General features: G+C 33.7%; 5 protein-coding genes, 1 long non-coding RNA gene and 3 pseudogenes across 8 annotated transcripts in view; 4 read left to right on the forward strand and 5 right to left on the reverse strand.

Annotated features, from left to right (window-relative positions):
* The window catches only part of LOC108198922 (umbelliferone 6-dimethylallyltransferase, chloroplastic), a 5,143-nt gene extending 907 nt beyond the window's left edge, over nucleotides 1-4,236 (reverse strand). Inside the window, exons 1-11 of the mRNA XM_017366691.2 lie at nucleotides 4,013-4,236; nucleotides 3,663-3,847; nucleotides 3,505-3,588; nucleotides 3,346-3,420; nucleotides 3,172-3,255; nucleotides 1,897-1,986; nucleotides 1,569-1,667; nucleotides 1,386-1,481; nucleotides 804-875; nucleotides 328-426; nucleotides 1-99 (exon numbers count right to left, since the gene is read on the reverse strand). The exon at nucleotides 1-99 is cut by the window's left edge and continues 6 nt beyond it. Of these exons, the coding sequence (XP_017222180.1) occupies nucleotides 1-99; nucleotides 328-426; nucleotides 804-875; nucleotides 1,386-1,481; nucleotides 1,569-1,667; nucleotides 1,897-1,986; nucleotides 3,172-3,255; nucleotides 3,346-3,420; nucleotides 3,505-3,588; nucleotides 3,663-3,847; nucleotides 4,013-4,154 (1,125 nt within the window). The 5' untranslated portion in view covers nucleotides 4,155-4,236. The remainder of the gene's footprint in view (nucleotides 100-327; nucleotides 427-803; nucleotides 876-1,385; nucleotides 1,482-1,568; nucleotides 1,668-1,896; nucleotides 1,987-3,171; nucleotides 3,256-3,345; nucleotides 3,421-3,504; nucleotides 3,589-3,662; nucleotides 3,848-4,012) is intronic.
* A 9,771-nt stretch (nucleotides 4,237-14,007) lies between these two features.
* Nucleotides 14,008-15,026, reverse strand: LOC135148507 (feruloyl CoA ortho-hydroxylase F6H1-1-like; annotated as a pseudogene).
* A 3,482-nt stretch (nucleotides 15,027-18,508) lies between these two features.
* On the reverse strand, nucleotides 18,509-19,697 carry LOC108198302 (5-OH-xanthotoxin synthase-like; annotated as a pseudogene).
* Nucleotides 19,698-20,502: 805 nt separating this feature from the next.
* Nucleotides 20,503-27,588, forward strand: LOC108199745 (cycloartenol Synthase-like; annotated as a pseudogene).
* Nucleotides 27,589-28,588: 1,000 nt separating this feature from the next.
* On the forward strand, nucleotides 28,589-35,843 carry LOC108199746 (cycloartenol Synthase). The gene is made up of 18 exons (XM_017367698.2): nucleotides 28,589-29,131; nucleotides 29,409-29,594; nucleotides 29,754-29,843; nucleotides 29,993-30,187; nucleotides 30,280-30,364; nucleotides 30,853-31,019; nucleotides 31,102-31,290; nucleotides 31,601-31,714; nucleotides 32,075-32,197; nucleotides 32,311-32,433; nucleotides 32,752-32,850; nucleotides 33,167-33,223; nucleotides 34,106-34,152; nucleotides 34,252-34,395; nucleotides 34,489-34,666; nucleotides 35,005-35,085; nucleotides 35,168-35,251; nucleotides 35,361-35,843. The coding sequence occupies exons 1-18, from the start codon at nucleotides 28,934-28,936 to the stop codon at nucleotides 35,475-35,477; spliced, it is 2,277 nt and encodes a 758-aa protein (XP_017223187.1). The 5' UTR covers nucleotides 28,589-28,933; the 3' UTR covers nucleotides 35,478-35,843.
* A 2,703-nt stretch (nucleotides 35,844-38,546) lies between these two features.
* On the forward strand, nucleotides 38,547-41,206 carry LOC108199748 (uncharacterized). Of its 3 annotated transcripts, XR_001802489.2 has the most exons (7): nucleotides 38,548-38,860; nucleotides 39,247-39,326; nucleotides 39,442-39,620; nucleotides 39,711-39,813; nucleotides 40,044-40,116; nucleotides 40,499-40,610; nucleotides 40,788-41,206. It is a non-coding gene; the product is annotated as an uncharacterized LOC108199748 (long non-coding RNA). The 3 variants fall into 3 exon arrangements; XR_010286213.1 differs by having other exon boundaries at nucleotides 38,547-38,860; nucleotides 39,247-39,620; XR_001802490.2 differs by lacking the exon at nucleotides 39,442-39,620 and having other exon boundaries at nucleotides 39,247-39,391.
* Nucleotides 41,207-43,798: 2,592 nt separating this feature from the next.
* Nucleotides 43,799-45,491, forward strand: LOC108199747 (feruloyl CoA ortho-hydroxylase F6H1-2). The gene is made up of 2 exons (XM_017367700.2): nucleotides 43,799-44,392; nucleotides 44,734-45,491. Exons 1-2 carry the CDS (start codon nucleotides 43,905-43,907, stop codon nucleotides 45,299-45,301), a joined length of 1,056 nt encoding a protein of 351 aa, XP_017223189.1. The 5' UTR covers nucleotides 43,799-43,904; the 3' UTR covers nucleotides 45,302-45,491.
* A 7,424-nt stretch (nucleotides 45,492-52,915) lies between these two features.
* Nucleotides 52,916-56,563, reverse strand: LOC108199087 (umbelliferone 6-dimethylallyltransferase, chloroplastic). Its single transcript, XM_017366838.2, has 12 exons — nucleotides 56,416-56,563; nucleotides 56,153-56,331; nucleotides 55,965-56,048; nucleotides 55,798-55,872; nucleotides 55,622-55,705; nucleotides 55,416-55,505; nucleotides 54,433-54,531; nucleotides 54,253-54,348; nucleotides 54,026-54,097; nucleotides 53,719-53,817; nucleotides 53,363-53,467; nucleotides 52,916-53,147 (listed from the first exon to the last, which is right to left on the reverse strand). The coding sequence occupies exons 1-12, from the start codon at nucleotides 56,441-56,443 to the stop codon at nucleotides 53,106-53,108; spliced, it is 1,053 nt and encodes a 350-aa protein (XP_017222327.1). The 5' UTR covers nucleotides 56,444-56,563; the 3' UTR covers nucleotides 52,916-53,105.
* A 2,488-nt stretch (nucleotides 56,564-59,051) lies between these two features.
* On the reverse strand, nucleotides 59,052-60,589 carry LOC108198303 (feruloyl CoA ortho-hydroxylase F6H1-2). The gene is made up of 2 exons (XM_017366063.2): nucleotides 60,024-60,589; nucleotides 59,052-59,687 (listed from the first exon to the last, which is right to left on the reverse strand). Exons 1-2 carry the CDS (start codon nucleotides 60,509-60,511, stop codon nucleotides 59,120-59,122), a joined length of 1,056 nt encoding a protein of 351 aa, XP_017221552.1. The 5' UTR covers nucleotides 60,512-60,589; the 3' UTR covers nucleotides 59,052-59,119.
* Between the last annotated feature and the right edge of the window lie 359 nt (nucleotides 60,590-60,948).

Here is a 60,948-nt window from a genome sequence, read left to right on the forward strand (position 1 = left end):
CAAAAACATGTAAAGTGACTCAACTGCAGAATCATCATCAAGATCAAGAGATTTAGCCCGACGCCAGAGTAAGGAAGCAAGTGTACAATGACCTACTACCTGAAATAAAGAAAAACGAAAAAATAATATCAATAAAAATAAACAGAAATAATGTTATTATGATATACATAAAAGATGTTTTATATAGGCATTTAATTATCCATTTACCATAAAAAAAAGTAAATCAAGAACATAGCTTGAATTGATACATAATTATATGTAAACATTTTGGCACTTAAGACAAGAGAGAATGAAGATTTTCAGGTGATCATGACGAGTAAAACTTACTGTCACAAGTTTGCTTAGTAGAAGTGATGATAACACGGCTCCGCTCACCACAGCAAACCCATAGTTAATTAGCAGAACCGAAATACAAATTACGAAGACCTGTAAAAATGAAAGGCATTAATGAAGAATGACATATTTTTGTATCACTTGATATTTTGCGATATTAAGGTTTATGCAGATTCTTGCAGAACAAAAGCAGATTCTCAACCAGAACAAAATCAGAGCAACAACAACACAGAAATTACCCCAGTCCCAGCCTAATGTATAATATCTGTATTACTTGATTTATAGCCTTGTACGATATAAATAAATATTGTACTTTACAGAACATTGCAATTATAAATTGTGAATAATCATTGTCTTTATAATTTGATATATATGTTGATTGAACAAACACAGTCTGCCACTGATCCTATATTTTTATGTACATAGAGAAGATCAAGTTTCAACAACTATGCAGCACATTACATATATACCTTCTTTTTCCCATGCCTGACACTGTATGTTTGGTTGCCAAATGCTTCATCACCTGCTACATCTGGTATGTCCTGTGACAGTGCATTGAATGATGATCACCCGAGTTAGTGCATGAAACCGAAATTTGTATCTGTTATCGCAAAGCAAGTTACAAGAAATAATAACATGTTGTTTATGTTTTCGTTTATTCTACGCCAGAAAATTGTTAATTATTTTACGTAATAGTATGACACTTAATTAATGAAAATATTAGAAACCTTCAAGTGAAATTGGTTCACTAAATTATTCTGCGCGATTAAGTGATAATAAACGTAAAGTTTACGGCTATCTCAGGATTGACTTGTTTTGTGTATTCACAAAGCAAGTTACGAGAAATAATAACATGCTGTTTATGTTTTTGTTTATTCTATGCGAGAAAATTATTAATTATTTAACATAATAATATGACACTTAATTAATGAAAATATTAGAACCCTTCAAGTAAAATTGGTTCTCTAAATTATTCTGCGCGATTGAGTGATGATAAACGTAAAGGTTACAGCTATCTCACGATTATAAGCTTTGAAAACAAAGATATATACCTTGAACACTCCAAGAACCGTGGCAAACAACGAGAAGAAAATGAGAACAAAGTAGAAGGACTTGGGGTGAACTAATGGTCTACCGAGCACATATTTCTGCGAATTAATGTATATGTCCATTCAGTACCAAATAATATATCACAAGAATAAGCATATATGACCTTGGATGTTCAGTGGTGTTACCTGGATGTGAGAGAAGACAGGAAGCTGGAAATAGAATGTATGTAGACCGATACTTAATGCGGCAAGGAATGGATTGGTTTTCCATCTCAGATATGGTAGCTGCAAAAAATATTTGTTGGTAACAAGATATGTATATAAACCTCAAACCTGTAAAGAATATGTTATCTGCCGAGTTAAACTGGTAAGAGATGTTATATATACAAAGAATGAATGAGACCAAGCATGAATCTTTTTCGTGCTTTGTTTAGGAAAAAATTATGTATCTTTAAAAAAAATGAAAATAACATATGCCTCAGGCAAATTATGAAAAGATATCAATGAGACGTACCTCGACAGAGTATGCGGTCCCAACTAAAAAATGTATAATAGCTCCATAAAGTAATGGAGGGGATCCGAACATGATTGCCGTACCAAGGCCCTGCAAAATTTTTCATTCGAAATATTTTCTTAGTTGTAAACTTGTAATCAAAACCATAGATTCACAACCCTCGTGCAAGGAAATATTTATTCTCTCTGCTCTTCGCCTCTTCCACCATACAGTTTGATAGTGTTGAGAACATAAGTTAGATACACATAAGAACAGAATGTAAAATATATGTACTTCAGAGCGTGATAACGTTCTGTGCTACTTTCACATAAACGCATACAAGGATATTTTTAATACAAACTAGCAAGGTCGTGGCTCCAAAGTAGGAGCAGCAATTCCTATTTCATTTACACTTCTCTATCGACTTCCTCGTAAAGCTCAAACTACAAATGACCAAGGAAAAAAGCATTCAAAAACTAAATAAAAACAAATACGTAAATTTAAGTTAAATTCCAACGGTCAACCCATAATCTTAAACTTACCAAGCACTTCTCTTCATCTCTTCATCTGTGATGCATTTCTCACCATGATCAAGTTTGATGCACATCAATTTTGATGTGCATCAAAGTAGAGGGACTCATCAATGCAAGTCAACGCCTCACATTCGACCATATATTACATTTTATCCGCCATACTTTTATAGTTTAACTTTAAATGTCACATTTAGCAAATTGCTGAGACTTATAGTATTAAAAGAATTTTAAAATTATTATAAAAAGGGTATATTTACCCTATTTTGATCGGTGTTCTAAAAATCGGTTCGGGCGACGCAGGCTCTACGGTACCGAAACGTCTCGATTCGGTCCTACATAGTTAATTAAGCATTTTTTTTACAAATATCGGTCCTAGACGGTCAACATCTCGCCTGGCTAGTCAGGCGGCCAATAACGAAAATATGTTTTTAATAAATAAAATCCAAAATTATGATTATATTATAAGAAATTAAGTATTCACTTGTACTTGACTAATATTTTATATAAAAAAATAAATGACTAATTGTATTTAATATTTCTTACATTATGTAAAAGAGACTGATTGGCTGGGGGCCGTGGGGGATGCCCCTTGAAATTTCTACTACACTAAGTTTGATATGTAAGTTTCACTTTGTTTTATAAAATAATAAAAAGAAGTTATAATCTTTGATGATCAATTTAATCTGAAAGCTCATCAGACATGATAAATTCCTTTTCCTTTCTGATAGAGTATGAAGAAGAAAACAGCATTAATAAATCTAACCATGATTCCAATTGCAGCGGTAATAGCCTTTCCTTGTCCCATGCTATATTCTCCGGAAACCAGTACATAATGGGGCTTGTTTATCTGAGCAATTTGCACATGAACAAAGATTTAATTATGAACTATGCACAACACATAATTAAAATGAATAATGAGTTGAAATAGTCTTTTTACTTTGTCTATCCCGAGATCAGTTAACTGATTTAGTGTACCCACATAGATGTTTATGAAAGCGAATGGGAGCACTGACTGCATTCAGACAACAATTCAAAGATCTTGAAAGATAATCATTAGTATTATGTTAATTGTAAAAATTTATTCAGCATACGAAACCTGTAGGATTCCTAGAACAAATGCAGGTGACAGATCTCCGAATGAAGTCAAAGGCAGTAGTGATATCGAAACTATGCCAGTAACCTGTTAGCAGAAACTAATTTCTATGATCTGCAGACTGGATAAGATAAGTGGAGAAGATATAGGCCAGAACTAACCGTGCCAGTAACACTGTGCAGACGACAAAACCTGCGAAATACATCCCATTTCCTCCATATATCACTCTGTGCTGTTACTTTGTTATTATCTTCTTTTGGCTCCGGTACAGATTCATCTTTTAGAGTTGCACAAAAAGTCTGTCCAATTTTGTTTTTGTTTCGTGTTCGCTTGTGAACACTGCTGACTACAAAGATTGAATGTAGAGTCAGAACTCATATATTCGAGTTTTGCATTATAATATTTGTACGAGTTCATCATCAGAAGCTAGGCATTTAAACTGAAATTAGTTAAAGAACATCTGCAGAGATGGCAGCTAGGTAAATGTAATGATTGCAAAGATAATAGGTACCTTCTCGTAGAGTATGTGCTTGATTCTCGTAGACTATCTTGGAGCATATAGACCAACTTGAGGGAGAAAGAAAATGAGGCGGCCTCAGTTTGGGGCATGGTGGTCTGATCTTAGTAATACTTCTGGATAGATTTAGATTCATATTACATCTCAGTTTTGCTTTGCCCTCCGGTGGACTAAGAGCTAGCAAGACACCTTTCTTCTTCTATGCAGACAACTTTGGTTAAAATAGAAAGATATATATATACAGGCCAACATTCCAGAGAGACTCTTTATATGGAGACTCTTTATATGGAGTTCCATAGTGCGGCACTACAAATCATCAATTTTATTATAAATTCTGTTATAGAATACACATAAAACATTCTAATATAGAATACTATAAAATAGATCTATTTTAAGTAATTTAACACTTAAAATTTGATTAAAAAAATATATTTTCGAAACTGATTCTACAACAGAATAGTTCTGGATGATTATTATTCTGTTATAGAATCATGTTGAGATATTGCATAATTTTAGATGATCTTTGGAATAAAAAAATTGTATAACTTCAATTTCGGTTTAATAATCAAAATTTGGAATTATATTTCATAAAATATATAATAGAATATATATTATGTATGTATTTATAATGGTGTGCTCGTAACTCCATGTAAGAGGGTATTCTCTCGAGTGCTACCCATATATACATACCCTTTGGAAAGTCGATCAATTACATGATGGTGTTTAAAATATAAGCAATTTATAAAATTTTAAAAAGAATAACATTTTTAGTTATAAAGTTTCAGATTTCCGTGCTTATCAAATTATGTTCCATATAATAAGGATGACTTTGACCTTTTACACTATTTTGTGATGTAAAAAGACATGTTTTTACATAATATTTTTCGAATTTTTTTTTTCTAAATAAAAATATAGATGTTCAATTTTTATTTTAAAAAGAAAAATTAAAATATATCATGTATAAGCTACTTTCATAAACTGGTTGTTAATTTAAAGTGAGATAAAATATTAATTACGTAAAATTTCAAAAAAATTATTAATTTAAATTATTATAAAGAAAATATTTATTTCAATAAAATATATTAGATAATTTGTATATTCTTATTTGTGTCTAAATGTACGATAAATGTAAATAAAGTCATGACTAATAATTCCACACAAAAAGAAAAGAAATTTTAACTTAAATATTCTCTATAAATTTTAGCTATAATATTATTTATTTATTTATTAGGAGGATCTCGATGGAAATACTCCAATATTTAGATGCGTGTGATTCATTTTACTACAAGAAAGGTAGCTATTTTCTACCGTCAAAAACTGGTCGAAAATATTCGACCATTTCTGATCGAAATTAATTATTTTCAACCGCATAAAACTAATAGAAAATAAGCTGGTCGAAATTACCATTTCAGTCGAATATAATTATTTTTGATCGTTTTCGACCGCCCAAAATTTCATCCTTTCCATTATAAATTTTTGAAGTCTTTCATTTTCAGATCGAAAATAACTTTTGGTCGAAAAAAGGGTCAGAAATAGCCGTCATGCAATTTCAATTACATGAATCGATGTATTTTCTTAAATTTTTCTTTATAGATGAAAGGTTAAATAAAAATTTCATTTGTAAAAAACAATTAAAAGATAAATTATGATAATAGATAATTAATATATTTTAAGTTGTACGTCTAAAATAACTACTCAGTAGTCAGTACTCCCTCCATTCCAAAATAATAGTCGCTTTGACTTTTTGCACGTATTTTGAGGTGCATAAAAAACATAGTTCTAAATATTATTTTTCAAAATTTCTTTTTTTGAATAAAAATAGAGATGTTAAACTTTTATTTAGAAAAAGAAAAATTCAAAAATAATGTATAAAAGTATGTTTTTTTTACATCTCAAACTACGTGCAAAAAATCAAAGCGACTATTATTTTGGAATGGAGCAAGTACTTCTCATGAAATATATGGTATGGAAAAGATTCGTTCCTTCTATTTTAAGAAGGAATCAGTTTCCGAAGTACATTCACCGACGAATATTGTACTCGAGCCTTCCATTCAACATTAATAGTCCACACAATTTCTGGAAATAAATTTTGAAAAACTAAATAGCTAGTTGAGTAGCATGATTTGGACCATTTCAAATAGTACTGAACTAATTGAGAAGCCGCGCGTTGGGACGACCTAGCTATAAAAATTATATTAATGATTCAATATTAATATTTGTAGAATGAAATAATTTTTTGGCTGTCTATAAAATGTATATTAATGTTTCAAAATTAATATTTGTAGGATAAAATAAGTTTTATATTACAAAATCTTGATGTAATACCAATACTTATATATAAATTTGCAAAATTGGAATATAATTCATGGTGAAAAAATGAAAATAAATTTATACACGTATTAACAATTTAAAGTACGACGAATATTAATTTTATTTGTGTTCTTTTTAAAAATAATCATGTTCATACATTGTCACCTTCCTCCATTTTTTTTTGGATTGATTGTGCACAAAAACATCTAACTTAAATCTGTGAGATAGCGGTCTATAACTACCCTTACTTATAACAACCTTTATTTTTTAATATTGTATAACCCGCCTTCACTAAGGAGTAACACTTTTTTCGTTCATTCGTTCATTCGGAGCAAACAGATTATGCATGAACAATTTTTTCCAGTTTACAAAGTAAATCATATAAAAATTAACAACAACAAACATGTCTGATGAACAAACAAATATTATAAAAGAATAACCAACAAACATACATCACTAATAGTTAATTTATTGATATCACCTATCAATATCATATCAAGACTATATTCTTTTCCCGTATTTGGATTTGTCGACTCCCACATAGCGGTCTATAACTACCTTTACTTGCAACAACCTTTATTTTTTTTAATACTGTATAAACAGCCTTCATTTATCGTTGCAAAAGAACGGCACCACCGAGTTAGAAATCGAGCAAGAGAACTATCACCAGATAGAGGTAGGGTTGTGGTATTGAAAGAGAGGATGTTGTGTTTAGATGATCCAAAACCCTACAATCTGTATGAGTATTTATAGGTGTAGAGAGACTTGTGTGCTACTCTTTTCCATAATTAAATAATCTGAAACAAAATCAAATTAAAACTGAAAGATAAGAGGTTGTGTTTAGATGATCCAAAACCCTACAATCTATAGGGGTATTTATCGGTGGAGAGACTTGTGTGTGCTACTCTTTCCCATAATTAAATAATATAATCTGAAACAAAGTCAGATTAAAACTTTCAAGCTACTATATTCCATAAATAATCTGAAACAAAATCAGATTATAAAACTTGCTTCTAATATACCCGAAACTAAAAAAGGTAGTTCTAATTTTTGATATTTTTCATCCAAGAGTTCCAGAAATTAGATTAAATAGAACGAAACGATGTGAGAGGCGTCACCTACACGCCCCTCGCTTCTCCTTCATATAAGTAAAAAAAAAGGTAGTTCTAATTTTTGATATTTTTCATCCAAAAATTCCAGAAAATTAGAAAAATATAACGAAGCGATGTGAGAGGCGCCACCTACACGCCCCTCGCCTCTCCTTTATATAAGTATATTGATTTAGTGATAAAAGCAGTGCAAAACCATTATCTAAAAACTTAGTTGGCAAATCAAATATGAAAATATGACTAATCTGTTCAATTCACACTCCAATCATACCCACCAATTGTCTATAATTATAACTAATCTATTATGGAGGACTATATTTGTCCATCCACTACGCCTGTAAGAAATCTGTAGAAAGATAACACATCATTTATAATCATATTAAACTGATATTATATATATATATATATATATATATATATATATATATATATATATATATATGTGTGTGTGTATAAAAATCTAACTTATTAATAATGCATTATTTTTAAATTATAGCCAACCAATACAGTCAATACTATCGAATCAAAATGTTTTACAGATTTAATCCCTCCATCCCAAATTAGATGAGTTAGTTGACTTTGGGCACGTAACTTAAGGTGTATTGACTGTCTAGATCCGAAATTTATTTTTTTAATTTTTTTTTGTCAACGAAAATTATATATTTAAATTTTTATTTACAAAAATAAAATTTTAAAAATAAGAAATGTAGCTATACAGTCAATGAACTTTAAAGTGTGTGCCACGAAGTCAACGAGCTCACTGATTTGAGATTTAGTGATTAACAAATTTCACGTTATATGCTACAGGTGCAATTTAGCCCAACTCGGAGATGCTACAACTGCCCACACATCCGTAACTATCGGAGTGCTTCAAGCAACAGACAATGGACCATTGACCAGTTTCTGTAGATCTAATCCCAATAGAGTAAGAGTAGTACCGTCTACAGAAAACGTGCTACTATTGGGAATCTTAATAATTTTTGGACTTTAATAACTGCCTTATTTTGGGACTTGATCCGGTCCTTGCCAGATGTATTTATTGCTCGAATTACAGTTTTATCAATAAAATTAAGATCTAATTTTTTTTTGGTAAGTTTTTGTTGAGTACCTTGTCATCGACGTCGTGCCCATCTTTTTGGGATGTTTGTGTTTGTTTTGATGTTTTCGCGTGTTTTTTTTATGAGTTTCGGTAACGTTTCCAAGAAGGACTTGCATGATATTTTGAGTGATCCGTAAGACTTGTTTCAGATATGGCACGGTGGTGAATATTGCAAGAACTCAGCTTTGATGAAATAAAATTGTTCATGTTTTGGGGTTATTTGTTGATCCAATATCATTTGGGTAACTGATAATTTTGAACTCAGCTTTGATGAAATAAAATTGTTCATGTTTTGGGGTTATTTGTTGATCCAATATCATTTGGGTAACTGATAATTTTGAACATTGGGCTACAGATACTGCTGCTAATGTGAAGGTCAATTGCGATGCTAATGTAGGTCGGATTGTTCGAAATTTGATTATAATACTTTTTGGTTTAAAGAATTTAAATATTCTAATTGTTATGAAGCGATCTGAAAACAAAGCGGCTATATGTTTAGCTCGTTTTTTATTTCTTAATCCGGTTGTAATTGACAGTTCGAGGGTGTCTCGAATGGATTTCATTTATTTATTAAATTCTTCGTTTTTCGTCAAAAAAAAACTGTAGATATTACATTAGTTATTAACTAGAGAATTCAAATGTTTACGAGTAAATTTAATATTTTATTTATTCATGTATTGCATTATAATTCTATTCTCTTTTTTTGATAATTATAATAAAATAAAAAAAAATCATAAATTTATTATTAAATATTAAATTGGTTAATTTTAGTTAGAAGACTTATTCTAGTTAGAAAATTAGGGTGCATGGACAATATTCTTGTAGACTCTGAGGGAACTACAATTATTTTTACTTGTCTATGAAATATTTACAACTTAAAACTTCACAACTCCAATTCACCGTCACGAAGCTTCATTCATCTATTCATAGAAATGCTCAAAAACTTAAACTTATTCCCGAATTTTTTATTTTAATTTGTCAATATTATAAAGAGAAAAATATTCATATATCATGTGAATCTTGTTACACACTATAAATGTTGGTCTTTTACGTTGATCACTATACGTCACACTTAAACTTCGTTATATTGCAGACAGGTCTGGTATATAATGACATATTTTGTAAGTTGTATAATTTTTTTTTATCTCAAATTTGATGAGCTAATTAATTGGAATTCATAATTATTAAGATATTTTATGTATAGTCGTGTAATTTATTATAAACAGTTTTCATAAACTAAAATAAATATTTTAATTAATAAAAAATTTAAGAGTACAAGTTACGGAAACTGGCGATACATTTTTTAGCTAGCTAGGCTTAAACGAGCCAACTATGCTCTTCCGGGGCGGTGGGAGTAGTATTAAGTAAGTAGCTATGAGGTGCATTCGGTTAACCGAAACCGAATTTTTTTCGGTTAACAGAAACCGAAATTCAATAAAAAGCTCTACCGAAAATCTCTTATAACCGAACCGAAATTTAAATTTCGGTTAATACCGAAAACCGAAATTATTAACCGAAATTTTAAAAAACATCTTTAAAATGTAACTGCTCTTCCTCAGATTATGTTCTGTAAATTCATTTTTATATATTTTATATGAATTTTTCCTAAATAAATGAAGCAACAATGCCCGAATTATCCACACCATTTAGAAGAAGAATTAATACAGGATATCTGGTTCCATTGTGCTATCCAGGAGGCAGGAGGTGTATATGAGCTCTTCTGTATTGAACAACAAGAAACGAAAAAATAGCATACAAATAGAACATGAGACTACATGCCTAAGGTACAAAATAAAGACCACTCCTGTTCCTCAAGCACTGATATTTTGATTCTCTGACATAGACAGAAGTACATAAGAATAAAATCCAAAGTAAAATTTCGGATAACCATTGGGTTTTCGGTTAACCGCGGTTTAAAAACTGAAATATCAAAATTTGGCTATCGAAAACCGAAATGAAATTTAAATTTCAGTTAACCGAACCGAATTTATTTCAGTTTTACGGTACGGTTTTCGGTTAACCGAACCGAATATGAGCTATCCAAAAGGACATAAAATAAGACGGGTGTTGGCCTATCGAGACTTATAATATCGACACAATCTTTATGACGATGCAATTTGGATTATCGACAAAGCATCTATCTGCATAACGTGCTAGGCAGTGATTTAATATTTAATTTTGGATCACCGATGACCTGACCAGTTCAGTGTAGATAAATATAATCTAGGACCAGACTACAACATCATTAGTATTCTGATATCTTCGATAATTCATGTTGTCAAAAGTGGGAATCAAAATTAACAGATGAAATCATCAAATAATGATTAATAAAACATTATTTGAATTGCTCGTACATTAATCATAAATTAATCAAATATTCAACTACGAAACAAGTACTCCTTCCGTCCCTTCCATTTCTTTACACTTTCTTTTTTGGGTGTCCCATCCAATTATTTACATTTCAAAACTTACCAAATATGGTCAATGGGTCCCACCACTTCTCCACTTTTCTTTCCTTTTCACACTACTTTTACTCCACTATCTCTCTTTTATACATTAAAAATCAATGGATCCCATCATTTCACCCACTTTTCTTTATCTTTTCAACTATTTTATTCACATTTCTTAACCTCCGTGCCCAACCCATTCGATAAGAAATGGGAGGGACGGAGGGAGTATTGATCAGTCATTAATCAATAATTAATGAAAGTATAAAATACGTTGAGGCGCCAAGCACGTGCAAGTATAAAATGAAAGTATGATCAATCTTTTACGTCCTTTCGGTAGTAATATTTTTAGTTTTATAATCAAGTCCAAACAAAATTATCAGAAAAGAGGACGTCCAGACAGGTCAATCGTCAATGATATCGACGAACGATTAATTTACGCAGGGGATGGTCCATGAGTGATTGAGTATAGAGGGAATCCGAATGAGCTGTACTAATTGGGAATTTAAGTAATATGGGCACAGAAAATGAGTTGATATTCAAATGAGTATTATTGGGAGTGTACGTGATATGGGTATACAAAATGAGTTTGATGTTCAAGTGTACTCTTGCTTGTCTCATTTAGAAATCGTTTAATAATTTACACGTAATTTTAAGAGTGATTGACACGTTGCACTTATTTTGTTTAGACGTTTTTTCGATCTAGTCTCAAATAATTTTTTTTTAAGTATGCATCCTAAAGTTTGAAAAGCGTTTCGCTTTGCACTTTTTTGACCGCTCTCCGTTTGAAAATACGATAATTATAATAGGTTTTAGAATGGTCGATTCAGTATATTTGGTCGTGTTTAAAGGACAAAACTGGCATGACAAACGGTCGATTTTATTTGATATAAGAACTAGAGGAGAGCATGGGCCGGTTCGGGTCGGTTTTTGGAAAAAACCGGAACCGCAACCATATTTCTTCGGTTTTTAAAATCGAAAACCGCAACCGCCGGTTCGGATTCGGTTTTAGTTTCGGTTAAAAATCCTCAGTTCAGTTATAATCGGCTCGGTTTCGGTTTCAAAACCGATAAATATAAAATGTAAAAAAAAATATACAAGTAAGATAAATTAATACACGCAATTCATACATAATAATTAATACAAGAGTGTAGTTCGGCACAAATAATAGGAGTATATTTTAGGTTCAAACTCCCAGCAGTGAGTCTAAATTGTCTCTCACAAAAGATTCTACTAACAGCATGTAGAAAATGATTTTCTGCATATCCATCGCAACATGTGAATGCCACAAGCATCAGGAAGACGGGGACCACACCATCAGAATGCAGACAATTAGCAAGGCATTGAGTTAAGTTCTCAACAGCTATAGCAACTAGATAATAAAAAATTGCTCACCAAGAAATATAGGATTGCACTTTTCATATCAAAAATTCAAGTACAGAGCCTAGCAGATTGATAGCTAAAATCTGTATGGCAGCTTATTATTGATTTGAATATATATTTTTACAAAAATTTACATAAGTTTATACTTTATTATATAAATTATAAAAATTATATAAAATTATATTTAATTATTTATTTTAATAATCGGTTCGGTTCTGTTTTTTCCGGTTCGGTTTTGCAATTAAATCGGAACCGAACCAATTAAAACGGTTCGGTTTAGTTTTTTCGGTTTTGGTTTCGGTTTTTGACGGTTTGATTTTACCCGGTGTCGATTTGTGTTCGGTTTAAAATTGATTTTTTGCTCACCCCTAATAAGAACTACCCAGCAAAGGGCCCAATAGTACCACCTGAAATAATTACTTTTAGACTCGTCGATTAAGTCTATTTAATCGTGGTTAAGGAACAAAATTACAAAACTAACCTGACAAACAATCGATTTTATTTGGTATAAAAACTAACAAAAATCCAACAGTACTGCTTGAAAAGGGATTGTCGTGTGTAAACCGACCCATATTACGGAAGTACCACAAACCACCAATTTTCAGGGATTGCCTGAAAAATAATTACTGTATGAACGTCTGAGCTTGAAAAATCCTACTACGGAAGTACCACAAACCACTGCAACAAAACAAGCTTTGACGACGGATTTTCAACACAACATCCGTCATAAATGAGGGCAATTATGACGGAAACTTTCCGTTGTTTTTGAGGTCTTAGGTTTAATATTGATCGCTGGTTCAAATTTCGTCAGATTTCAACTTTGTGTCGTAAGTTAATACAAGGGGGACCCAACAACTTAGAATTTGTCCTAAACTTCTGACTAAAAAACCGTCGTATGTATAAGCGAGCTCCACCAACCAATTTTCCAGAAAAAAAGAAACGAAGAAATTATTCCCTCGTAAATTTCTTCCGTTTTGTGACGGAAAAACCGACGTATGTATGTATATGAGGCCACGTCCACCAAATTTGCAGAAAAGAATTTACGACGAGAATTTCGTCGTTAATGACTCCTTACGACGGATTATTTTGAGTTGTCATAAACTTTTAACTAATAATTTTGTCATAAGTTAATATTTCCTGAATTCTGTTGTATTCCTGTAGTTTAAAGAATACGGGTGTTAAAGCTGAAAAATGAAATCAAAAATATTTCAAGCGATCCAAATTCTACCAATATTCACGAAAGCAATAATATCACAATTTGACCTTATCATATAAAACCATTATTAGTCCCGTGTTATCATATAAAATCATTATTAGACCCATGTTCACAAATCCTAATAGCACAATTGAGATTAAAAGACGGGCATCCGAGCTATCTATATGTCGCATAACAGTTATAGACATATCTAATTTGTAAATCCCTAACAGATAATCAATATTCTTTAATAAACTTTTTTTTATAATTTTTTATATATTGAATGTCTTATTTTATTTAAATATAATACTAATTCTTTTGTAATATTTATAAGACATTTTATAGTTATAAATAATATAAAATATAATTCTAATTCTAGTTTATAAAAATATATTCACTTTATCAATTTTAAAAATGAAAAATTAGCTATTGTAACAGCGGTGCTAGTGTTACATGTTGTGCAACACCGTCAGTCCAGCGCAACACTAGCTTTATAGCTGTTGTAACAAGAAATCAGTAGTGTTACAATATCATAGAAATTTCTTACCTACCGCAACGAAATGCTTGTAACACTTTCCAATAGTCATTGCATTAGGCCACTTATGGCGTAGTGCAATAAGCAAAACTCAAATGTTTAAGATTTATATCTTTGCGAATTCAAGAGTTTGCTTCCCATCGTGCGATTTTCTGAAGAAATGTTTCACATAATCCGAATACAAAACGCTCTTGTATATTGGTTTTTCTCCGTTCTTCAGCACCTCAGGTAGGGGACCAATAATATCATGTGGTCTCGGGTTAAAAAAGATTGGCACCGAAATTCTATTATTGCTTCCCTTTGCAGCAACACGATGCTCAGCACTCTTGTATTTGCCATTACTGAAGATTTGAAGAGCATCACCATCGTTTATCACTATTGATCCATTAACAGGAGGCACATAGATCCAATGGTCGGTCTCCATTTTTTAAATGTATAGTCCTCCGACGCTGTCTTGGAGGAGAAATGTCAATGTGGAGACGTCAGAGTGGCGGCCTACTCCAATGGTCAGCTCGGGGTTGGGACAAATGGGATAGTGGTTGTGGTTGATTCTCTGTGAACCCATTAGGAGTGATTCTTCTGAGTTGAGGTCCACATTCAGCCTCTGCATTAGGATCTTTAAGAGCTTCTCAACGACAATCTCAGACTTTTCATAAACTCCATCACCTCATTCCTAGAACAGAAACATAGAAAAAAAATTGTTAGAATATTTGAAATTTCAGTGCATGTAATGCTATATATATATATGACTAAAGTGCAGAATGTGTACCTGTGGTATGAGCTTTGTGCACTTTGTGTACCTATAGTATCGAAACTAGCAAATCGTATGCTGTGGTATTCAAAGTTGTGCAATGTATGTGCTGCCGTTAGGGTTTGATTAACACCGTCAGTGGAGGTGTCTAGGTTGGCTTTGCACAGTAGTGTCCGCATGAATACTTTAATCACTCTCTGCATTGTGCATATTTATGTACTCGGAATCTGTTTATTTTTATTTTATTTTATTACTATTACAAAAGAAAAAGTCCTCCCATCAACTATTATATTTAGTTAATACTCAAAATTCTTATTGATTTTCACCTAAATCTATAAATTAACTTCTAGTTTGATCTATAAATTTATACAGTACAGTTATATTATATATAATTAAAATAAGTCGATTAACATAATTGGCCGTCAAGACAAAGTTGTTTTATTAAATATTATAATAAAAAAATCATGAAGGTTCAACTACACTCAAATACAAATAGTTACCAATTAATTTTATTATTATAGATTAAATTTTAATATTAGAATTGAATAAGTATGAAATTTTAATATTCTCACAATTTATTCTAATAAATTTTAAAAATTATCACAAAACTGAAATTAAATTAAAATTTACTTTTCATGTTTGTCTTTATCACGTTTGTCAAAACACACTTTTCATCGCTAATATTTTTAATTTTATATTAGTATTATATAGAAAAACTTTACCGTATTAAAGTACTTGTGAACACGAATCTAACAAGATCATTCACAACTATATTTAGTCTTATAGATTAAAACGTAAATTAATAATTTGTCTCATGTTATGAACAATCCCGACAAATTAAACGGGAAAAGAAAAAAGAAACGGAAAGTGTAATATGTTAAAAGTTACCCATGCCTTTGCACATGATATAAGTTAAAATAATTAAAGTCGAAATGTTGAAAATTTTATTACATATTTTAACGAGTTTTTTGTTAAACCATTATTCATAAGAATTTTTTTAAAATATAATATATCAATTTATGTTTTATGATAGCTTTAAAATGCGTGCCGACCCCCATACTCCAATATTAAGAATTAACGGGGACGTATATTATGATCACACCAAATATTTTATTTAATTAACATAAAGATGACTCATTGATTATCACCTAAATCTTAAATTATAAATTATGTGAATATTATTTTTTATTTCACTGGTAATAAATTGTATGTTTAAAACAATTATATATTAATAAATTAATTTTATGGATATTTCATCTACCAACAACAAGTGTAGTCATGACACCAATTATATGAGTAATTTGTTGCCCAGGAGCATGAGAATCTCAAACATATGTTTAAGAGATACCACAGTTAGCAAACATAAGGATAAAAGCACTAATCTGGGTGGTGTAGAGAGGGAGGCGTTGCAGCAAACTAAGTAACTAACGGTGTTAAGTAGTAAAATAACGGCAGTACACACTTTGCACAATTTTGGATACCACCGCATGCAATTTGCTAGTTTCGATACCATAAGCACACAAAGTGCACAATGACCATACCACAGGTACTCATATTGCATCCAAGGAAGCAACTTTGGATCATCACAACTCATCCATTGCTTAGTCATTTTGAGTGAATAAACATGTATTGGAAAGCTCTCTCGGAGGAGAGCATAATCCAAGCATAACCCGCCACGAACACGTAGCCGAGCCTCACTCAAATTGATACTCAAAATGACAATATTCCAACAAAGGTTTACATTGCAACCCCTATTCCTTTAACTAACCCCTCAAATCTTTTCACTTGAGCCTCATCGAACTTCTTCCCGAAAGCAAGTCTACAAGTCATAGTGCTTGTAAGTGGCATCATCATGTCACTGAAATTCAAGACTTCATTCTCTAAGGCCTACTTGGAAATCACTTCAATCATCTAAGAAACTTCTTCTTCTCGAATTGAACGGAAGGAACGAATTCTGCTCGAACTAAATACATGAACCGTAAGAATCTTTCTCATTTCCTTCCAATACTCACTGTATGGAGCGAAAACTACATCACTGCCATTGTACGAAAGTGTTTTCGAGCCCAAGAAGTCGGGCCTGCTGCAGAAGATTAAGTCATGATTTTTCAAGAATTGTTTAGCCGTTTCGTGTGAAGAGACTACAAGAGCTGGTAAACAACCAAGCCTGAGATAGAAGATTGGGCCATATTTGTACGAAAGTGTTCTTAGTTGGTGTGGAAGGACGGAGACATCAAGCTGATGCAAGTTTCCGATGAAATACGATGAAATAAGAATATTTTCTTTCAAATAATTTTTTATTTCCAAATATAGCAAATAATATAATCAGTCACATTCGAGCATAATGTTCCAAAAGTTCAATAAATTTTAAATGATCACTTACAGATTAAATTTAGCTAATTAATTTTATTCAACATTGTTCGACATGCTCGAATTACAATTAAATCATCAATTATCAATCATCAATATACCTATATAAAGGAGAAGCGAGTGGCATTGAGGAGGCACCTTTCACATAGCTCCGTTCTATTTTTCTAATTTTCTAAAAATACATTATACATATAATTATATATTATATTATAATTTCTCTAAATTATTTTGTAAAATTTAATTATAAAAGTAATAGAACACCTATAATGTAGGCATTTTGCACAACCGACAAAAAAATAAGTTTACACATCGGTATTCATATGACCAACACATAAAATTATCTGTTGCATTGTTAAAGGTTTAATCAACGCAACATGTGAACACCATAGCGTCGGCGTTCTACTCTACCGACGCTAAATATATTTTTAGGTGTCGATGTTATCCCGATCGACGCATAAAAACATTTATGACCTCTGTCGAAACATTAAATCGAACATTAAATTGACACGAAAAGTACTAGACAAATGATACTCTGCGTCAGTTAAGCTGACAACCGACACAATTAACATGTATAGACGTTCGGTCTATCTTTAACGCACGCTAAAGGGGTGACGCTAAAATATATTTTTGTAGTAGTGAATAATGAAACAAATATGAATTCGACCCACTATATACATATTTAAAATTATGTGACTCCCGAACTTAGGATTCAAACAAACACAAATACGGGACATCCTATTTCAGTTAATATCGTCCAAATATATATATAATTATATATGATTCAAAACAAATGTGAATACACGCACTACAAGAAAAGCGGCTATTTTCGACCGGAAAAAGTTGGTCGAATATAAGCTAGTCGAAATTAAAAACCCGGTCGAAAATATTTATTTTCGACCAAATACGGTCAAAATTACTTTCGACCAAATCTGGTCGAAATTATAAATTCGGCGGAAATTTGAAAATTTCAAACTTTTGTCAAAATATTTCGACCAACTAAATTCGACCGGCAATATTTTCGACCAACTAATTTCGACCGGAAATATTTTCGACCGAGTTTGGTCGAAATAAATAATTTCGACCAGTTACGGTCGAAAATAGCCGCCGGTCGAAATTAACCGGTCGAAAATAGCCGATTTTCTTGTAGTGATGACATGTTATTTGAGTTAGACATAGATTAAGAATTGTCCAATTCAAAGCAACCAGGCATACTTGATTACATGTGCAAGACTAAACGAGAATTAAGAAAAATTAAAACAGAAATGGTGGTTGTTTAGCTAAAATTTATGCACTACTAGCAATAATTTTTCGGTAGCAGGCAAAGGGGATATTTCTTATTGAATGTTATACCATGGACGTCCACATAGCCATCTTCAGTATCTACGTCTTCCTTCTTCATTCCTGGAGGCAGCTCCCAGTCAAAACAATACAGAAGATTTGAAACAACAAGCTCCAGGGTCACAATGGCCATATTCATCCCGGGGCAAATTCGGCGACCTGCTCCAAACGGGATATATTCGAAATCTTGTCCTTTATACTGAATGTCATTGTCCAGGAATCTCTCCGGCAAAAACTCATCCGGATTTTCCCAAAGCTGGGGATCCCTATGAATAGCCAAGAGATTCACATAAACGATAGTGTTAGGTTTGATTTCGTATCCATTTATGACCTCCTTGTCCAATGATTCCCTTGGAATAATGGCAATAACAGGGTACATTCTCAAAGCCTCTTTGATAACTGCTTCTACATAAGGAAGCTTCGCATTTTGTATGTCTTCTTCAGATATTATTTCTTTGCCATGCATCACATTCCTCACTTCTTCTTGTGCTCTGCGCATAGCTTTCGGGTTCTTTATCAGGCTTGTCATCATCCATACTATCGTGTTGGCTGTTGTGTCGGTTCCACCAAAAAAAAGATTCTGCATCACAAGTAAATTTAACAAACAGTTTTTCTACGGTGTCAGCAGACACATGATAAACACTAAAATTTATAGGTTTGACTGATTTTGATTGACTCCTACTTCTTAGTAATGATGGACCCCCTATATATACAACCACCACACCGATGAATTAAAATCAGTCGACACATATAGGATTTAGTGCTTAGCATGTGCTCATGGGCACACACCAGACAAACCCTTTAACAAATTATACGAGTAAATATGAGTTTGGATGTGATTTACCATTATAACTGCTTTGATGTTATTAGAGGTGAAATCTATTGAAGAAATCTGGCCATCTCTTTTCAACTGAAGCAAGATGTCAATAACATCACCCTCCATTGAACTAGGCCTACTCGGGCTGAGATGTTCGTCGATTAGTTCCTGATAGAACAGATCCATGTCACCGAAACTTCTTTCCAGCCGTGCAGCAGAGCCAGTTAACCAATCCAGCCATCCAAACAGAGGAAAATATATGGTCCGAGAAGTAAAAGTTCGCCATTGCAACCCCTATTCCTTTAACCAACCCCTCAAATCTTTTCATTATTAAGATTGACGGCTGCATTGACAACAACTACACCAATCAAAATATACCAAATAAAGTTGATATCAACAACTACACCAGTCAATATACATCATATAAAGTTGATATCAGTGTTAATATACAAATTATAACTTCCAACAGCATCTCCAAAAGCCTTGAAAATTTATAATAAAAACAATATATTTTGTCTATAATAATTTAAATAATAATAATATATCATTTTATAAATTTAGTCACTATAATCGAAGCATAATGTATTGCAGACTCGAAAAATTTACCTGATTATTCAGTTTTGATTTAGGTAACCAGTTTTAGTCGACACTGTTGTACACGCTCTAAATACAATTTTCTTATAAATATGTATCACATTCTGATTATATTATACATATAATTAATCACTTCTCACATGTTATCATATATTATAAACTACTCAACAATAAATACAAGTTAACAAGTAGTACATACTCTAACTACAACTTTATATAAATAAATATTAGATGCTAACTATGTTATATTTTAAAATCGCTTCTTACATGTTATCATAGATATTACACAACTTAACAAGGAAGATCATATATATTCGATATTACTCTCTTTATCATAAAAAGAATTGAATAAATTTTTTTACACATATTTTAATGTGCGCGGAAGAGTACTTAAAAATAATAATATAAAAATATTGAATTCATATTTTTCAGATAAATCGTAAATGTCATGTTGTCATCCATGAATTAAGGTAGCTTCTTGGTAGATAAGTTGTAAGAGTCAAATCTAAGTGTCTTAAATGAAACCATGAATCATGGAGGCTGTCGCAAGATGCAAGGCTGAGCCGAAAACGAGGAACTTAAATATTAGTGAAACAGAGCAGCCGTAAGAAGAAAAGATGTGGAAACTTAAAGTTGCAGAAGGAGGAAGTCCCTGGCTTCGGAGTTTAAACAATCACTCAGGCCGCCAAATTTAGGAGTTTAATCCCAACCTTGGATCTCCAGAAGAGCTAGCAGAGATCGAAAAGGTTCGACAAACTTTTCAGGAAAATCGGTTCAGTCAAAAACACAGTTCCGATCTCCTCATGCGCATTCAGGTTTTATCAGGCCTTGGTTCACAAAATTTTTTTCCAGGAATTTGAACTATGTTTCCTTATGTCTCATTATGCACTTGATATATGTTCCTATAGTTCAGCCATGTTTTTGGATAGTTCTATTTCTTGGAACATCTCATTCGCATTTGTGTATTAACATTATACTATTACAGTCATGTACAGAATAATATCATCATAGCATATGGTAGGCCTCGGTGCGGCTATAATACTCCCATTCTCACAAATGTGGCATTAAATTTACAGTTTGCAAATGAGAATCAAGACAGAGTAATCTTACCACGTGTCGAGGTAAAAGATATAGAAGATATATCAGAGGATAAAGTAACCGCAACATTAAGGAGAGCATTGAGTTTCCATTCAACTCTCCAGGCCAATGATGGACACTGGCCAGGAGATCACTACGGTCCACTAATTTTTATGCCAGGTCTTGTAAGTCTAAAGTTTACTTCCAGCTCTTCTTAATTGTCGTTCTTCAACTTCCTTCTGATACCAGCTTTTAGATTTTTCTTGAAAGACACTCTGTTATTGGTAGTCCTAGATTATGCAGTGAATTTTAATGATATGCAGCAATATTTAGTATTTTCTGATGCATCAGGTGATAACTCTATCAATAACCGGAGGACTGAATGCAATTCTATCGGAAGAACATAAACGTGAGATTTGTCGGTATTTTTACAATCATCAGGCAAGTATGCTTCGTGATGAAAATACGTTATTTTGTGATTCAAGTTTGGTTTTTAGAACTTGTTGGTGTTTGTTGCTTGAATGATAGTTTTGGTTACATTTTCTTATCCCTTTTATTCCGAAAAGGATTTACTGGATCATAGATATTTTTTGATTTTATCAGAACAGTGATGGTGGGTGGGGTTTACACATTGAGGGTCCAAATACTATGGTTGTTACGGTCCTGAACTATGTCAGTTTGAGGCTGCTTGGGGAAGGAGCTAATGACGGCCAAGGGGCAATGGAAAAAGCCCGTCAATGGATTTTGGATCATGGTGGTGCCACTTCAGTATCATCATGGGGGAAAATATGGCTTTCAGTTGAGTGCCGCCGCTGAGTTTTCTGTTCATTTGTCTTGTTATTCTGTAGTACATTTTTTATATTTGCTTATATTTACCTTATGGTGACAGATTCTGGGTGTCTTTGAATGGTCAGGAAATAATCCTGTGCAACCGGAGATATGGATGTTACCTTATATTCTACCAACTCACCCGGGTGAAAATAAATATTTCAACCTTCATATGTGGTTTCTTAGCAAAAATATCATCTTTTTTACTACTTTTCTCGAGGAGAAGTTTAATTAACTGAAAATTTTGACATAACCTAGAACCTCTTATCACCATAGTGTCACGTGTTTTGGTGGTTTCCAGCTAGCTTTTATTTTCAAAAATATGTTAAGGGATCGGAAGCAGCTATATTGTTTTCATGTCTAGGTCCGCTAGATTTGAACATTATTACAATGCTCATGTAGGAAACTCTCTGGCAGAACTGTATCACTTCTTCCCTCTAGTCTCATATCCTCGCTGCTTGTTACTTCTTGCATCCTTCATTAATTGCACTCTTAACTTCATACTAAATATGTTCTGACCCAAATTTTTCACTAGATGGTGATATTTTTTGTAATATTATGAATACTATACTTTTCTGACTAACTAAAGAAACCTCTTTTTCCCCACTTCAACAGGGAGACTGTGGTGTCACTGTCGGTTGATTAATCTGCCGATGTCATACTTGTATGGTAGGAGGTTTGTTGGCCCAATCTCATCAACAGTGCTAGCTCTGAGAGAGGAGATATTTAATGTCCCTTATCATGAAATAGATTGGAATCAAGCACGCAACTTATGTGCAAAGGTCGGTAAATTGTACAAGAACTAGTGTTGCCACATTGCCACTGTAAGCTACTTAATTAAGAATGCCCAGTTCCATACTGCCATTCGCAAGGCCACCAGGCCGGTTTTGCTTATTTCTTCTACCATAAATTGAAATAAAAATCCACCAGAAAAACTAAATATTGCTGAGCCCATGGATACATGTTTCTCTTTCAGATGAAGTATTATGGTGAGCAGCAATTTATCCATTTTAGTCTATAAAGGTTAAACCCTCCAATGACTGCAGCAATTAAGCATAACAAATAGGAGACGCACTGGATTCTTAGTTTAATGTCACACTGTCAGAAACAATTTACAACAAAATAGAGAAGATCTTCTCTGAAATCATTCTATGAAATCAATTCCTCTCCATTCTAAAGTGTACGTACAAACAGACATGAGTTGATTGAATTAGCCTATATGTATCTGCAGGAAGATCTGTTTCATCCACGCCCTCTCATACAGGATATACTTTGGGGAACCCTGGATAAGGTCGTGGAACCTCTTTTAATGCATTGGCCAGGGTCCAAGTTAAGAGAGAAATCGCTTCGCACTGTTATGGAACACATACATTATGAGGATGAAAATACTCAGTACATATGTATAGGACCCATAAATAAGGTCAGTTTATGTTCCATGACACTGTTACTTGTAATTGTGTATTCCTATATTTGAGGGAATTGTGAGAAGTTTGTAACATTAATCTCTAGACTAAATTTGTGACTGTTATACTCAGCATCACTTTGCAGCAGATTTCCTATACAATACATAGTTGGTGCTTCAAATCACCTACTATTAAAATTTCCTCTGAAACAATTTTTTGATACCCAGGTGTTAAATATGCTATGCTGTTGGGTGGAAGATCCAAATTCTGAGGCTTATAAGTTGCATCTCCCACGACTCTATGATTATCTATGGGTTGCTGAGGATGGCATGAAAATGAAGGTTCAAATCTATGGCATGAAAACCGACTTAGTTTGGTTGGTTACGACAATTTATGGGGCCATTTTTGTGCACATGACAAACTCTTAATTAATGAAAACGCCACGTCAAAAAAAAAAGAGCATGATTTTATCTTTTCTATTCCTTTTTTTGAATAATTTGTAAAAAGTGTATGATATACCGTCTCAAAGTGCACATGACTGACGGTGTTGGTAGATTTATAATTTTTGTAGAAAAGGTTTTTAGGCATCTGTGCTGGTTTTTGCAGGGTTATGATGGAAGTCAATTATGGGATACAGTTTTTGCGGTTCAAGGCTTCAAGCATTTATATCAACTAAACTTACTCAAGAATATGGTCCAACTCTCAGAAAAGCACATATGTTCATAAAAAACTCACAGGTAAAGTTAGCACTTAATCTTCGGCCATTTTCATTCTAATACGTTTTTGTGCTGTTGACTTGCGAGTTATTTCACATTTTAATACCTTTGACCTGTATGATAATTTATTGTCTTTAAGGTGGTTGATGACTGCTCTGGTGACCTTGACCTCTGGTATCGCCATATTTCGAAGGGTGGTTGGACTTTCTCCACCGGAGATCAAGGATGGCCAGTTACAGATTGCACTGCGGAAGGAATCAAGGTGGTCACCTTTAAATTGTATAGTGTAGTTCGATAGACAAGCTTTAACATATTTTCTCTCAGGCTTTCTTCTATCAAAATTGTCACCAGAGCTTGTCGGAGAACCAATAGATGCCAGGCGGCTGTATGATGCTGTTAATCTTCTTCTTTCTCTACAGATAATTAGAGTTTAATCTGATTTTGAAGAATATTCTTGCTTATTAACAAAATAAAGGCTACATGAGGTTGTTTTTTACATTAAAAGTCACATCATGAATAAGTATTGCATCCTCCTTATTTGTTCATAAGCAAATCAGGAGGCAAATCTGTTTGGTGCATATACTAATCCATGCAGCGAAAATAAATTGGTATAATCTGGTAAGCCATTGAAGGAAACAAACTCAGCTAACCATCATATCTGTTATCATCGATGCTATTTCGACAATGTGCACTGAGAGTTACGCTTCTCATGACTTGCATTGTATTATTTTAATGCAGAACAGTGGTGGTGGCTATGGAACATATGAACTCACCAGATCCTATAGTTGGATGGAGGTATATCATTATTTTTTTCATGGTTTCTATGCAATCCAAACTGTTCATTTTTGCTCGGTTAGAGAACTTGAAACTTTATTCTGGTTAAAAAAAGGAAGAAAAAAAACCAAACCCAAGTTTTAGACATGTATTCATGTTGAATAGTTGAATCACATAATGTGCACGACTGTATATAACATAACACATTGCTATATAACATACCAGAGCTTTTTTTCCCTCTAATTGTTCCTCACTTGCTACATACGATACCCAGGCTTTTTTGTTTTTGCCCTCTAAGTTTTTCCTATGTGAATATGGTGCAAAGATATTTCTAGCTTTTCTTTGGTTACATTTAACTTGATTTTGCACAATTGGATTAATTAATTTTCAAAGGATTTCAGGCTAAGTTCTTATAAATTAAACAAACAGGAGTGGGAGGAATCAAACCCGAGACCGCTACCTAAACCGAGCTCTGGTATCCGCCCCCTGTCTAAAGCTTTGATACCATGTTCTGTAACAAACTCATCTGGCTAATTACAACCTTAAGTTTTCAGTGGAAATGCCCCAAGTAGATCTTATATTATTTCTGATATAATCTTGAGTCATTCATAAGTTTTATATGGTGGCATGCTTTTGGACATCTTTGAACGGCTCGCTTAAGTTCATTACTCGTGCAGTTTTTTCTACTTGAGATGATGTTTTTGTTCATATGCACTCTTACATGGTTGTATATGTCATTTGGCAGATACTTAACCCTTCTGAGATATTCGGCGACCATTCCATCGACTACCCGTAAAACTCAGAACTATACAATTATTTAATACAGTAGTTACATAAAAAACTCAGTGATTGGAAAGTGTATTTGCGATGCAGTTATGTTGAATGTACATCAGCAGTTATTCAAGCTTTGTCAACTTTTAAGAAATTACATCCAGGGCATCGTGGGGATGAAATAGATATTTGTATTCAAAAAGCTGCTTTGTTCATTGAAAAATTACAAGCACAGGATGGCTCATGGTTTTCCCCCTCTTTATAATTTTCTCTTCTTTTGCACCCAACAATCTCGCCATTAGACCAGCTCTAATTTCCTCAATATTAACATTACTAGGTATGGTTCTTGGGGAATTTGCTTTACCTATGGCACATGGTTTGGCATAAAAGGTTTAGTAGCGGCAGGAAGGAGCTTTGCGACTTGCTCTGCTATTCGCAAGGCTTGTGCTTTCCTGTTGTCCAAGCAGGTTGCTTCTGGTGGCTGGGGAGAAAGCTATCTTTCTTCTCAGAACAAGGTGAATTATTATTAAGTAATTTCACATATATTTTCTTATCTAAACATTGTCAAGTTGAGCACTGTTATTTGTTTATCTTATTTAATTCCTAACTGTTCTAATACTTGTCAAGTGATATTGAAGAAGTTGTTGGGGCCGTTTGGGCTAGCTTGAAAGAAGTTACTTATGTTGTGTTTGGTTGGGATGAATGGAATGGAATGAGTAATAAAAGAAAATAATAAAGTGTAGGAGGGAGGACTTTGAAAAGAATAAGTGAGTGCAAATTTTATATGATAGGATTTGGGTAGAAAATAGATATGATAAGGAATGGAGCATTACTTCACAAAATGGAGAGTTTGAGCTTTAGTTAAGGATGATAGGATTGGAATGGTGGAAGGAATGAAATTATTATACATTCAACTGAATTATAGTTCAAATCTCATTCCATTCCCTCCATTTTCATTCACCCCAACCAAACACAAAATTAGTGCTTAAATTGAAGAAAGGGATTATAAGTAATAAGTAGATGTGTACTTATAATTATAAGTTATTAAAATGTTTGGATGAACTTAATTATAAGTAAAGGAATTGAGTTATAAGATAAAAAAGCTAGACATTTCCACTTCTAGATTCTATCTGATCATTTCAGAGTTGATCGAACTTAATTACACAAACACAAGGGCAGAAGTAGAAACAGCTTTTTAGTCTAAAGAAGCCATCTTCTCACCCTGCGAACCAACCACGTTCTCTTGCAGGTATATACCAATCTTGAGGGCGAAAAGTCTCACATTGTGAATACAGGATGGGCTATGCTGGCTCTGATCGACGCTGGTCAGGTATATGTCAGGCTGGCTGTACCAGTTTGTGCAACAGAGTAGTTTAAATGTTTTATACTCCTACGAGGACTGGAACCTCAAATGCATTCACAATGTATGGTGTTTTTCTTTTTACAGGCCGAGAGGGATGCGACACCATTGCACCATGCAGCAAAACTCTTGATTAATTCTCAAATGGACAATGGAGATTTTCCACAACAGGCCTGTTCCCTCTCTCTGCCTCGAATACAGAATGATAAACACATCTTCCTTAAATTTACCTGACCGGATTCACCTCTTGATACTTTTTCTGTGAAATAATTCAGGAAGTCATGGGTGTCTTCACTTGGAATTGTACTCTCTATTGCGGCATACAGAAACATTTTCCCGATATGGGCTCTTGGAGAATACAAATGTCGAGTTCTTGGAGGCCTCAAATGACTTGTATCCACTTTATGCAGAGGCGGATCTTAGAAGAGGGAAGGGCGCAATTGACACTTAATTTGTTTTTTATAATATTATACATATTTTTAGGGTGTAAAATTGAAATTGACCCCCTAATTTTTTTTTGACCCCTCTTAATTTATTTTACAAAAAAAATTGACCTCCTTAACTTTATAGTCCGCCACTGACCTTATGTAATCATGTTTCCTCCCCTACCCTACATACGATGATCATGCTATTGGTTATCTGTCTCACTGGTGCTCCATTCATGTTGGAGAAGTTTTAACTTAGCTGGAACTCGATAAATCTGAACAATTGTGTTGGTACATTGGTATTATGGTATACACCCGTGATAAGAAATGATACATTTAGCCCATATTTTTTAAGGGAATCTAAGTTCAACCAGGGAGTCTAACAAAAGATATCTCTTAAATGAAAGTGTTGCAAAGTAGAAGCTAAGTTATCTTGTAAAATTTCGTTTACATATATACTTTTCAAATACTTTTAATTAAGAAGTCAAATCTCCTTCCAATCAAATATCATTATTTGAATTTTTAAATTCAAATAATTTGATGTATAAAACAACTCTATAAATTTACTCTAATAATTCAAAATTCAAATAAATAAAAAATCCATTTTGATATTATTAGTTAAATTTATATTATATAAAATTTTGTTGGATATAACTGAATATGAATGCGATTGTGATTTGAGTTCATAATCTGAATTAGTCTATGATTGGATTTGGAACTACGTATTTTAGAATTGGATTTTGATTTGTCCAAATTTGAGATGTCTATGACATGTGCAAACAGACCAATATATTTCTCTTTTACTAATAAAAATTATTTAATATTTTATTAGATTAATCACTTAACTATTTAGCTCTCAGATAAATTTTTTATTTTTTTTCAATCAAAAATGTTATAAAAAAATTTAACAATATGCACAAGTTAAAAATTTTTTACTTTTTCGGTCAAATTTTTTTTTTGCACATATTTTAATATATTCAAAAGAAATAATTTAAATGATATTTTTTTATTAAATATAGGATATAGTTTGAAAAATAATATTTACATGTAGTTTTCTCAAGATTAGAGGTAGCAATTTCGGGTAACATCTTGTGTTCATGTCAGCAATCGGTCAATTTCGGATCTAAGTCAAAATTGAATAAAATTGAAAATTGATATTTTTAGAAATGCAACACCGATTTTAGATCATTTCGGGTCGGGTTTGGGGAATACTGCCACCCCTGCGCAAAATACATTAAAGTACCCGAAAAAGTTCTGATCAATCATTATGTTCCGGACGATGGAAGATTGGAAGTATTGATTGCAAATACAACTTGGATTTTATCGATGGTCTTAGTACTCTGCACCGACATAATCCTTAGTTTAAACAAAAGAAGTAGTGTCGTAATCCATGAATTAAGGTAGCATGTGAAGCCATCTTCTTGGTAGAGTAAGTTGCAGATAAGCTGGAGGTGTCTTAAATGAGTCATGGAGGCTGTCAGAAGGTGCAAGAGGCTGACCAGAAAACGAGGAACTTAAATGATACTGAAACAGAGCAGCTGGAGAGGAAATAACAGAGGAGCTGAAGCTCACTGAAATCGAAGAAAAGAAAAAAGCTCAAGCTTGTTGCAGCAAAGATGTGGAAACTTAAAGTTGCAGAAGCAGGAAGTCCGTGGCTTCGGAGTTTAAACAATCACTCAGGCCGCCAAATTTGGGAGTTTGATCCCAACCTTGGATCCCCAGAAGAGCTGGAAGAGATCAAAAAGGTTCGAGAAACTTTTCGGGAAAATCGCTTCAGCCAAAAACAGAGCTCTGATCTCCTCATGCGCATTCAGGTCCATTTATCATTAATATAATTTACCAGACCTTTGTTCACAAATTTTTTTTCCAGGAATTTGAACTATGTTTCCTTATGTCTCATTATGCACTTGATATATGTTCCTATAGTTCACTAACGTTTTTGGATAGTTCTGTTTCTTTAAACTTTTGTGTCATATGTTTGCATTCCTAGAAATTACAGTCATGTACATAATAATATTATCATAGCATTTTTGTAGGCCTCGGTGTGGCTACAATACTCTGATTCTCACAAATGTGGCATTACATTTACAGTTTGCACATGAGAATCGAGATAGAGTAGTCTTACCACGTGTCGATGTAAAAGATATAGATGACATATCAGAGGAGAAAGTAACGGCAACATTAAGGAGAGCATTGAGTTTCCATTCAACTCTCCAGGCTCATGATGGACACTGGCCAGGAGATTATTGCGGTCCACAGCTTTTTATGCCAGGTCTTGTAAGTCTAAAGTTTACTGCCAGCTCTTCTTGTCGTTCTTCAACTTCCTTCTGATACCGGCTTTTAGATTTTCGTTGAAAGACACTGTTATTGGTAGAACTGGATTATCCAGTGAATTTAATGATTTGCAGCAATATTTAGTATTTTCTGATGCATCAGGTTATAACTCTATCAATAACCGGCCGACTGAATGTAATTCTATCAGAAGAACATAAACGTGAGATTTGTCGGGCTTTTTACAATCATCAGGCAAGTATGCTTCATGATGAAAGTAGGTTATTGTGTGATTCATGTTTAGAACTTGGTGTTTGTTTCTTCAATGATTTTTTTGGTTCCCATTTTTCTTATCTCCTTAATTTGCAAAAGGATTAACAGGATCATAGATAATTTGATTTCAGAACAGTGATGGCGGGTGGGGTTTACACGCTGAGGGTCCAAGTACTATGATTGTTACTGTTCTGAGCTATGTCAGTTTGAGGCTGCTTGGGGAAGGAGCTAATGACGGCCAAGGGGCAATGGAAAATGCCCGTCAATGGATTTTGGATCATGGTGGTGCCATTTCAGTATCATCATGGGGGAAAATGTGGCTTTCAGTTGAGTGCCACCGCTGAGTTTTCTCTTTTTTTGTATTATTATTCTCTAGTACATATTTTTATATTTGCTTATATTTACCTCATGGTGACAGATTCTCGGTGTCTTTGAATGGTCAGGAAATAATCCTGTGCAACCGGAGATATGGATGTTACCTTATATTCTACCAACTCACCCCGGTAAAAATAAATATTGCAAACTTCATATTTGGTTTATTAGCAAAAATATTATCTGTTTCACTACTTTTCTCAAGGAAAAATAGAATTAACTGAAAATTTTGATAGAACCCAGAACCTCTTATCACCATAGCGTCAAGTGTTTTGGCAGTTTCCAGCTAGCTCTTATTTTCAAAAAATATACGGGCCGGAAGCGGCTATATTGTTTTCATGTCTACGTCCACTAGATTTGAACATTATAACAATGTTCTTCCCTCTAGTCCCATATCCTTGCTTGTTGTTACTTCATCCATCCTTGATTAATTGCACTCTAAACTCCATACTAAGTATGTTCTGAGCCAAATTTCTCAGTAATTAGTTGGTGATATTTTTGTAATATGAATATTTTAGAAGCTCCTCCGCTTAAGTTGTTTTGTGATTGTTATAAGCTTGATGAATACTGTAATTTTCTGACTAACTAAAGAAACCTCCTTCTTCCCCCACTTCTCCAGGAAAAATGTGGTGTCACAGTCGGTTGATTCATCTGCCGATGTCATACTTATATGGCAGGAGGTTTGTCGGCCCAATCTCATCAACAGTGCTAGCTCTGAGAGAGGAGATATTTAATGTCCCTTATCATGAAATAGATTGGAATCAAGCACGCAACTTATGTGCAAAGGTCTGTAAATTCTACATGAACTAGTGTTGCCAAATTGCCACAGTAAGTTACTTAAATAACCATGCCATGTATGTATCTGCAGGAAGATCTGTTTTATCCACGCCCTCGCCTACAGAATATACTTTGGGGAACACTCGATAAGGTCGTGGAACCTCTTTTAATGCATTGGCCAGGGACCAAGTTAAGAGAGAAATCGCTTCGTACTGTTATGGAACACATACATTATGAGGATGAGAATACTCGGTATATATGCATAGCACCCATAAATAAGGTCAGTTTATATTCCATGACTATGTTACTTCTAATTGTGTACTCCTGCATTTGATAGAATTGTGAGAAGTTTGTAACATGAATCTAAAATCTAAAATCGTTGTCTGTTTTTATGATTTTAAATAATTAAAACGGTTCATTTTTTTATTTATGAATTTTAATTTCTTAAAGCTACAATTTAGAAAAAAAATATTTACAACATATTTCAGCCTGACTGTTGTCTGATGAATGTTGTCTGATTGCGTTTTTCTTGTAGTGCTTCAAACAACATAGCACTAAAATTTCCTCTGAGACAATGTTTGGATACGCAGGTGTTAAATATGCTATGCTGTTGGGTGGAAGATCCAAATTCTGAGGCTTATAAGTTGCATATTGCACGAGTCTATGATTATCTATGGGTTGCTGAGGATGGCATGAAGATGAAGGTTCGGACCTAAGCCTTTGCAATATATATATTGAAGGCTGACTTTCACTGACTTTAAACAAGGATCAATCTAGAGTGTCAAGACACCTCATGAATGGAACATTTAAATTTATCTACTAATATTATTTAACAGAGATCATTGAGAAATAAACACTACAATAAAAGTGACATTTCCGACGGACAACTTCTGACCCATCAAGCTGGTTCAAAATAAAAAATGAGAGCATGATTTTAATTCCCTTTTTTGAATCTTTGGTGAAAAGTGTATGCTATACAGTCTCAGATGCACATAACTGATGGTGTTGGTAGATTCATAATTTTTGTAGAAAGACTTTTAGCCATCTGTGCTGGTTTTTTGCAGTGTTATAACGGAAGTCAATTATGGGATACAGCTTTTGCGGTTCAAGCATTTATATCAACTGAACTTACTCAAGAATATGGTCCGACTCTCAGAAAAGCACACATGTTCATAAAAAACTCACAGGTAAAGTTAGCACTTAATCTTTCATCATTTTCATTGTGAAACGTATTTGTTTTATTGACTTGCGAGTTATTTCACATTTTTATACCTTTGACCTGTATGTTATTGTCTTCAAGGTGGTCGATGATTGCCCAGGTGACCTTGACCTCTGGTATCGCCATATTTCGAAGGGTGGTTGGACTTTCTCCACTGCGGATCAGGGATGGCCAGTTACAGATTGCACTGCAGAAGGAGTCGAGGTGGTCACCTTAAAATAGTATATGTACAAACATGAAAAAAGAAACCAAGATATCTTTATGAAATTATGTAAGCATAGTTAAGAAACTACGCATTGAACAAAACTACTCTGTATAGCTTCATTAACAATCCTTATCTAATTTCCTAAAAATATCCTCAGGGCATTGGATTTTATCTTTCTCCTTCTCTGTTTACATATGTTTACCTGGTTAAAATTGTGTGTACAACCCAACTTAATTATTAATATTGTAACCAAATTATTAACATTTGACTGACAGCTCTGCAGTTCGCTAGACAAGCTTTAATATATTTTCTCTCAGGCTACGCTTCTACTGTCAAAATTGTCACCAGAGCTTGTCGGAGAACCAATAGATGTCAACCGGCTGTATGATGCTGTTAATCTTCTTCTTTCTCTACAGGTGATTAGAGTTTAATCTGATTTTGAAGAATATTCTTGCTTATCCACAAAATAAAGGCTAAATGAGGTTGTTTTTACATTAAAAAGTCCCATGACAAATAATTATTCCATCCTCCTTATTTGTTTATAAGCAAATCAGGAGGCACATATGTTTGGTGCATATACTAATCCATGCAGCGAAAATAAATTGGTATAATCTGGTAAGCCATTGAAGGAAACAAACTCAGCTAACCATCATATCTGTTATCATGGATGGTATTTTGACAATGTCCACTGAGAGTTACGCGTCTGACTTGCATTGTATTATTTTAATGCAGAATAGTGGTGGTGGCTATGGAACATATGAACTCACCAGATCCTATAGTTGGATAGAGGTATATCATTATTATTTCCGTGGTTATTATGCTCTCCAAACTGTTTATTTTACCACGGTTAGGGAACTTAAAACATCATTCTGGGTTAAAAACAGGAAAAAAATACACCAAAACCAACTTGTATTCATGTTGGATAGCTGAACTTAACATGTATTCATGTTGGATAGCTGAACTTAACATGTATTTATGTTGGATAGTTGAATTTAATGGCAACATACTAGAATGACATAATGTGCAAGACTGTATATTTCCTCCAGTATAATATTAGAATAAAAGTTCAGTGATCAGTTGTCAAACCTTTAAAATTTGTAAGTGACCGTATAAGCATAACACATTTCTATAGACCATACCAGAGCTTTTTTCCCCCTCTCATTGTTCTGCAGTTGCTGCATATGATACCATATGGTGCAAAGATATTTCTATCTTTTCTTTGGCTTACATTTAACTTGATTTTGTACAATTGAAAACATTTATTTTTCAAAGGATTTCAGGCTAAGTTCATATAAATTAAACAAACAGGGGTGGGAGGAATTAAACCCGAGGACCCTACCCAAACCGAGCTCTGGTATCCGAGACCCCTCCATAGCTTTGATACCATGTTCTGTTACCAAATCATCTCGTAACAACCTTAAGTTTTCAGAGGAAATGCCCCAACTAGATCTAATATTATTCAACAACATAAACATATAATTATGGGGTCGTAGATTTTATTTCCCATATAATCTTGAGTCATTCGTAAGTTTTATATGGTGGCATTCTTTTGGACATCTTTGAGCAGTTAATGTGTAGCTTGCTTAAGTTTATTACGCCTGCCGTTTATTCTACTTGAGAGATGTTTTTGCTCATATGCACTCTTACAAGGTTGTATTTGTCACTATGCAGATACTTAACCCTTCTGAGATATTCATTGACAATTCCCTCGACTACCCGTAAGACCCTGAACTATATAAATATTTATAACAGTAGTTACATAAAAAAACTCAGTGTTTTTATCATTTTTTTGATTGGAAAGTGTATTGGCGATGCAGTTGGGTTGAATGTACATCATCAGTAATTCAAGCTTTGTCAACTTTTAAGAAATTCCATCCAGGACATCGTCGGGAAGAAATAAATATTTGTATTGAAAAAGCTGCTTTGTTTATTGAAAAATTACAAGCACCGGATGGCTCATGGTTTTCCCCCACTTTATAATACTTTCTCTACTTTTGCACCCGACAATCTCACCAGTAGACCAGCTCTAATTTCCTCAATATTAACATTACTAGGTATGGTTCTTGGGGAGTTTGCTTTACCTATGGCACATGGTTTGGCATAAAAGGTTTAGTAGCGGCAGGAAGGAGCTTTGCGACTTGCTCTGCTATTCGCAAGGCTTGTGCTTTCTTGTTGTCCAAGCAAGTTGCTTCTGGTGGCTGGGGAGAAAGTTATCTTTCTTCTCAGGACAAGGTGAACTATTATTAAGTTTCACATATATTTTCATATCTAAACAATGTCAGGTTGGCACTGCTGTTATTTGTTAATCTTATTTAATTCTTAACTGTTCTAATACTTGACATGTAATCTTGCATATAGGAAAAGTTTTTAAATTTGAGAGATAAATTGTTTTAAATATTATAAATTAGCCGATTTGTGAAGATGTGGTGGTGAGAGGGAAGAATGAAAGAGGTGAAAGTGCATAATATTAAAGATGTTCGTGGTGGCCGTTTGGGTTAGCTTAAAAGAAGTTACTTATTTTCTAAAGAAGCCATCTTCTCACCCTGCGAAACACCCACGTTCTCTTGCAGGTATATACAAATCTTGAGGGCGATAAGTCTCACGTTGTGAATACAGGATGGGCTATGCTTGCTCTCATTGATGCTGGACAGGTAAATGTCAGGCTGGCCGTACCAGTTTGGCTGGATAGTTTAAATGTTTAATTTACTAAGTATGGTGTTTTTGTTTTTACAGGCCGAGAGGGATGCTACACCATTGCACCATGCAGCAAAACTCTTGATTAATTCTCAAATGGACAATGGAGATTTTCCACAACAGGCCTGTTCCCTCTCCCTGCCTCTATATATTACAGAATGATAAACACATCTTCCTTACATTTACCTGAATCAGATCAGACTTTTGATACTTTTTCTGTGAAATAATTCAGGGGGTCATGGGTGGCTTCACTAGGAATTGTTGGGTCACTAATGCCGCATACAGAAACATTTTTCCGATATGGGCTCTCGGAGAATACAAATGTCGAGTTCTTGGAGGCCGTCCATGACTTGTAGTAGTGATGTTTTCTCCCCCTGCATACGATGATTATGTTATTTGGTTATGCGTCTCACTGGTAATCGAATGTTGAATTAGTATTAAGTTAGCTGGAATTTAATAAATGTGTACTCAGGCAGGTTTTGACGTTTAAAATTTTATTAAAAAAAATAATAATAAACATTATGAAACTATACCTCATAGAAAGTACGTAGACAACCTGCTGGGACGGAGAGATTACTTTGTATTTTTTTTTTGATTAAAGATTACTTTGTATTTAGTGATTTGAACTAATGTGGTGGTACATAGCTACCTGCAAGGAATGATCCATTGAGCTCATATTTCTTAAATGAGAGACTATTACTCCTTGTCCACACAATTGTATACATTTGAAGATGTGAGTTGGCACGCATTTTAACATTCTAATTGTATACATTTGAGAATATTTTTTTTGAAAGAATTTAAACTTAAAATAGGATCAAATGTTAAAACATATAAAAAAAATTATATCTAAACAATAATAGTTTAAATAAGTTCATTAAATAGATTGCACTTCTAAAAAATAATAAATTTAAAAAATTTATATAATCTTGTGTTTGGCACGGATCATAAGCTAGTTATCATATTGAGAGGAGGAAGGTTATTTTTTATTACTTCTATACTTTTACTTGTAACGTTCGCGAAATTCGCAAGTATGTAAGATACTAATAATTAATTTAATTATTTAATTCATTTTGTAAACGTGTATATCTACGAGAAATATTTTTCCAAGTAATACTTCTTCACAAGAGAGTTGAATACGTTGATATAAGATTTCCGAATATACTTAAATTATGAAAACAATATGAGAGATCAAACAGCTTTTATTGTATAAAAATTATCACAAAATTCTCTCAACAAATTTCAACATTCTTGAGAGCTGCTAGGTTACAAGATACTCGTGAATGTTGATACAAATTATATAACTTATAACTATGTTTATATATTACGAAGCTACTCTATAAATTATAATTAAGAGCTGTTATATCAAATATTATGTTAAAATTATGTAAATCTGGATGATAAGTAAAAACACTTATATAATTCTCTTGTATTTTATGGTAACTGATCCACGGATGATAGGGTATTGTAACAAAATTAGTACATTTCAGTAAGCTCATAGAGTTAAATTGATTAATTAATAATATTGTGATCTATCAACGAATGTGTAGTTAAGACTATTTAACACTACGCCATAAGTGCTCATATGCAACGCGTATTCCTAGTGTTGCATGGAAAGTATTGCAATAGACCCTTGGTTTTCTATCGCAACAGAAGCATTATAGGAGTTTGTAGTGTTGCATTATAGCAGTAGACATTGCTAGACTCATTTTTGCTGACGTGGCAGTGGAGCCCACTGTTGGACCCATTTTTGCTGACGTGGCAGTGGGCCCACTGCTGGACCCACTTTGGTGACGTGGCAGTGGGTCCCACGTGCTGACGTGGCAGTGCTCCCCACTGCTGGACCCACTTTGGTGACGTGGCAGTGGGTCCCACGTTCTGACGTGGCAGTGGTCCCCACTGCTGGACCTACTTTGGTGACGTGGCAGTGGGTCCCACGTGCTGACGTGGCAGTGGTCCCCACTGCTGGACCCACTTTGGTGACGTGGCAGTGGGCCCCACTCCTGGACCCACTTTGGTGACGTGGCAGTGGGTCCCACGTGCTGACGTGGCAGTGGGCCCCACTGCGGGACCCACTTTGGTGACGTGGTAGTGGGTCCCACGTGCTGACGTGGCAGTGGTCCCCACTGCTGGACCCAGTTTGGTGACGTGGCAGTGGGCCCCTGGTCTGGACCCATTCAGGTGACGTGGCAGTGGGCCCTAGAGGCTGACGTGGCTGTGGGGGCCACCTCCGGACCCATTTTGCCTACGTGGCAGTGGGTCCTACTGACCCATTTTGATATAAAAATCTTTGAAGGCCAAGGGAATTGAATCCCTGACCTCTCATGTATCAAAACATGTTACACACCACTCCACCAACCTTACATTTATGTTGTGTGTTGCATAACTAAAATATAATAGTTATCTGTGGTCAAAGTGGGTAGTCCAATTAACCTACGTTGTCCCGAACACGAATTTTATTTTTTTTAAATTTGTTTTCGACGATCCAACCGTACGGATGTTAATATCTATCAAATTTAGTAATATGAAATTTTTTTCAAAAATTTTGATATTTAGAAGGTGTGAGTTTATAATAGTAAAAGCGGTCCAAGAAGGTAGTCCAATTAACTAGTGTTGTCTCGAAAGTGAATTCTATTTTTTTAATTCATTTTCGACGATCCAACCGTACGGATGTTAATATCTATCAAATTTAGCAATAAGAAATTTTTTTCAAAAAATTCCATATTTAGAAGGTGTGAGTTTATAATAGTCAAAGCGGTCCAAGAAGGTAGTCAATTAAGCAATGTTGTCCCGAATACAAATTCTATTTTTTTAAAATTCGATCCTGACGATCCAACCGTACGGATGTTAATATTTATCAAATTTAGCAATAAAATTTTTTTTTCAAAAATTTCCATATTTAGAAGGTGTGAGTTTATAATAGTCAAAGCGGTCCAAGAAGGTAGTCAATTAAGCAGTGTTGTCCCGAATACAAATTCTATTTTTTTTTTTAAAATTCAATCTTGACGATCCAACCGTACGGATGTTAATATCTATCAAATTTAGTAATAAGAAACTTTTTTCAAAAATTTCCATATTTAGAAAGTGTGAGTTTATAATAGTCAAAGCGGTCCAAGAAGGTAGTCCAATTAATCAGTGTTGTCCTGAATACGAATTCAATAGTATAAGATGTGAATTATTGTATTAATTTTTAATTTAATTTAAAGTAAGTATTTCTCACATATATCATTTAATTTAAATTAAAAATCTAAAATAAAATATATAAATAATAAATATTTGAAATATTTTATTAATAAATAATTTAAGTAGAAGTAAGTCTTTCTCACATATATTATTTATAATTTACATTAAAAAATTAAAACCAAATATTGAATTTTTTGAAGGGAGCGGGCTCAGAGTAATGAAAATGTTAAGCGGGTAAAACTCCCCCCATCTCACATTTCAGACACAATCGAACCTCTCACAGTCCGCTCACCTCTGACCTTTCACAATTGCGCTCACCTCTAACCTCTCTCACATCACAGTTCCGAACTCCATTTCCTATCAAAACATAATATCTCAACATCGCAGCATATGACATCTTTAATTAGGGTTTTGGTGTTCTCGATTAGGGGATTTTGTTAACTTCTCGATTGGGGTTTTGTTCTCGGTTCAAGTTCAAGTCAAGTTCAGTTATCTCGATTAGGGTTCTTAAAGTTCTCAATTAGGACATCGCGATATATAGGGCTTTGATTGGTAACTTCTTTATCCTCGACTACTTAAGATTTTGTATATTGTAATTGATATTTTCGCTTTTTTGATTTATATCGTGACTTGATATTTCTGGTGGAGGAGACTTTTTGGATAAGAAGCTAGATCTGTATGACTTGAGTTTCATTGCGTGCCTGCTTGTAATGTATGCGTTTCTGTTTTCTTGTACTGCAAAAGATGTTTTGAAGTTTTTATGTTAATGTTTGGGAGTCAAACATGTCTTGATGTGTTTAAAGTTTAATCAGTAGGTCTTTCTGCCATAATTCTTTTTGGTTTTCCTTATATTCTTTTGGGCATTGTAGTTCCTTGCTTCCGGCTAGTGTGGTTAGTTTATAGGTCTTCATTCGCTTATGATTTCTATTTTCTTGCAGATTGATCCACAGTACATCTTATTAATTTCTGAGTTAGAACTTGAAGAAGTGGTAGAAGATATACGACTAAAGTGTGCCAGGTTTCAAAGAATATTGACATCACAGATTATAAGAATCTCTGTGCTGCTGCTTTTCTGTTTCTCAGGTCATCAGTTTTTTTAATAATTGTTTTTGTATTCCCATGAAACTCTTCAGGCTTAGCACTGTTGTATCTGTAAATGTTGTAAAGATTCAGAACCTTATTATTGCTCAAGAAACTAATGAAGTTGACGGTATTGTTTGCTATGGATGAGGCTGACCGGATTATGATAATACCAAGACAAGAAAATGCGGACGCAGATTTTTACAGCATTTACGATGATCAAATAAATATGGTGGATCTATATTTAACTATATCCGATAGTCACTAGATATATTTCCTTACTCTGCACTATATTAATTAGCAATGTTTGTAATTATTTCAGGTTTTGGAGCAGTCGGGAATACAACCAAGTCTGCAGGTGGCTTTACTACAGTCTACAGGGCAAAGAGAAAGTGTATGTGATGGAGTGACACTTGCTCTTAAATGTATGCTAAGAACAATTTTTTAAAATCTTAGTTTTTTTTTAACTTTTTGAATATATATTTGAGAAGCAAGATGCCATTACAAGTTTGATGCATCTGGTTAAACAATACTCTACAGATTTCTATGTTGTGCATTGATTCTGGTTCAAGTGTATATGATATATGATTCAGTGTAATTTTGACATTTGATCTATTTGCTCTCTAAACTAATCCCACTCACAACTGTATGGAAGGTTGAAAATAAGGAGAAAATGCTTTTGGATTCAAGAGAAGACTGGTGTTCTACCCGGAAAAATGCATGACCTTGTGAGTTATCTTCATATATGAGTTTTTTTACATTATCTTAAGCATATAATAATGAAGTTCAATACATTTATGAGTACTGAACTTATAAGTTTATGAGTACTCATAAATGTTTTTTACATTTATGATTTTTTTACATTAGAAAAAAAGGTTATAATATCTTTAAACTCAAAACACAAGTAAGCATATAATAATGAACTTGGTCGTGATTCCGATACTGGCAGACAGGTAATTTTTTGGTATCAAGAGCTTAAAAGATTGATGAATACATACGTAAAGAATTATAATGATTTAAGTCTTAAGACATTAGAATCAGTAAATAATCTATTTGACCTTATTTATATTCTTTTGGAGGATAATGGCTGATATGTGTCTCGTCTCGTAGGTGGTAATCCAGTCAAGCTAGTTGCCATCCATGGGCATTATGCAGATGTAGGTGACTTTTCCGCTCAACTATCTTGTGCTTTAAATGCAAGGCCTTGGTGTTTTATAGGAAGGTGAGGGAAACTTTGTCACCATTGTCATTGCATGAACATATATCTCTCCTTTGTGTAAATGATTGATGTTTTAAATGTCTAGTTCACATACGAAGAGTCTTTTCAGGCCAATAGTTCGTTCAGGGTAGAATGTTATATCTGAAACTTAATTGTGATTCTTGCTACTGCTATGTTCAGAGGATCAGAGTGTTATAATACCTGTACGTGGGTCTACGAATCTTGATTCTTGGATGGGTGAATAATAGTCCTGACATTTATAAAGAGCTGATCAGCCTGGCATAGAAGACAATGTACGGAACGAATAATGAAGTAGAAAGTCCTGCTTCTATCAAGAGAAAGAGGACTCTACCCCCTGCAAAAAAGTGGATAATAACATCATTTACGTAACTCCAATGCCTTTGCATTCTTCAATAGAAATGAAATTATCACTTAGCACCCAACACTTACATGTAAACTTTATTTTAGTTGTTTTGATGTTCTAGTTAGAAATTATGATTGGGTTGCTTTGTAGTTTTCTTGTTTAGGAAGGGATTTATGAATGTACAAGACAGATATTGTCAAATTTTTATTGAAAGTGTTGCATTTTACTTTTTTTAGTGTTGCAATTTCTATTTATTTAGTGTTTCATATTTAATCTATCAGTGTTGCAAATATAAATAATCTAGTGTTGTATATTGAAAATATGGTGTTGCAAAAGATACGTGGGACCCACTAAATATTTGGCTCATGTGGGACCCACACATGACGTGGCAAGTGACTCATCAATGACGTGGCAAGTGGACCCAGCTCATGTGTCAGGTGACGTGTGAGGTGGAACCCAGGTGACGTGGCAGATAGAGTGGGACCCACCTCTGCTATGTGTCCATCTTTAGTGGCAACACCGGTAGATGTTGCCTTTATTAAATGGTGGTGTTGCATTATAAGTATAATGCAATACATTTTTGGTGTTGCATTAGATAGCCATAAGCGTTGCCTTATAGGTCAAAGGCAAGGCTCGCATATGCAACGCCCAGAAAGTGTTGCATATCTCGATTTCGGGCCTAAGGCAACACGATTTGGGGTTTAAGGCAACACTATTGGGCGTTGCATATGAGCACTTATGGCGTAGTGTAAACTGTATATGTAAATGAAGATCAACAACTAATCAGATTATCAACGAATAAAAAATAAATATTTTATCAAGCGGTATCCATCAACGACTAAGTGAAAATTGCTATGATATTTCAAAAAACCATGACCTGAATTTTGAATATTTGATTAAGTATGAAATTTAATTATTCAATTAAATTTAAAATTTAATCAAATTCTAATACGATTGGACTTCACATTACATATTTGTTTTTCTACATAGATATCTGAAAATTCAAATTTATAATGGAGAAGTTTTTAGGAAATACTAATTATTTGAGAGCAAAGGAATAGATACAGATATCAAGTTTTAGGTGTTAGTACACATTTCTGCTTCGAAGAATTAGAGTTTGTGTCGACACTATATAGCCTACATGGTGAGAACGGGATATATTGTAAAACAAACATGTCAAAAATAAATCAACTGATTGCTCATATTTGAATATTTTAGTTTAAATTAATTTTTTATATGTTTTAGTCAGAATCAAATATCAATTAAATTAATATTTTAAAATAAATACCTCTGAAATGGAACTAAATTTCGACAAATGTTTTAAGATTTCAAATTTAATAATTTACTCCCATGCGGTGGGATTCATGTATCATGACTAACAAAACATTTATAATAATTATTTCATCATACTCAAGACAAATAAAAATATGTGAATATTATATCGTTCACTTTTTATTTTATTTTATTATTTATTTAAAAATTTTCAACATTTAATATATTTTTTTATCCCGAATGAATTTATAATTAATTTTATTATAAAAGACAATATTTATTCTCACATTCGAAATAAATAATTATAACTATTTAGATATTTTAAATAATTTAATTCTAATTAAATAATTATTCATATATTTTATAATCAATATCATAAACATTATTTTCTATACTGTGTGTACGAATTGAAATATCGATCTTGAATATATTTTAAAAAGAAAACAGTTTAAAAGCTCCATATCAGTAGATCCAAGATATTTTATTTGGTTTTTTTTTTGGAACCAAAGAAGTTTTCTTTGTTTAAGTTAAAGTTCAGTGTCATGATTCTATATTTGTAAGGGGGTCAATGGAAGGGATATCCGCGACCCAATCCGATCTAGGAGCTAACGTAGCGGATATGGATCATCTAAAATAAATTTAATCTGAAAAGGTTTTGATCCAGAAATAATCCGATTCGTTATATATAGGATATAGATTTAATACGATCCGATCTGAGAAAAATCCGATCCGACTTTTATATATATATATATATACACATATATATATAAATAAATAAATAAATATATATATATATATATATTTATAATACTTATTTATAATATTTATAATACTTTATTTGCATACCTTATATAAAATAAATAAATAAAAATAGGGATAGAAACATCTGGAGTGGGTAATTAGGCTTATTAGATATTTGGTTTGGAGGCTTTGGTTTGTATTAATACAACCTATTTAAATTATAAATTTCATATTTTATCGGAGGATTTGTAATATTTTTAAGTTAATGTAGTATTTTTAATTACATTCTAAGCTTTTAGTATTAGGTTTGTCTAGTGTGCCCATTGGGGCATGCCGAGCACGAATTTTTTTGGTTTGGGAGATTTTGATTGATGTGATAGTTGTATAAGCAACGGTCTATGCCAATAAAAATGAGTCAAACTTATAAAATTCTGCATGTGCCCATGACCACACATTAGAAAAATATCAAAGATACATTAGAGATACATTTGGGCAAAGATGTCATTTGGGTAATATTATGTTTGGGTGGATAAAACTAATTGGAAAAAAGATAATAAAATTTGAACTGTGAAAAATAATTATTTATAAATATCATTGTTTTCTCGTTTTATTTCGTAAACCTTTTTATTACCGGTAGCACCAATGTTTCATTCTCTCATGTATTCCATATTTTCATTAAATCTTATAATAATAATTTTCAAAATTTCCCTCCTTTCTCTGTTATTTACAATTCTTTTTATCGATTGGATTCCAATGTATCTACCCAAACAGTCAAACACACAGCTTGATATAATATATCTGTTTGCAGACAAGACGGTGCATAAAAACGAGATATACCCATCACTGTGACATCCTCTTCCTCTCTGTCCTCCCTCTATAAAGTTCAATAATCAAGATCCATATATCCATCACTCTGATCAATGGCTCCATCTTCCTGTGATAAGTACAGAGATTTTGCTGTCACAAAAGGGTATGGTGTAAAGGGTATATCTGATCTCGGGCTTAAAGCCTTACCCGAGCAATATATCCAACCATCAGAGGAAAGAATAGACATGCGAAAAGTCTTGGATAAGGAGTCCATACCTGTAATAGACATTTCGAATTTGGATGATCCTGAAGTGGCTCATTCCATTGCAAATGCTGCTGAAAAGTGGGGATTCTTTCAAATTGTGAATCATGGAGTTCCCATGGAAGTTCTCGAGAATGCTATGGAAGCTACAAGGAGATTCTTTGAGTTGCCGGTGGGGGAAAAGATCAAGTATTTGCAAGAGAACTCTCCTACCAAAAATGTTAGGTTTGGAACAAGCTTTCTTCCGAAGGCGGACAAGGTTCTCGAATGGAAGGATTACCTCAGTCTTTTGTATGTTTCGGAGGAAGAATCTTCTAACTATTGGCCATCTGCATGCAGGTAACATAGATATATATTATGTTCTCCCAGTATCAGCTGGGTGACTGAAATAGACACACTTGCTTAAGTTATTAACTAGTTAACCATTCAACTTGCATTATTATTTTTATTTTTTACAATTTTAGACTTAAATGCTTTACATATTAGTACTTATGGGTGAGCCAAAGTCGAGTCTGGGTGTCCGCCAGCAATAGATATAAACTCACTACTTGGGCTATTCAATCGCGCTCAGCATACATTATTTGTATTTTGTTCTCCAGAAAAAAAAAATTATATATAGATCAATGCATGCACTAAAATTTTAAATATTCTAACAAGTTTTTTCCATGTTTTTGTTCTAGGAACGAGGTAATGGAGTTTAAGAAAAAGTCTGAGATTGTCGTTGAGAAGCTCTTAAAGATCCTACTGCAGAGGCTGAATGTGGACCTCAACTCAAAAGAATCACTCCTAATGGGTTCACAGAGAATCAACCTCAACTACTATCCCATTTGTCCGAACCCTGAGCTGACCATTGGAGTAGGCCGCCACTCTGACGTCTCCACACTGACATTTCTCCTTCAAGACAGCGTCGGAGGATTATACGTTCAAAAAATGGAGACAGACCATTGGATCTATGTGCCTCCTGTTGATGGATCAATTGTAATAAACGTTGGTGATGCTCTTCAGATCTTCAGTAATGGAAAATACAAGAGTGCTGAGCATCGTGTTGCGGCCAATGGAAGCAATAATAGAATTTCGGTGCCAATCTTTTTTAACCCGAGACCACATGATATTATTGGTCCCCTACCTGAGGTGCTGAAGAATGGAGAAAAAGCAATATACAAGAGCGTCTTGTATTCAGATTATGTGAAACATTTCTTCAGAAAATCGCACGATGGGAAGCAAACTCTTGAATTCGCAAAGATATAAATGTTAAACATTTGAGTTTTGCTTATTGGTAGGTGGGTAAATTTGGTAGCATGGAAAACCCAAGGCTACAGGAATAAAAGAAAAGATATATTATTAGGAGATTAGGGGTTTATTCCTCAAAATTTCTGATGATATATTTGGTTCAGTTTTAAATATTTGATTTATCGATTCGATCATTAGCAGTTTAATATCTTACTCATTTGCAGTACAATATCTTCCCGGATTGAATGATATGTCTGATGAATTTTTCATTTGATAATTATCTCTTTTTGAAGTGCTTCGTTATGTTTTGGTTTTTTCGATGTTGGATTTATTAAGAATGATTTTATCGATATTTTGTGAATTTGGGAAACCTGCTTCAAATCTGAGCCGGTGTTAATTATGGTAAGAGGTCATCTTCCACCATAGAAAGAATATCGATTATCTGTTAGGGATTTACAAATTAGATATGTATGTTATGCGACATAGATAGCTCGGATGCCCGTCTTTTAATCTCAGTTTGTGCTATTAGGATTTGTGAACACAAGTCTAATAATGATTTTATATGATAACACGGGTCTAATAATGGTTTTATAGGATAAGGTCAATTGTCATATTATTGCTTTCTTGAATATTGGTAGAATTTGGATCGCTTGAAATATTTTTGATTTCATTTTTCAACTTTAACACCCGTATTCTTTAAATTACAGGAATACAACAGAATTCAAAATTCAAAAAATATTTTTTATTTCATTTTTCAACTTTAACACCCGTATTCTTTAAATTACAGGGATACAACAGAATTCAAAATTCAGAAAATATTAACTTATGACAAAATTATTAGTCAAAAGTTTAAGGCATCTCAAAATAATCCGTTGTAAGGAGTCATTAACGACGGAATCCTCGTCGTAAATTCCTTTCTACAAATTTGGTGGACGTGGCCTCATATGCATACATACGACGGTTTTTTTGTCATAAAACGGAAGAAATTTACGAGGGAATAATTTCTTCGTTTCTTTTTTCCTGGAAAATTGGTTTGTAGAACTCGCTTATACATACGACGGTTTTTTCGTCAGAAGTTTAGGACACAAAGTTGAACTTCTGATGAAATTTGGACCTCAAAAACGATGGAAAGTTTCCGTCATAATTGCCCCCATTTATGACAGATGTTGTGTTGAAAATCCGTCGTAAAAAGCTTGTTTTTGTTGTAGTGGTTTGTGGTACTTCCGTAGTAGGATTTTTCAAACTCAGACGTTCAAACAGTAATTATTTTTCAAGCAATCTCTGAAAATTAGTGATTTGTGGTACTTCCGTAATATGGGTCGGTTTACACACGACAATCCCTTTTCATGCAGTACTGTTGGGTTTTTGTTAGTTTTTATACCAAATAAAATCGATTGTTTGTCTGGTTAGTTTTGTTCCTTAACCACGATTAAATAGACTTAATCGACGAGTCTAAAAGTAATTATTTCGGGTGGCACTATTGGGCCCTTTGCTGGGTAGTTCTTATTAGGGGTGAGCAAAAAATCAATTTTAAACTGAATCGAAACCGAAACCTGAAAAAATCGGGTAAAACCAAACCGTCAAAAACCGAAACCGAAAAAACTAAACCGAACCGTTTTAATTGGTTCGGTTCCGGTTATATTGCAAAACTGAACCGGAAAAAACCGAACCGATTATTAAAAAAATAATTAAATATTATTTTATATAATTTTTATAATCTATATAATAAAGTATAAACTTATGTAAATTTTTTTAAAAAAATATGTGCAAATCAATAATAAGCTGCCATACAGATTTTAGCTTTGAATCTGCTAGGCTCTGTACTTGAATTTTTGATATGAAAAGTGCAATCCTATATATCTGGGTGAGCAATTTTTTATTATCCAGTTGCTATAGTTGTTGAGAACTTCACTCAATGCCTTGCTAATTGTCTGCATTCTGATGTTGTGGTTCCTGTCTTCCTGATGCTTGTTGCATTTACATGTTGCGATGGATATGCAGAAAATCTTTTTCTGCAGGCTGTTAGTAGAATCTTTTGTGAGAGACAATTTAGACTCACTGCTAGGAGTTTGAACCTAAAATATACTCATATTATTTGTGCTGAACTACACTCTTGTATTAATTACTCTATGTATGAATTGCGTGTATTAATTTATCTTACTTGTATATTTTTTTTACATTTTATATTTATCGGTTTGAAACCGAAACCGAGCCGATTATAACCGAATCAGAGTTTTTTAACCGAAACCGAAACCTAATCCGAACCGGCGGTTGCGGTTTTCGATTTTAAAACCCGAAGAAATATAATTGCGGTTTCAGTTTTGTCCAAAACCCGACCCGAACCGGCCATGCTCTCCCTTAGTTCTTATATCAAAGAAAATCGACCGTTTGTCATGCCAGTTTTGTCCTTTAAACACGACCAAATATACTGAATCGACCATTCTAAAACTTTTTATAATTATCGTATTTTCAAACGGAGAGTGGTCAAAAGGGTGCAAAGCGAAACGCTTTTCAAACTTTAGGATGCATACTTAAAAAAAATTATTTGAAATCAAATTGAAAAAGCGTCTAAATATAATGAGTGCAAGGTGTCAATCACTGTTAAAATTGCGTGTAAATTATTAAACGATTTCTAAATGAGACAAGCAAGAGTACACTTGAACATCAAACTCATTTTGTATACCCATATCACGCACATTTCCAATAATACTCATTTGAATATCAACTCATTTTCTGTGCCCATATTACTTAAATTCCCAATCATCTTCCTTAATGTACAGCTCATTCGGATTCCCTCCATACTCAATCACTCATGGACCATCCCCTGCGTAAATTAATCGTTTGTCGATATCATTGACGATTGACCTGTCTGGACGTCCTCTTTTCTGATAATTTTGTTCGGACTTGATTATAAAACTAAAAAATATTACCGAAAGGACGAAAAGATTGATCATACTTTCATTTTATACTTCCACGTGCTTGGCGCTTCAGCGTATGTAAACCAAACCAAACCAAACCAAACAAACTCAGTATATCCCGAGCAGGGTTTGGGAGGGTAAACTGTACCAGACCATGCCCCTATTCATTTAGAGTAAGGAGGCTGTTTCCGTGAGACCCCTGGCTTAGTGCAAGACAAAATTTTGTGTGAAATATAAGTAGATTGTACCTTGGCGCCTCAGCGTATGTCTTGTTGCTATTTCTCGGAAGTTCTGCATGACTGGACTCATCTTAAAAGAAAAAATCATTATTTATGTAACGGTTCGGATTATAAATCAGAAACAGACAAAAGAACCAGTACTCCCTCCGTCCGCCTGAGTTATATGGACGTGGCACGAACTTTAATACTCTCATACTTATTTTTAAAATTTTTCTTTTCTGTATAAAAGTTTGAATGTTATATTTTTATTCAGAAAAAGAAAATTTTGAAAATAAGTTATCAAATTATGTTTTTTAAGAGCATTGAAAAAAAAAACATATATAATTAAATCACATTCAACAAGCACAGTAAATCCTGATCACCTTACCTCTTTATTATTACGCTCTGTTTTTTAAATCGGTAATGACCATTAATTATTGATTAATGACCAATCAATACTTGTTTCGTAATTAAATTTTTGATTAATTTATGATTAATGTACGATCAATTCAAATAATGTTTTATTAATCATTATTTCATGGCTTCATCTATTAATTTTGATTTCCAACTTCGACAACACGAATTATTGAAGATATCAGAGTACTAATCATGTTGTAATCTGTCTGTAAAAAAAAAATCATGTTGTAATCTGGCCATTGATTATCTACACTGAACTGGTCAGTGGTCAGGTCATCGGTGATCACCAAAACTAAATATTAAATCACTGCCTACCACGTGATGCAGATTGCAGATAGATGCTTTGTCGATAATCCAAATTGCATCGTGAAAAAGATTGCGAAAGATTGTGTCGATATTTTAAGTCTCGATAGGCCAACACCCGTCTTATTTTATGTCCTTTTGAATTGCTATTTGAAAGTCCACATGCTTGTTGTTTACTACTACTTAATAGTATTAAGTTAATACTACTCCCACCGCCCCGGAAGAGCATAGTTGGCTCGTGTATCTCGCTAGGCCCGTAAATGGATTAGATATCCGATCCAATCTGATCCGTGTTTAAATAAATAGATATGAATTTTTATTAAAATAATCTAATCTGCTAATAATCCGATCCGATAATAATCCAATCCGATAAAGAATGGATATGGATATGGTCAAATCCGATCTGTTAACGATCCCGATCCGATTCATGCTTAACTATATTATATATTTTATGTTATATTTTCTTATAATATATTATATTATATTAATATATTACATACAAAATAAAAATTTCAAGACAGAACCCTATATCATATTTTCTTATAACTCATCAGCCCCTTCTAAGCCTTGACCCGACTCTCACTCTTATTATCTGGTTAATCTAATAATCACTCATTTCTTATGTAGAGTGAGTATAACACATGAGAGCTAAACTCTTCCACTTAACACCTCCTTAATCACTTAGTTTTGTATTTATGACATATTTATTGATGTTAATCCTTATTGAATAGAGGAGCAGATCATAATTTGCTTCCTCCAAAAATATTAAGCAACTTATTTATAATTTTTCTATTCACTTAATACATTATATGTTAAAGGTTTTTTTATAGGAACAACCAACAAAGTTTTTCAGTTACATTTTTTTTAATAACATGAAATTGCAGACTTTACTTTACTGCTTTATTAGTTCTTTTTTGTTCTTGTTATGTTAAAACTCATGAATTAATATAGCTAGAAAATATCACTTTTTTTCTTTGTGAAAGGTTAAAACATTGTCCACGGTGAAAAAATATATTTCGTAAATTTTAGTGGATCGGAGATCCGATCCGATTATCCATGATCCGAATGGACCGGATATGAATTGACTTGTAAAATATCCGACTCCTGATCTGATCCGATCCGAATCCGATAAAATTAAATGGATTAGGATATTACCCGGGAAGAGCATAGTTGGCTCGTGTACCTAGCTACGCCAGTTTCCGTAACTTGTCCTCTTAAATTTTTTATTAATAAAAATATTTATTTTAGTTTAAGAAAACTGTTTATAATAAATTATACGACTACGTAAAATATCTTAATAATTATGAATTCGAAATTAATTAGTTCATCAAATAATATTATACAACTTACAAAATATGTCATTATAGACGGTGAATTGGAGTTTTGAAATTTTAAGAAGTTGTAAATATTTCGTAGAAAGTAAAAATAATTGTAGTTCTCTCAGAATCAATATAGATTTGAAAATATCACACTCTAATCATATTTCTTCCCTTGTGTATAATTATAGTGAAGTCCTACAAATGGCTATATTTGTTGAACCTATTTAGCCTTGTACTAAAATTACACATCATTTATTATGATATTAAAGTGATATATTTTATATTTAGCAATCTAAGATATTAGTAAATATATTATTTTTAAATTATAGTCAACCACTATACTGACGGTCTGGTCTGATACATAATGAACTTATAATTATATGGAATCGACTCCATTATCATATTATACATTATAAGGTTGCATGTGTTCACTTGGTGTGAATGGAATGGAGGGAGAATGTAATGAATTTTATACTCTAAATTAGTGTTGATCAAAGAAAATGTATATAATTTTCATTCATTCAATTATTTCAACCTTACTATTTTAACTATAACTCTAACCCACATGTTTTGGAAGAAATGCTCATTTCATTTTAATATCATGTTTCTTCACAATCTTTCTCACAAAAAAATTAACTACATTCATATTGTGTCACCATTATCTCATACTTTCTTCTTTTTCCTTAAAACTTCTATATAATTTTTCATTGCATTTTCCCCTCATTCTATTCCATGAAGTGAACACAACCTATGTAACATCCCACATCGGTTAGATAAAGGAGTATTTGGGCCTTTATAAGCACAAGCAAATAACTAATGTATACCAATTTGCTAGCACTTTTGGGCCGACCTGTGGTGGGTTGTTGGGTCCGGTATGCATCTAGTTGCGGGCTTGGGATGTTATAAATGGTATCAGAGTTTGTAACATCCCACATCGGTTAGATAAAGGAGTATTTGGGCCTTTATAAGCACAAGCAAATAACTAATGTATATCAATTTGCTAGCACTTTTGGGCCGACCTGTGGTGGGTTGTTGGGTCCGGTATGCTTGCGGGCTTGGGATGTTACAGCCTAAGTTCATAACCTAACTCATTCCCTCCAAAGTTAATGGTCTTGTGTCTACAACAAGATGTTACAAAATGCTGTTGGCATTATGTTGGAATTTAGTTACCCGATACTAGTCAACGTAACAAAACTGTTTTGGCGAGTTGCTGTACTAATTCCGTTGCTAGATTGCCGACGGACATAAAATTCCGTTGGTAATGCTTTGTCTAAGAGTTCTCCACTGCCAACAAAAAATTAGGGCTGTTCACGAGTCGAGCCGAGTTTTGACCGAACCGAGCTTTAAATTTTTTCTTATCGAATCGAGCCTAGCCCAGCTTTCTTGTCGAACAAAAGAGTGTGTTCGAGCTCGAGCTCGTTAACTAACGAGCCGAACACGAGCTTGTTCACGAACAAATACGAGCCGAGTTGAGCCGAGACGAGCCGGTGAAAATAAAGGTCAAACCGCTACTTTCCTCTTAAAATAGCAAGCCAAATAAAATTTTAAGTGTGTTTTGAAGGTACCATATTATAGTTAATATTCTCCTGATTGATTTGATATATTATATGTTGAATTCAGCGTTCAATAATATATATATATATATATATATATATATATATATATTACGAAATTATCATGAAAATATTGCATTTTTTCGAGTTTTAACGAGCCGAACTCGAGCCGAACGAGTTCGAGTCGATCTCGAGCCGAGCTCGAGCTGAACACACTAAAAGCTCGGCTCGAGCTCGTTTTCTTAACAAACACATTTATGTGTTTGAGCTCGATCTCGAGTTCTTAAGGAACCGAGCCGAACCGAGCTTTTATCAAGCCGAGCTCGAGCTTATTCGCGAGCAGCTCTACAAAAAATAGCTTTTATACAGACTTTGTGTCACTGAATGTGAGTTCTCTTGTAAAGGCGTTTTAAATGGAGCCAAACTGGCTCCTTAGAGCAAGTCCAATGCAATGTTATAAGTGGTGCTATTTCTATAATTTGAAATCAAATGCTAAAAAACTCAACTCCATACATATATGCATCCTTGGTTCTAAATTTGAAACCAAGGATGCATTTATGCATCCATGCCACATCATCAACTAACTATAATTGGTATGTATAGTGGTGAACTTTTAATAAAGTTTAGGAGAGAGGGACTAAAGTTACTTAAATTTGGAATTATTTGGATGCAAAATGCATCTAGAATTGGAGTTGAAGTTCTATTTTAACAATAAAAAACACTTTTTAGTGCTAAATTATAGCAATAGCTATAGCTATTTTGCATCTTGCATTGGACTTGCTCTTACAAGAGCATTGTGAAGATGATGAGAAATCTATTGGCTAATTAAAAGGAAAAAACCTTTAATAAGTAAAAAGAGAAAAAAGGAAAATCAGCTAAAACAACAATAACGTCAACACTCATGTACTATAAAAGAAGACATATATTATTGTATAAATATGCCAGTATGAACGATTGTAACAACTTGAATACTGAAAACAGTTCATACTAACAGAAATGTGAACAATTCTTTCAAAGTAGCAAGTCACTACTAAGAAAGGAGCAGAAAAAATTAATTACAACTTTCTATTGAAGGAGAGTACTCGCATTTCTTGTCAGCGTATAAACTGAATAAGCACATACTCTGCCGTAAACAACTGCATAAAAGTTTCAAAATATGGAATGATAAGATGAACATAGTATGTAGAACACTGGTAGTATAAATGTTGCTGTTATTTATGAAAACTTAAATAATATACATGGTTATATTTTTTAAAACTATAAGCTTTTGGTAATAATGGGTTAACTAATTTTATATAGTTAAGTAGGATATGAAATTTTATGGGCGATATTTAATAGGAGGGTGTAATACCTTCCATAAAAACATATAAAGTGACTCCAGAGAAGAATCATCATCAAGATTAACGGATTTAGCTCGACGCCAGAGCAAGGAAGCAAGTGTACAATGACCTACTACCTGAAATAAGGAAAAACTTAAGTAAAAATGGACAAATATTATTGAAAATTACTGCTACTCTGCTCTATATAAAACTTCTTTGGCATATGCATTAATCATTTTTAAGGACGTTGCTATATATAAAACTGATTTTACATAGGCATTTATCATGTGTCAGGATGCCCTTCACATTAAAAAAGTAAACGAAGAAAAATAGCTACAGTTATAATATATAATTCAAATTTTCAGGTGAATTTGAAAGTAAAACTTACCGTCACAAGTTTGTTCAGTAGAAGTGAAGATAACGATGCTCCAGTCACCACAGCAAATGCGTAGTTGATAAACAGAGTGAAAATACAAATTGAAAAGACCTGTAAAATGAAATATATGAAGCAAGTGTATGTAAATATAAATTTCATGTAACACAATGACTTCGGAGTACAATCTAAGGTGCCCCCTTGTGAACCACATTTGAAAGATTTTATGATTTATTGTAACCAAATTTGTGGTTTGATGCTGATCCTATATTTCTACATACAGAAAGAACCAGATTTTAGTAACTATGCTGATATTACTAACTTTCTTTTTCCCATGCCTGACACTGTATGTTTGGTTGCCAAATGCTTCATCACCTGCTACATCTGGTATGTCCTGCCACAGTTCATTGAACACATTTACGTTATTCGGTTAAAACCAAGTTTGTATCAACAATTAAAATATATTTAAGGACGTAAAATTTAAAGATAATTTAAGGATTATAATATTTGAAAAAAAAACATTTATCTGATTGAGCCTTGAGGACTTACTTTGAATACACCCAAAACGGTTGCAAACAAGATGAAGAAAATGAGAACAAAGCCGAAGGACTTGGTGTGTACTAATGGTCTACCAAGCACATATTTCTGCAAGCGTTCACATATATATTATATGTCACAAGTGTTTCACATCTTTTACATAGTTCCCCTTCATGCAGTACATGTTTTTACCTGAATGTGACAGAATACAGCAAGCTGGAAATTGAATGCATGGAGGCCGATACCTAATGCAGCAAGGAATGGCTTTGTTTTCCATCTCAGCAACGGCAGCTGCAAAAAATATATTCTCAATATGATATCTTTACAAAACTGTCAAGGGTGTGTAAAAGTTGACATGGATATGTAAAATTACCAAAGCATCATCCAGGAGATTTTTAATTCATGAGTTTAACCCCTCTGCAGCCAAGGCTCTAATCAACTTGTTTTTATTTTTGTTTATCAGAGCATCTCCAAGGGTGATTTCTAAATTTGTTAGCTATAATGATTATGTAAATTGTTTATACAAGTTTTTTGCTAACAGTTGAGAAAAACACTCCAATGGGGTTATGTATAATTATGTCAAGTTAAAATTATACATAACAACTTTCCTAGTTCAACAAATCTATTGAATCAAATATGATTATCTATATTGTTTTTGCTAAAAGGTGATGGTTGGAGAGTATTTTTTTTTACATATCATTTAAAAGTGCCACTTAGATGACACATGGGATGACGCATAGATATTTTACCTAACAGGACTCAACCTTTGGAGGGGGTGTTTGTTTCCCGGAAGCTTCCGGCTTCTGTTTTTTTTACCCTTTTGTGAAAATAAGCAGTAGCATTTTTAAAAAACTGAGAATGCTAGTTTTTCTCTCAGACTTTCTGCTGATTTTGCAAAAACTTTATTAACTTATTTACTTCTCACTTCTACTCCACTTCTTTGATTTAAGTAAGAAATCACTTTCTTTAAGCTAACCCAAACGGCCTCAATATCTGTTTAACTCTACGGTAAACTACTCTCTATTAGTAATCAAGTTGGTTTGGTTGATGGAAAACATTTTTAGTATTATAACCTTTTCTCTATTAGTTTATTATTGAACTAATTTATTATGTAAAATTGATATTTTGTAACTTTAAAGTTTTGCCAACAGAGAAAACAATCCAGTGAAGCTTACCTCGACCGAATATGCAGTTCCAACCAAAAAATGTATAAAAATTCCATAAAGTAATGGAGGGGAGCGGAACATGATTGCCATAGCCAAGCACTGCAGCCAAAATATTGTTTTTAGAATGTAAATAATTTATTTATGCGTATACTGTACAAATACACCATTTTCTCATACTCTTGAATTGAAAGCAGAAGGTAGTAACAATGTCTAACCATAAATCCAAATGCCGAAGTAATAGCCTTTCCTTGTCGCATCGTATATTCTCCAGACGCCAGAACAAGATAGGGTTTGTTTATCTGAGCAATGAAAATAATAATATATTTACTATGAAAAACACATAAATATATATCACTTTGTGAAAATCATCGAGTTCAAACAGATTTATCACTTTGTCAATTCCGACATCGAGCAATTGATTGAGTGTAACCACATAGATGTTCACGAAAGCAAACGGAAGCACCGCCTGCATTTAGACAACTACTAAAAGATTTAGTCGTCAATTAAGTAAACAAATAATCCCAACTTTGATTCGAAACAAAATCATGATTAGGTAACCTGGAGCAAACCCAGAAAAAATGCAGGTGACAAATCTCCGAATGAAGTCAAAGGCAGAAGCGAAACCGAAATTACCCCAGTAACCTGTTGGTATCAATTGTAAATAATCTTCGCATAAGTTCTAATCGTAGATACGTCCCTGTATAGAGCTGCATGAAATAAACGAGAAGATATAGAGCAGAACTCACCGTGCCAGTAACACTATGCAGACGACAAAACCTGTAAAATACATCCCATTTCCTCCATAAATCACTCTGTACCGTTACTTTGTGATCACCATCTTTTCGAAATACAACTTCACGTTCTAAAGTTGGACCAGAAGCCTGTACAGTCTGGTCTGCGATTGCACGCTTGTGAAGGCTGCTGCCTGTATAGTAGAAAAGGTAAAAGAACTGGATCGTGAGACAAATGCAAAGATGTAGCAGTGTTTGCTAAGTGAAAAGATAAGTACCTTCTCGCAGAGTATGTGTTTGGCTCATGGATCGAGTTTCGGCTTCAGGGCAGAGGGATAATTAAGTCAGAAATTTGCCTGTATACACTTCTGGGTTCATGCATGTATATGCATTGTGATTTAGTAAACGACACACGATTAGGGAGACATACACAACACCAAATCGAGTGAGAACATAAGGTTAAAATTAATTTTATTTTACAAAAAAAGTACTATGTCTAACTGTTTCTTTGATTGGTTTCTAACAACAATAATATCATTATAATAAGCTATAATTTTTCTGAATAAACGACTAAATAATGCATTTCACACATAACACTTTAAAAAAAGAATAACAAAGAGCAATATTCTAACACTTTATTTTTCATAAAAAAAGATTTGTAAAATATAAGTTACCAACTTTCTAAATTTTTTTACACAGCGCTACAATCAGGGGTGTAAATGAGCCGAGCCGAGCCGAACTCTAGAGTGCTTGTGTATCGTTTGTTAAAAAATTAGCGAACTCGAACTCGAGCTCGAGCTTGGATCGAGCCAATATTAATATTGCTCACGAACCGCTCATTAACTCACGCTCACGAACATGTCTCCCGAATTTTTGCTCACCAATTGCTCATTAATTTTGTTCACGAACTTGTTTAATAAACTTTTCTAACGAGCTAACTTATGCTCATAAATTTATTTACGAGCTTGTTTGTTATTTAATTTAATTAAATAAATAAATTAAAATTCTAACAATATTTTAAATCATAATAAATTCATAAATTCCACATCCACATCCATTAATAAAACTTCCACGTCCACGAACCAAGTACACGAACCATGTTCATGAACTACGCTCACGAGCCAAGCTCACGAACTCATAATTCGAACTTGTTCGTGAACTATCGAGTCGAACTCAATTGTGCTCAAGTTCAGCTCGTTTATAAAACGAACCTTAAAATTATGCTAAAGATCGACTCGTTTATAAATCGAACCAAGCTCGAACCGAACTTTTTTCGAACCGAACACCGAGCGGTTATCGAGCGTATCAACTCATTTACAGCCCTAGCTACGATCAATAGACGAGTTAGTTCTCCCAATTAGACTATACTAAATACAAAAATACAAGACAGCTGAAAAACTTAAATTTTCTTTGCGCATCACTATTTTACTGAAAGACGTCACTAGTATACGTACTATATTGATATTTGATAGTGGTGTAATAAAATTGTGCATCTGCATGAAGGTGGGTATCAGCCATCAGGGCATGCAAAGTTTAAAATATACCGTGATAATAGGCCGGTAATAATAAAATATATTACCCCATATCGAAAGTGAGAAATTATCTCAAAATTTTAACGTCTGCGTGGATGTCGAAACTGCGGTCGGCAATTACGAGGAACCGTAAACTGCCAACTACGATAGGCGAAAAGAGATACAGTAGACTGCTACATCTCCACAAGGACCACAATATGGTCCAAAAGCATAATAATGACACAAATATTACAAAATTACATTACGAGAAGCATAAATATATAGACAAACACAACGGACGTAAAATTTTTTTCTCAATATATTTTAAATAATTAGTTTGACTTGGAGATGCAGACGTTGCAATTTGGACGTTGAAAGACCTATTTAACGTTTTAAACAGCAGCCAGGTATTTGTATCCCACGGCGTACAAGATAAAAGAAACAATTATGTGTCGATAGAAGTCAAACTAATAACCAATCATAGATGAACAAAGATCATGAATAATAATTTATTTGTACACTCTTTTATAAAAAAAATGTTGACAAAGGTATAGGTCAAAAGATTTCCATATATACGTCTTTATCATCGAACGATGTGATGAGGTTAATAGGTATGTCATGAAACTTGGCTGGTGATAAATAGTTTTCAACAGATTTAACTCATATTATCACAAACTAGCGCAGAGACCGGCTGGTCATCCGATCCTTCTCTCGGTTGGAGGCTAATCAAACAAAGAAAACTGAAAATTTATAGTAAATTTCTATCTTTGCTCCCCTGACTAACTTATTAAATATGAGTAAATATAGATCATACGAAATTTAGATTTCATTTCTTTGTCGGATATTAAATCTAGATTTCGATTCCATGATTCTAATATAAATTTTCCGTCAAATGTTATAATGATATATACAATACATATCATGTCACAACTCACAACACTATATAAGCATTATCTAGTGAAGAATTAAAATAAGAGAGTTGATTTCTAGTATTAGGTATTGCTTGATGTGTTGACTGGCTAAAGACTTGCCAGATGGTAGACGACAACGTAAACAAGTATATTAGATGACTTAAGTTGAATGTCTAACTACAGGGGCAAAACAACTTGAGATATGATCTGTCACAAGTACCATTTTTCTCTACCATTACTAATAACCGACCCCTGTCTGCTGGTTTCCTAGTACATAAACATATATTGCTTTTGTCTACCACCAGTTTCTTTTATCTAAATTTTTTCTGATAAGTCTGAAACAAGCAGTTCTCGAACAATAAATTAACCTGTATATTATTTAGGTAATTCCTTATCATATATATATATTGATGTCTATAATATTTGATTGAAAACATTTTCTAAGTTAAAAATATGATTGTTTTCCAGAAACTAATTAAATATTTTCCGACTTCTCCCATAAAAATGTGCCCAAAATTATAAGTAAAAGATGAGTGTAACAATAACTGTTGCAAGAATAATCATATCTTTGCAAAATCAACAGTTTGCTTCCCATCATGCGATTTTCTGAAGAAATGTTTCACATAATCCGAATACAAAACCCGCCGGTATATCGGTATTTCTCCATTCTGCAACACCTCAGGTAAGGGGCAAATGATATCATCAGGTCTCGGGTTGAAAAAGATTGGCACCGAAATTCGATTTTTGTCTCCATTCGCAGCAACTCGATGCTCCACACTCTTGTACTTGCCATTACTCAATATCTGAAGAGCATCTCCAACGTTTATTACTATTGATCCAGTTATAGGAGGCACATGGATCCAATGGTCTGTCTCCATTTTTTGGACGTATAATCCTCCGATACTATCTTGAAGAAGAAATGTCAATGTGGAGACGTCAGAATGCCGGCCTACTCCAACCGCCAGCTCGGGGTTTGGGCAAATGGGATAGTAGTTCAGGTTGATTCTCTTTGAACCCATCAGAAGTGATTCTTTTGAATCGAGGTCGACGTCTAATGGCTGCAGTAGGACCTTTAACAGCCACTTGACCACGGACTCCGACTTCTTCATGTATTCCATTACTTCATTCCTGACACAAATACGTCAAGAAAAACAATTGAAATTATGTTGTGTTTGGTTGGGGAGAATGGAATGGAATGGAATGGAATGAGTAAAAATATTTGGAATTAATAGAGATAGGAAGAAAGTTTGAAAAAAAATTGAGGGAGTGCATTAGTTTATAGTCAAGTGCATGTAATGGGGCATTCCTTAAACAGATGCGTCAAGAAAAACAGTTGAAATTAATTTATACTCAAGTGCATGTAATGGGGCATTTCTTAAACAGACGCGTCAAGAAAAACAGTTGAAATTAATTTATAGTCGGGTGCATGTAATGCAGTGTATGTTAACGTGACATGCATGTTACCTGCATGCAGATGGCCAATATCTAGAAGATTCGTCATCCGAAACATAGAAGAGACTAAGGTAGTCTTTCCACTCAAGAACCTTGTCTGCTTTTGGAATAAAGCTCGTTCCAAACCTAACATTTTTTGTAAGACAGTTCTCTTGCAAATACTGAGCCTTCTCCTCTACAGGCAACTCAAAGAACGTCCTTGTAGCTTCCATGAGATTCTCCAGAACCTCGGTCGGGACTCCATGATTAACAATTTGAAAGAATCCCCACTTTTCCGCAGCATCCACAACGTAACGAGCCACATTCGGATCATCCAAATTCGACATGTCGATGACCGGGATGGACTCTTTATTCAAGACTTTTCTCATGTCTATTCGCTCCTTAGGAGGTTGAACATATTGCTGTGGAAGAGTATTGAGTCCGAGATCAGAGATGCCCTTTACTCCATGCCCTTTTGTTACTGCAAAATGTCTGTAGTCATAATCGGAAGATGGAGCCATTGACTTTGATGGACTGGATCTTGATTATTAAATATATAGTTTCTATTTCAAGAATGTAAATACAGAGAAGAACCTAAGGAAAGGGACGACCTTCAAATGCATGTAACTAAAGGGTTTTTATATACGGTGGAGTCCGTGAGCATCGTATCAAGGGAACATTATAATGTCGAGTTGCAATTTCTTGTTGCAATTTCTTATTACATAAAGCATCTATTTGACTATGTATAATTAATACAAGAAATAAGAAAAAAAATGATTGATTCTTAATTCTTATGTGACCGATGAAAAAGTTGACGGCCATTCTTGTGCAAGTATATTCCTATTCGTCTGTGGACTTCTACTCCAACATAAGTAAAAATTCAGCCGCTAACATGATTAAATTGCATGGACTGATCAGCATTCTAACACATATAGTAATATGAGGAGATGCATGAGGG

Source organism: Daucus carota, chromosome 8 (genome assembly GCF_001625215.2).
Source record: "Daucus carota subsp. sativus chromosome 8, DH1 v3.0, whole genome shotgun sequence".
NCBI classification, from domain to species: Eukaryota; Viridiplantae; Streptophyta; class Magnoliopsida; order Apiales; family Apiaceae; genus Daucus; species Daucus carota.

Bases quoted from the DNA above. Each gene is read 5' to 3' on its own strand.
- LOC108199746 (XM_017367698.2), top strand. From the start codon at position 28,934: ATGTGGAAACTTAAAGTTGCAGAAGCAGGAAGTCCGTGGCTTCGGAGT. The intron at 29,595-29,753 runs GTAAGTCTAAAG...CTGATGCATCAG, and splicing joins AGCTTTTTATGCCAGGTCTT to GTTATAACTCTATCAATAAC. The intron at 33,224-34,105 runs GTATATCATTAT...GTCACTATGCAG, and splicing joins GATCCTATAGTTGGATAGAG to ATACTTAACCCTTCTGAGAT.
- LOC108199747 (XM_017367700.2), top strand. From the start codon at position 43,905: ATGGCTCCATCTTCCTGTGATAAGTACAGAGATTTTGCTGTCACAAAA. The intron at 44,393-44,733 runs GTAACATAGATA...TTTTTGTTCTAG, and splicing joins TATTGGCCATCTGCATGCAG to GAACGAGGTAATGGAGTTTA.
- LOC108199087 (XM_017366838.2), bottom strand. From the start codon at position 56,443: ATGAGCCAAACACATACTCTGCGAGAAG. The intron at 55,873-55,964 runs GTTACCTAATCA...GTCTAAATGCAG, and splicing joins TTTTTCTGGGTTTGCTCCAG to GCGGTGCTTCCGTTTGCTTT. The intron at 54,098-54,252 runs GTAAGTCCTCAA...GAACTGTGGCAG, and splicing joins CCGTTTTGGGTGTATTCAAA to GACATACCAGATGTAGCAGG.
- LOC108198303 (XM_017366063.2), bottom strand. From the start codon at position 60,511: ATGGCTCCATCTTCCGATTATGACTACAGACATTTTGCAGTAACAAAA. The intron at 59,688-60,023 runs GTAACATGCATG...TATTTGTGTCAG, and splicing joins TATTGGCCATCTGCATGCAG to GAATGAAGTAATGGAATACA.